Below are 70,374 nucleotides of genomic sequence, written 5' to 3' on the forward strand. Positions count from 1 at the left end.
GTGAAAGCTGGACCCGCCCCGCCCCTCCCCGCCGGTCCGTCCCCCGGCTCCGGGCGCTGCACAGTGGCCAGGCAGCGCCCCTGCTCCTCGGAGAGAAGACAAGTTAAAATGTAAAAAAAAATTGGGGGCCCCGCTTTTTGATGCCCCCAAATCTTGGCGCCCTGGGTGATCGCCTAGTTCGCCTAAGGGTTGCACCGGCCCTGAGTGCACTGTGCGTCGTTAGGGGCCTAGCGACCCCCTGGGTTATTGTTACAGGGAGACACTGAGCTGAGCTCACAGAGTTCTGTCTTGTCTGTTAAATCTCCTCTGGGCTTCCGCCATCCTGCCGCTGAAAATGAAAATGTCAGAAAGTAACAACAGCCCTGGGGCTGCTCCGAGTGACTCTGCAGAGGCCCTGCGAGTTCTCCTGCTCCCGAGGCTGAAGTGCAAACCCCAGCCCAAGCCAGGTGCCAGATAAGCCTCAGGCTGCAGCTTTCAGGTGAATGTGGCACACCCCAGGTAATTGAAGAGGAAGGAGCAGAGGGAAACTAACAATGTGATTTTATCGGCTATTCTTTCATCTGGCCACATTATTTTTTTTCAAGAAAATAGGCTCAGTCCAGTGAGAACAACGGAGAAAAATAGCATTTCAAAATTAAGGGGAAAAGTTATCAAGACACCCTAGTTAATGTCTAGCTCTACCCACCATTCCCAGAGTATTCTAACCACACACTAACCCACAGAAAGCTTCCTACCAACACTACGAAAAGAAGGATTCTGCGTGGACTCCTCCTGAAGGTAAAACAGCAGACTGGACTTCTACATAGAGTGCTTCCACTGCCATGCATGGGCTGAAATTGTGGAAAAGCAGCATCACTTGGCCCATAACCTCAGCCGTGCAGAACACAACGCCATGAACAGTCTCAGGAACAACTCTGACATTATAATCAAAAAGGCTGACAAAGGAGGTGCTGTCGTCATCATGAATAGCTCAGCATATGAACAAGAGGCTGCTAGACAAATCTCTGACACCACATTCTACAGGCCATTACCCTCTGACCCCACTGAGGATTACCAAAAGAAACTACACCATCTGCTCAAAAAACCCCTAAAGAAGCACAGGAACAAATCTACACTGACACACCCCTAGAGCCCTGACCAGGGGTATTCTATCTGCTACCCAAAATCCATAATTCTGGAAATCCTGGATGTCCCATCATCTCAGGCATTGGCACCCTGACAGCAGGATTGTCTGGCTATGTAGTCTCTCTCCTCAGGCCCTACGCTACCAACACTCCCAGCTATCTTCCAGACACCACTGACTTCCTGAGGAAACTACAATCCTTTGGTGATCTTCCTGAAAACACCATCCTGGCCACGATGGATGTAGAAGCCCTCTACACCAACATTCCACACATAGATGGACTACAAGCCGTCAGGAATAGCATCCCCGATACTATCACGGCAAACCTGGTGGCTGAACTTTGTGACTTTGTCCTCACCCACAACTATTTCAGATTTGGGGACAATTTATACCTTCAAGTCAGCAGGATTGCTATGGGTACCTGCATGGCCCCACAGTATGTCCACATTTTTATGGCTGACTTAGAACAACGTTTCCTCAGCTTTCGTCCCCTAACGCCCCTACTCCACTTGTGCTACATTGATGATATCTTCATCATCTGGACCCATGGAAAGAGGCCCTTGAGGAATTCCACCAGGATTTCAACAATTTCCATCCCACCGTCAACCTCAGCCTGGACCAGTCCACACAAGAGGTCCACTTCCTAGACACTACAGTGCTAATAATAATACACCACCCTACTGACTGCTCGACTTACCTACATGCCTCCAGTTTTCATCCAGACCAATTCACACGATCCATTTTTTACAGCCAAGTTCTAAGATACAACCACATTTTCTCCAATCCCTCAGACAGTGACAAACACTTACAGGATCTCTATCCAGCATTCTTAAAACTATAATACTCACCTATTGAAGCGAAGAAACAGATTGACAGAGCCAGAAGGGTACCCAGAAGTCACCTACTACAAGACAGGCCCAACAAAGAAAGTAACAGAACGCCACTAGCCATCACCTACAGCCCCCAACTAAAAGCTCTCCAGCACATCATCAATGATCTGCAACATATCCTGAAGGACGATCCCTCACTCTCACAGACTTTGGGAGACAGGCCAGTCCTCACTTACAGACAGCCCCCTCAGCCTAAAGCAAATACTCACCAGCAACTACACACCACACAACAAAAACACTAATCCAGGAACCAAACCCTGCAACGCACCCCGGTGCCAACTCTGTCCACATATCTATTCAAGGGACATCATTATAGGACCTAACCACAGCAGCCACACCATCAAGGGCTTGTTCACCTGCACATCTACCAATGTGATATATGCCATCATGTGTCAGCAATGCCCCTCAGCCATGGGGGGGAGGGATGGCTCAGTAGTTTGAGCATTGGCCTGCTAAACCCAGGCTTATGAGTTCAATCCTTGAGGGGGCCATTTAGGGATCTGGGGCAAAATTTGGGGATTGGTCCTGCATTGAGCAGGGGGTTGGACTAGATGACCTCCTGAGGTCCCTTCCAACCCTGATATTCTATGATTCTATGTACATTGGCCAAACTGGACAGCCTCTACGCAAAAGAATAAATGGACACAAATCTGATATCAGGAATTATAACATTCAAAAACCCGTCAGAGAACACTTCAATCTCTCTGGTCACTCAATAACAGACCTAAAAGTGGCAATTTTTCAACAAAAAAACTTCCAAAACAGACTCCAACATGAAACTGTATAACTGGAATTAATTTGCAAACTGGACACCATCACATTACCCCAGAATAAAGACTGAATTAGGGCTGGTTGGGTCCTTACAAAACCTAAACATAATTTTCCTCATACTAATTTCCCCCTACTGTTACTCACACTTTCTTGTCAACTGTTTGAAATGGGCCACTCTCATTAACACAACAAAAGTGATGTTTCCTCCCTTTGTATCCTACTGTTAGTTGAATTGTCTCATTAGACTGACCTCACACTGGGAAGGCAACTCCCAACTTTTCCTGTATTTATACCTGCTCCTCTATTTTCCACATCATTGAACTATTATCTGACAGACGGGCCCTGAGCCAGGGCACCAGCGACGTGGAGCCTGTGTGCTCCAAAACACACTGACAGGGAACAGTCATTAAACACCCCGCTGCCTGTGCTGACCGAGCTCAGGGGATCTGAGATGCTTCAGATGCGGCTCTGAAGGGAGTTCCAGGATAAGGTGCATAATTCCCTGCTCCGCTACAGACTCCCTGTGTGGCCTTAGGCAAGTCACTTAGGCCCAGAGTTTCCAAGGTGTTTTAGTGTCTCAAGATGCAGATAGGCGCCTAGTGGAATTTTCAAAGATGCCTGGGCACTTAGCTTCCAATGGGATTTAGGCACGTAGGTGCTTTTGAAAATCCCACTAGATGCCAACTACATCTTTAGGTGACTACAGACATTCCAAACTTTGCCCCTTAGTCTCTGTGCCAGATTTGCAAAGCTATTTAGGCTCCTAAAGATGCAGACTGGAGCCTGGTGGGATTTTCAAAAGTGCCTGCATGGGTTAGGTGCCTGACTCCCCATGAATTCCCTTTAGCTCCTGCCCCTTCTGCATTCATTGCGTGCATATTCCATCGACGGCGCTTGCTGGCAGGAACGTTTATGCAAACAAAGGATTTCTACTAAATGTTATAAAATATTCCTGGGAAGCAATGTCTGAACATTTAGGCCCTGACCCAACAAGGTCCTTAAGTATGTGTATAACTTTCAGCAGGCAAGGAACCCCACCAAAGCATGAATCCCAAATATTTGCACCAAAACCTTGTTTCTAAGAGTTAAATTCAGCCAAACAAGAAACAGAAACAATTCCATGTGACCTGTGTGTCCAATCATAACTGACTCCACAGAAATCAATGTATTTGACAAATGTATTTGAACAAATAAATGTGAGAAAATTGTGATCAGTTTGTGGGCAGCTGACAAAGGGGAACAGAAGCTGAGCTCACTGGACACGTCACATTCTGCACATGATTTCCCCAGCTCTGCTTTCAGCCTTTCTGTCCTCCCCTGGCCGCTGCCTCACCCAGTCTTGGTCTCTTGCCTTTTATTTATGCCTTTGCTCTGGGTGAAGAAGTACTGGTGTTACTATTATTCTGTATTATTTCTGTACCCCCCTCAGTGCCCTGGGCATGTCGTATGGTCCCTGCCCTGGGTGCTTCCAAGCAGGGCTGGGCTCAGGGGCTCACTAATGGGTGTATGGAAGGAGAAGTCTGCAGGCCCAGGGCAATAGGTCAGGGTGGGCGTCCAGGCATGGAGGCAGGTGCAAAGTTAAAAGCATATAGGGTGGGGTATAGGCTAGGTGAGAGGCTGAGGTGGGGAGAGGGTTGAAGAGCTTCCTGGGCTCCCAGGTCCCATTTGCCCATCCTGGGCCCCTTGCTCACACAACCCTGGGACTGGGCTCTCCCTCCCATTCCCCTGGCCCAGCTACCGACTTCCCTTCCCCAGCTCTCCCTACTCCCCGTTCCCACCCCTCCCTCCATCGCGCTGGGACCAGTTTCCCTGACACAGCTAAGTTGGCAGCACAAAGCAGCCCGTACAGCAGGGCCTGGCGCTCTCACTCTTGGCCCCTGTGGCTGTTTCACTCCTCACCATGGACAATGAGTCCCTCGGGCAGTAAATGCCGGGACATTCCCTGTTGCTCACTGGCCCCATCGCACTCACTGGGATCCTGGGCTCGGCTTGTCTTTGGGAGTCAGACCATGCAGTTATTGGTCCTGAGGGGACCTGGGAATCCCCCCAAGCCAGGCCTAGAGCCGACCCCACTGGGCTTCTCTGAGAGGCTGTGGGGGAGGCTTTAAAATGAGGGGACTTAGGTCTCCTCCCCTAGAACATTCTGCAATTTTCTGAATTTGACACAATAATAAAAAAAAGTTGAGGCCAAAAATTGTAAGTGCCCAGGTGGGACCCTGTGTGGGGGAAGCAGCCTGTGGTGAGCTGGCCGAGTGATTCTGGGGGAAATTTCAAAGGTGCCTGGGCACCTCGCTTCCAATGGGAATTAGGAACCTAAGTGCTTTTGAAAATCCCACTAGATGCCAAGCTACATCTTTAGGTGTCTACAGACCTTCTAAAATCTGCTCCTTAGTCTCTGTGCCACATTTGCGAAGTTATTTAGGCTCCTAAAGATGCAGAGTGGAGCCGAGTGGGACGTTCACACCTGCCTTGTAAGCCGATATATATATTTTTTAAATAATGTAAAAGTGGACTGGAAACAGGAAGCCTTTAACAGTTTCCCTCTATTCCACAATATCACTGTCATAAGAAATATGTATTTAACTAAGAATATCAACTTTATTCATACTCTTTTGAATAGAGAAACAACCCAGCACTCTTGGATCAGTCGCCCTCAAAAGCAAAGACTTTCTAAAATTAAAACAAAATGTCGCCCCTTCTTTTGCGACGTTCTTCAGGAAGCAGCAAACACTTTTCGTCGTTGTCCAGTGGGGGATGGGTCTGTCCCTTGCCCAGCCTGGGGCAGGAGTGGTAACTGCGGAGGGGGGGAGGCCAGGGTGTCACGACACTCACCCAAGCCCCAGCTGCTCAGGTCCAGGAACCCACTCGCCTCCCTTGTGGTGGGTGACAGAAGGCGCGGGGGGGGGGGCTGCAGTCACGTGTGCACCTCCTCCCCTGCTGCTGCCCCTCATCGTAGCATCACTGGGGGTGGGGGATGGGGCATCTCCTTGCCAAGCCTGGGGCAGGAGAGGTGACTGCGGCCGGGGGCACGAGTCCAACACAGACCCATGCCCCAGCTGCTCAGGTCCAGACTCCAGGAAGCCTCCTCGGAGTTGGAGTCGTCTCCCAGTAGGTGCCGGGGGGGGGCTGCCATCACATGTGCACCTCCTCCTCTCCCCCCTCCGCAGGTGCAGCAGCCACCTCAGCCTGCCGCCCGCGCCGGTCCCTGTGTTGTAGCCAGCAGTGGCCGGTGAGGGAGCAATGCGCGGAGCAGCTGGCGGGGCCGGGGGCGCTCCAGGGGAGGCCCATGGGGGCAGCAGGTGGGGCCGGGGCAGAGACCCCGCCCCAAACATTGGTGGACCCAGGCTCCCAGGCCCTGAATATTGCTGGAGCACGAGCACCATGGGCCCATATAACTCGCCGACCCTCGAAGGTGTAGTTATGCAAGTTCTCAGTTGCAGAAATTTGTCCTGTATTTATTTACTGCTGAAAAACACCAAAAGTTAGATTCTGACTGTGTGGAGACATCAACTGTTACAGAAACCACATTATAATGTTTACTTTGCTTCCTATAGATGGGATTATAATAAAAATGTCATAGGAAAGATCCAAATGAGAACTCTCGCCTGTGTTCTTGCACATAGGTTGTTAAAACTTGGGAATTGCTGAGAGCAGATTTAATCGGGCGATATCTAGTACCCCAGAAGCGATATCGGTATGTACTGAGAGCTACAGATGATTTTTCAAAATGGGTAGAAGAATTTCCACTTAGAACTATGAAAGCACATGAGGTGGAGAAGAAGACATGTGAAATGATATATTAACATGGCTGTCCAGAGCAGATACTGGCAGATCTAGGTTCGGAATTGAATAACGAGGTAACAGTTTACATTTGGTGTTATTTTCACTATATGGTCAAATACACAATCATGGCCGGGTGACACAGAGCTTCAGCAGACCATGCCATCAAGAAAGCAGCAGACTGAATAAAACCACAAATGAATCCATCACAAGATAATGTTAGGGTATTTATTTTCAAAGAATCAACGTACATTTAGGGCACTCTGCCATGGATGGCATACTGTGAATAAATATTCAAAACTGAATGATGACATTGAAAATGTTCATAACACATCACGTTTAAAACAAAAAGTGGTCCTAGCAATGCCATGTGATGTGCCTCCCCTCAGACACTGCTCAGCCAGCTCTTCCAGAAATTAGGTTCAATCGCTAACATCAAGGAATTGGACCAATCGGTCACTATTTTTACAGAGCATTCCAGAAGGTGGTGGACAGAACCCAGAGGAATTGTGATGAATTTCCTGGAGCAACTTTCTTTTCTTTGTACTCTAAACCTCACATGACAACAAAAATAGCACCCTTTCGACTGATTTATGGCCGAGAAGAAAGGTCTTCCAATAAAACGTCACCAAATTTCATGTTATGTGTCATTAAGTGCCAGCATCTTTACTACAATTAAGTTAATTTGTGATGATTGAGTAAAGGAATACAACCCCTTCTCTATTTCTTTATCAAACTGCATTTGTTGTGTCCTTAGAACCAAGAACATGGAAAGCCTGGCAGTACTCTGAAATCAACAGTGGACACTGACAGGACATTCCCTGCAAATAATATTTCTAAAGAAAAATAAACCACAAAGATGAGATTATAGAAGACGTTTTTGTATTTCACAGGGGTAGGCAACCTATGGCACGTGTGCCAAAGGCGGCATGCAAGCTGATTTTCAGTGGTACTCACACTGCCCGGGTCCTGGCCAAGGGCCGGGGGGGCTCTGCATTTTAATTTAATTGTAAATGAAGCTTCTTAAACATGTTAAAAACCTTATTTACTTTACATACAACAATAGTTTCGTTATATATTATTGACTTATAGAAAGAGACCTCCTAAAAACGTTAAAATGTATGACTGGCACGCAAAACCTTACATTAGAGTGACTAAATGAAGACTCGGCACACCACTTCTGAAAGGTTGCCGACCCCTGGTATCTAAGAATACAGCACTTGAGGTTGGGGACCATGTTTTGTGAGGAAAAGCAAGGACGGGTCAAATCTTGATTACCGATTATATGCAGCTAGAAAGTGAATTAATGCTGACAGAACTTCAAATAATATTATATAATCCTGTATGAGTGAATTTAAATATATTGCTTCATTAATTCTATCATTTTTAAGCTATTAATTTTCAAAGGGGTAGTGCAGGAGGTGGGTGTATGTGCCCTGCCTCCCAGAGAGAACCAGTCAAGACAATAAAGGGGGTGGGGGGGGGGAGAGAGAGCGAGAGAGCAGCTGCACATGTGTGTAGTTGTGATGTTTATGACACACGTACATTGTAACGGAACAACCCCGTCTGACAATTTAATATTTTATTTTGTGACTGTCAGGGACCGAGATTCCCCTCGACCGGGCAGAGGATCAGGGGAGCCGCGTTTTCACCCTCAGCATGGAGACCAGGATGGAAATAAGGGCGGAGCATCCCGAAGAAGGTGCCAGTGAACGTGAAGAGATGGGACCTGTCAGTCACATTGTAAAACGAGACCTTGCCCGCCCCATAGTCCAGGAAAATCCCCACCCGGCTGGGCCGGACGTTCACGGGGAGGGGGGTCGAGGGGGAGGTGAAGGCCTCGTATTTCCCGTCCTCCAGCCGCAGGACCCAGTATCCATCCTCAGGTGTGAGTGTGACCTCCCCCTTCCTGCGCACAGATTCCATGCAAACCCCCAGGTCCCACTCCGTCTTGTCTCCCACCCCCACCTCCCAGTAACACCTCCCGCCCGCGAACCACTCAGCGCCCAGGACACAGGCACAAGGATCAAATCTCTCAGGGTTGTCGGGCAGATCCTGGTGTCTGTCTCCATCTCTCACACATTTCTGATCCTCAGACAGGACGAGGTGGGGATTTGCCGTGTCTGGATCCAGAGTCATGTCCACTGGGGAGAGAATCACAGAGTCAGGGCCGGGGGCAGCGGCTGGTCACTGGGATCGAAGCGAAATTAACCTGCGTCCCTGTTAATCACTGGTTGTGGGGGGTGTTGCTTAAGGGGAGTCAGGGCCCCTTTGTCTGTGAGGAGACAATGGGGGGAAAGGGCAGGAGGAGTGGGGGAGGGGTGGGAAGGTGTCAGTGGGGGAGAGGGGAGGGGAGGGGGTGATGCTGGGAGAGGAAAGGAGAGGGGCAGGTGACAGGAGCAGAGGGGGGAGGGGTAGAGTGGAGGGGCAGGTTACAGGAGTAGAGGGGGAGCCGTAGAGGGGTGGGGCAGACACAAGGGCAATGAGGGGACAAGGGAAGGGACAGGCACCATAAGAAGAGAGGGGGGCGAAGGGCAGGATCCTGGGGGCTGCAGGGGATGGGGGGAGGGGTGGGCTCCATGGGAGAAGAAGGGGATGGACCCCAGGGGGCTGCGGGGGGCAAGGGAAGGGGCAGGCACCAGGGGGCAGAGGGGTGTGAGGGAATGGGGGAGCTCCAATGGGGAAGGGGAAATCAAGGGGAGGGTGAGCTGCCAGGGGGTGAGATGATGAGCAGTGGGGAGGTGGAACCATGGGGGGTAGCGAATGGGCAGGCACTGGTGCCGGGGGGCAGAATGGGGGGTGAGGGAACAGGTGAGCCAAAGGGGGCAGAGAGAGGGGTGTGGAGAAGGGCAGGATCTAGGGGGGCAGAGGATTGTGAAGGGAGATGTGGGCACCAGGGGGGCAGAGGGAGGATGAAGGGAGGGGTGGGACCCAGAGATTAGGAGAGGGGGAGGTGAGGGGCAGGCCAGTGCTGAGGTGAGGGGAAGGGCAGAGACCAGGAGTTCAAAGGGGGGCAAGGGAAGGGACTTGCACCAGGCGGGCAGAGGGGGCAAAGGAAATGGCAGGCACCAGGGAGGCAGATGGGGCAAGGGTAGAGCTGGGACTTGGGGCAGAGGAGGAGCTGGCATCAGGGGACTAGAGGGGTGCAGGTGTCATGGAGCCAGAGGGCGAGGGGAGGGGCAGAGGTGAGAAATAAAGAGAAGGTGGCATGGATGATGGTGGCAGAGGGGCGAGAGGAGAGTGGGGTCAGTGGATAGAGAGTGGTGAGAGGGTAGGCACCAGGGAGGAAGGGGACAAGGGGAGGGTCAGTTGTTGGGGGGGCAGGGGGAAGGAGGGAAGGGTGCGGGGGGTAAGGGAAAGGGTAGGTGCCAGGAGGATTGAGGGGGTTGAACAGAAGGGCAGACATAGGGAGGGCAGAGGAGGGGAGGGACAAGCACCAGGGGACAGAGAGGGGCGAGGAGAGAGGCAGGGGCAGGTGGGTAGAGGGAGGTGTTAGGAGATGGCATTGGGGAGAGGCAGGTGCCAGGGGGTCAGAGTGGGGTTAGAGGAGGGGTGGGCACAGGGGGATGAGGGAAGGGGTGCGTGACAGGGGTCAGAGAGAGTGGGGAGAGAGGCAGGTGCCAGGAGGGCTGAGGGGAGTTAGAAGGGCAGAAGCCAGGACAGCAGAAGAGGGTGAGGGGTGGGACGACCATCAGGGGGCAGAGGGGGTGAGGGAAGTGGCAGGCACCAGGGAAGCAGATGGGAGTGAGGGATGGGGTGGGAGACATGGCAGCAGAGGAGGGAAAAGGGAGAGGTGGATGCCAGGACATAGCAGGGCTGTGAGGTGATGGGTGGGCTCCAGGGTGCAGAGGATGTTTGGGGGAGAGGGGAAGGTGCCAGGAGGGAGGGGGGGAAGAAGGGGGGTTTCTGGTGGGGCAGAGGTGGGTGGAAGGCAGGGGCACATGCCAGGGAGGCAAAGTGGGGGACAGAGCGGCCTGGGGAAGCGGAAAGTGGGTGGGAAGAAGGGGAGGGGCGAGGAGGAGGGGTCAGAATAGACGCAGGGTCCAGGTGGGCACAGGGGTGAGAAAAGGGTAAAGGAGGGGCAGGAGCCAGAGGGGTGAGGGAGAGGCAGGCCCCAGGGAATCTCTCTTGCTTTGGGGTCATGTGTGGTTGGTTTCTCGCTAAGAGCAGGTTGGTGCTGGCCCCACACACACTGGGGGTGCAGCCCTGCCCCAAGGGGCACAGCTGGGACTCTCCATGCTGGCGGGCCCCATGGGCACCACCTTCCAGCCAGGCAAACCCCACAGCCAGCCCCTCCCCTCTCCTGCCCGAGCCCATCCGCCATGGGGCAGTGCTCTGGGTTGGGCTCACTGGGGCGGCCATGCAGTGGAGGATTCTGGGGCGGGGGGTAAATACGTACTAATAGGCTGTTGCTAATGAGGCCAGGGCAGTGGGGGGGACGGGGGCATTTCCCCACTTACTGCCCCCTCCCTCTGGGGGAAGCTGCACCAGGCGTCAGTCCCAGTTCACATCTGCACAGCAAGTCTGCCCTGGGGGTTTGCACCGGTGCAAGGAAACCTCGGCAGACATGGCCTGTGACACTGGTGTGCCAGGGGCCGTAACCCTTCCCATCACTGGGGTTATGGATCAATAATTACAGGGGGACTGGAGCAGGGGAGCTGGACTCTGTGTCTCCCAGGTCAGGGCCCGACACCCTGGGCTGCAGAGTCAGTCTCACTCCCACGTTCTGGCCAGTTCCCAGAGCAGTGTTTAGACACAGGGGGACGTCATCAGACCCCCAGAGCCCAGCAGTTCAAGCCCTCGTGGCGTCCCACGGGGGGATGGAACCGGGGGCTCCCCGCTGAGGGCCCAGCCACGGGGCTAAAGGCTGGAAGGGAAGCGGCGACACCTTTCTGTTAATCGTCAGCAAAGTCGACATGGATTCGCGAATAGTTTCTGTCAACCCGAAATATAATTTTGCAGCAAATAAACTATTTGCTCCCAAAATTACACCCAGCTCCATTTCAAACGTGTCCCAGCAACTGAGGAGCCCAAATCCCAGTGACTTGCAGTGAGTGACTGTCAACATCCCCAGACACGCACAGTTACGGGCAGGTCAGACTCAGGACATCAGCTGTGAAACACTCCAGAGCTGCTATTTAATTTGACCTGGGTAAAAAAATTCCCCGAGCCCCTGATCTCGCCCCCAAAATCAGGCTGAAAATGGAGACCCCCACAAATCAGCCTGAACTCTGCCCAGAGCGAGTGTCCCATGGGCGATGCTGGTGGCACAGACCCTCTGCAGCTGCACCTGGGCATCTCCCAGAGCAGACAATGGTCACAGAGACCGTCCCAGAGCCCCAGGGGCCCTGGTGTCTCCATCTAACGACTGCGCCAGCCACCCCCCTCGCTCTCATTAACCAGCCCTGGATCAGACACGCTGGGAACTTTCAGACCCAGACTCTGGACACACTCTGGGTTCATGTACACAGCCCGCGGCAGCGAGTCTCTGAACGGGGTGGACAGATTCAGGCTTGTGGGGCTCCCTCTTTGGCACTAAAAATAGCTGCCTAGACGTTCACACTCAGGCTGGAGCTCAGGCTCTGAAGCCCAGCGTGGAGTCAGGACTGCCCCTCACAGCGCAAGCGGGCAGATTGTCTGTGTCCACGTCCCCTTCACCCCATTCCTGGGACAGGGAACAGCAGCCCCAGGGACCCTCCCTTCACCCCCAGGGCAGGGGAGCGAGAGCCCTTGGCCTCCTGGGCAGTGGGGCCTCCCAGCACCGATTCCTGGGTCAGTGAGAAAGTGTCTCCACCTGGAGAGCTCTGTGCACCCGGCAAATACACAGATGTGCCCGTGGATCAGGATCCGGGATGGTCCTCTCCCCAGGAGTGATGGAAACTCCCTAAAAATAGAGGAGCCACCAGAGCCTGTACCATGGCCCCGCCCTCCCATGTGGGTCCTTCTCCGGGAGCTCCTTCTTAAGACCCCGCCCCCGCACCGCCCATTCTCCCCAAGACTCCACCCCCCACACCGCCTCTTCCCCCCAACACTCTGCCCCCAAGGTCACTCCTCTCTGCCCCCTCCCGCCCCCCATCGCTAGCCCTTACAGCCGGTAAAAAGTGGGAGACCTAGCCCTCCTATCAGTAAAAGTGATGGGGCCATGGTCTCCTGGCCCCTCTCTTCCAGTGCCGTTTATTCACCCCCCCAACCCCGGGAGGAGCGGTGGCCTTGGGGCAGTGTCAGTGAGTGTCAGTGAGTTCAGTGCTGGGGGTACAAGTGGGGTTTACACCCCTCTTGCTGGAGCTCTGGGTATCGAGGGTACGAGGGTGTCACAGCAGCCATGTGAGCCCCGCACTCTCCTGCCAACATGGCTCAGCCCTGACACCTGCTGGAGCCTCTCCCTGGGGAGGAACCGTCCCTGCAGCCCCTTCAGGCCTTGGCCTCCCTGTGGAGGTGGCCGGTCAGGCTGCCGTTGACGAGAATTACGACATGAGCTCCTGTTCACTGGGAGCCGGACTCTGAGCCTGGGCTGAGATCGGTGACTGGGGAGTGAAAGGCCCCAGCTCCCTCACTGCCCCCCTGAGCCAGCCCAGCGCCCCCAGCCATTTAGTACGATAACAGCAATGCTCACACCTGGTGACACCCCCAGTGCCCGCAGCGGCCAGGGCGAGGGCCTGTCCAAGGAACAATGGGTGCAAGCTGCAGCAAGGGAGACTGAGGCTGGAGATGAGGAAACACTTTCTATGTCTCAGGGCAGTGAAGCTCTGGACCTGGTCCAAGGGAGGCTGCGGGATCCCCGTCACTGGAGGTTTGTGAGAACAGATTGGACAAACCCCTGCCAGCGATGGTCTAGGCCCTGCCCCAGCACCAGAGGCTGGGCTAGGTGACCTCTCGAGGTCCCTTCCAGCCCTGCAGTGCCATGAGTCTAGGTTACAGCTGTTTCTGGGGCGTGGTGTGTGGCACGTGGCAGAGTTAACACTGTTAGTGACCATAGCAGCTCAGCGTCCCTGCCAGGGGCCTGGGCTGGCATGTGGCTGCCTGTACCCAGCTCAGCAGGGTGTTACTGGGCCTCGTGGACAGGACCTAGGGTTGATACCTGTCCCCAAGGTTGCCAGGCGTCCGTCCTTCACCTCCATCCCCAGCCTCACCCCAGAGCCCGCACCCCTCCCTCACTCTGAACCCCTCGGCCCCAGCCCGGAGCCCCTTTCTGCAACCCAAACCCCTCATCCCTGGCCCCACCCCAGAGTCCGCACCGCCAGCCAGAGCCCTCATCCCCCTCCCACACCCCAAACCCCTGCCCCAGCCCGGTGAAAGTGAGTGAGGATGGGGGAGAGTGAGCGAGGGAGGGAGGGGGGATGGAGGGAGCGAGAGTGAGGCCCCGGAGAGGGGGAAGGGCAGAGCCTCAGGGCCAGGGCAGGGAAGGGGTGTTTGGTTTTGTGAGATTAGAAAGTTGGCAACCCGACTTGTCCAGGTTTTCTCAGGATTGTCCCTTTGTCCATGTCACTCTCCTGGGAAATCTGTGAGTCTGCCCAGGACGTGACAAGTCCCAGGTGTGTCAATGGCTGTAATGGGGGAGCTGCGGGGTGACCGTGCCTACGCAAAGGGAGCTCTGGGTCCAGAGTGCCTGGAGCTGCAGAGACGGGGCAGCTCGGAGCAGTGAGTGAGATCGGGAGCTCAGGGCCAGCAGGGCCCAGTCACCCCTGTGCAGGTACCAGCCGCGGGGGCCACTGCCGGGGGCAGCGGGGTAGATCTGGCGCCATGTCCTGCTCGGTGAGGTTGGTACTTGGGGCAGTCCAGGAGCTGGAGCCTGTGGTGGCTGGTGCCCTCTCCCGGGATTCGGATGGGGAGACGGTGCCCGGGTGAGGGGACAGGTGATGTCCATGAAGCAGGCAGATTTCCTGTTTTGTTGGACCTCAAAGGTGGCAACCCTAACAGGACCCCCAGTGGTGTTTGTGTAAATGCCCTGGATGCCCCCCTCCCTCCCAGCTCTGTGTGGTAGGATACCCCGGAGTGCATGGACCCTGGGCCAGTGGGGCTGCAATGTGTGTGCATGGCCCCTGGGCTCTCTGATCCCTGCTGGAGCGGCCCCGACTCCCCCAGCAGGCTCCAGGGCACACACAGGATCAGGCAGCAGGCTGGGAGCAAACACACACACAGCTCAGCCCCGGCTGTGAGGCAGAAAAGCTGCCACGTGGGCACAATTGGTTGTAACTGGGTCAGGGGAGTGTCACAGGCTGGTTATAAAAACCTGTCTGGCCTGGCAGTGGGGACAGGGCCTTCCTCCCCCCAAATCCAGGGGGACACTGAACAGCTCCTGTCTGGGCATGTTCGGGGAGAAGGAAATTGTGGGGGAAAGGGCAGGAGGAGCGGGGGAGGGGTGGGAAGGTGTCAGTGGGGGCGGGGGAGGGGACAGGCTGATGCTGGGAGAGGACAGGGGAGGGGCATATGACAAGAGTAGAGGTTGGAGGGGCAGAGGGGAGGGGCAGGCACAAGGGCACTGGGGGGGTAAGAGGAGCGGGCACCAGGAGGACAGAGGGGGGTGAAGGGAGGGGCAGGTTCCCAGGGGCTGCACGGGGTGAGGGGACATGTGGGCACCAGGGCAGAAGAAGGGGATGGACCCCAGGGGGCACAGGCAAGCAAGGGAAGGGGCGGGCACCAGGGGGCAGAGGGATGTGAGGGAATAGGGGGCTCCATTGGGGCAGGGGGAATCAAGGGGAGGGACTGATGCCAGGGGGTGGGGGGGATGAGGAGTGGGGCAGGTTCCAGGACCATGGTGGGGAGGGAATGGGCAGGCACCAGGGGGACGGAGCGATGCAGGAGCCTGGGGGCAGAGGGTCTGGCTAGGGCAGGGACAGTCAGCAGTGGGTGGAGGAGGGCAAGAGGAGGGGCAGGTGCCATGGGGCTATGGGGGGAGGGTGAGCAGAGGAGCATGTGCCAGGGGAAAAAATGGGATGATGGAAGGGGCAGGCACTGGGGGGGGCTAAGGGGGAAGGGGAGGGACATGCATCAGGGCGTAGAGAGGCAGGACTGGTGCCAAGGGAAAGAGAAAGATGAGGGGAGGGCTGAGCACCAGGGGTCCAAAAGGTGGGATAGAGAAGGGGCGGGCGGCACTGGGGGATGGGGGGGGAAGGGAAGGGGCTTGCACCAGGGGACACAAGCTGTGAACAGAGGGGCAGGCGCTAGGGAGGCAGAGGGGGAGTAGAAGGAGGGGCTGGCACCAGGGGAAAAGGAGGGGGTGGGAGAAGGCGCAGGTGACAAGGGGACAAAGAGGGGTGAGGGGTAGGACAGGTTTCAGAGGGACATGCAGGGGCAAGCGGTGGGGCAGACCCCAGGGGGCAGCAGTGGAGCGAGGGAAAGGGCAGTCATAAAGGGGGAGAGGGGCATGAGGGGTGGGTGACAGGAAGACAGAGGTGGGAGGAGGTAAGGGGTAGTCACCAGGAGGGATGGGGGGGATGAGCAGAGGGGTAGATACAAGGAATGGAGAGAGGAGAGGAGCGGGCACTGGGGGGCAGAAAGTGGGGTGTGGAAAAGGGCACGCCCTATGGGCAGAGGGGTGTGGAGATGTGGGCATGAGGGGGGAAGAGAAATGGGGAGGGGAGGGGCAGACACCAGAGGGCCCAAAGGCGGGCAGGGGAAGGGGTTTGCACCAGGCAGGCAGAGGGGGCAAAGGAAGGGGCAGGCACCCTGGAGGCAGATGGTAGTGTAAGCAGAGTCAGAATGAGCTTCACCCTGACATCTGGTGGTGAGGTGTGGCAAGTTGTGGAAAAGAACTTCAGGGGCTGATCTCATTTGCATAGGCACACCCACCCCGCCTAGAATGAGGCCACAGCTGCCCAAATGGTCACTTTGGATGCTGTGGGATCCCCAGTGTCTCTGTTATTGGGGCAGGAAGAATAAATTATTATTACCCTGATTATGGGAATCAAGGACAGTGGAACTGTACTTGGCCTTTTGTTGTGATGGAGGGACTCGCCATCAACTAAGTAGTACTCACTAGGCAAGGGACATGGGTTCCAAAACTCTGTGAATTGAGAGAGGCTGGGAACAGGTATTAATACTTGGTGTTTTGGGTTTCCCTAGTGAGGGCCATACATGCTAATTGTACTTCCTTCTCTTTCCACTGTGGAATATCAGAGCGACTTTTGATTTTATTAGGAGTCTAGTTACAGGCAGCTGAGCTGAATTCACTTTGGGCTAATGGTGTACTAGCACTGAGGCCCCCCTGCTACAAGCTGAAATCACAAAAGAGCTAAACTTACTAAGTGCTGACATCACTGAGTGTTGTGTTAAATAGTGGGGGAGCCTGAAAATATACGGTGGAGCAGCGTGCTGGACAGCGAGCAGAGCGGCTGGTCGAGCAGAGCAATTTGCAGGACGGCGAGCGGACTGTGGGGTAGTCAGCTTCAGGTCATGTAAGGTGCCCCTTACCTCTTCTCTCCCCCCCTCGCCCCCACAGGCACATTTTTACCCAGACTGGGGAGTAAAACTCTGCAGATAAACTTTTGGACTCTGGGGCTGCCCTGACCAGGGACAGAGACTTTTGGGTCATTAGACTTTTGGGACTTTTGGTGACTTTGGGTTGCTGGACTCAAGAACCAAAGGGAAAGAGGCATGCCCCAATTTGGGGTGGGTTTTTTGCTCATGGGTTGTGTTAGGAATCCTGTTGGTGGTGTTTCCCCAACATAATGCCACATTGTTTCTCTCTGTTATTAAAAGGCTTTTTGTTACACTCAGACTCTGTGCTTGCGAGAGGGGAAGTATTGCCTCTTGGAGGCGCCCAGCGGGGGTAGTATGTATTTGTCCCAGGTCACGGGGTGGGGGCTCGAGCCGGTTTTGCATTGTGTTATTGGAGTGGAACCCCTAGATACTGAACCCGGCCCTTGTTGCTGCCAACTCTGACAGGCAGAAGGGTTACATTTTCAATGGTAGATATGGGCCTCAGGGGGGCAGAGGAGGAGTGAACAGAGGGGCTGACACCAGGGGACTAGAGGGGGGTGAGGGGTGCTGGTTTTAGGGAGGCAGAGAGTGAGGGAAAGGAAGGGGGAAGAACTAAGGGGAAGGTGGCAGGGGAGGGGGTGCAAGGGAAGGGGCAGGCAACAGGGGGTGGGGGCGAGGGAAGTGGCTTGTACTGAGGGGAGAAGTGGGGGCCAGGGAGGGAGAAGGAAGGGGCAGGAACCGGGGGCAGAGACAAATGCTGGGGGGTTGGGGGACAGTGGTGGGGCATGGGATGGGGAAGGCACCAGGGGCTAATGGGCAGGGCGTTGAGGGAAGGTGTGGTCATCCGTGGGTAGGAGGGCAAGGGAAGGGGTGGGTGCAGGGAGACTAGAGGGGTACAAGGGGAGGGGTGAAAGCCAGGGGGCACAGGAGGGAGAGCAGATGGGCAAGCAGCAATGGAACAGTGGTGAGGCATGGAATGGGGCAGGCACCAGGGTCAACCAGGGGCAAGAGGCGGTATTGGGGGCAGAGGGGGGCAAGGGAAGAGGTGGGCGCCAGAGGGGAAGGGGCAGGTGCCAGGGGACAGAAGTGGGTAAAGGAAGGGGGCAGACAAAAAGGAGGGAAGGGGGTGGGGAGGAGTGGGTGCCAGGAGATGGGGAGTGAAAGGAGGGGTGGTCACGAGAAAGGCAGAGGGTGGGGCAAGTCATGGGTCATGGGGGAAGAGGGGCGTGAGGAGAGTGGAGTCAGGGGGCAGAGGGAGTGAGGGGGGTGGGCATCAGGGAGGAAGGGGGCAAGAGGAGGGGCAGGTACCGGGGGGCAGGGTGAATGAGGGAAGGGGTCGGCACCAGGAGGGTGCAGGGGGGGAAGGGAAAGGGCAGGTGCCAGGGGGTTGAGGGGGTTGAGCAGAAGGGCAGACACAGGGAGGGCAGAGGAGGGAGGGATAGGCACCAGGAGGTAGAGAGGGGGGCGATGGGAGGGGTGTGCACGAGGGGCCAGAGAGGGGCGAGGAGAGAGGCAGGGCAGGTGCGTAGAGGGAGGTGTTAGGAGAGGGGATCGAGGAGGGGCAGGATCCGGAAAGTGAGAGTGGGGCTAGAGGAGGGGTGGGCACAGGGGGACGAGGGAAGGGAAGGGTGCCAGGGGTCAGAGAGGGTTGGGAGAGGGACGGGTAACAGGCGGGGATGAGGGGTTGAGAAGGGCAGGAGCCAAGACAGCAGAGGAGGGTGATGGGTGGGGGGGCATGAAAGGGCAGAGGGGGTGAGAGCAGAGACAGGCACCAAGGGTGTGGGGGGGGGGCGAGAGGATGGGGGGAGAAATAGCTGCAGAGGGGGAAAGGGGAGAGGTTCATTCCAGGAGGTAGCAGGGGGGTGAAGTGATGGGTGGGCTCCAGGGTGCAAAGGCTGTTTCGAGGAGAGGGGCAGGTGACAGGATGGCAGGGGGAGAAGGGAGGGGTGAGTTCCAGGGGGGCAGAGGTGGATGGAGGGCAGGGGCACATGCCAGGGAGGCAAAGTGGGGGCAGAGGGGCAGGGGCCCAGGGGAGAAGAAAGGGGGTGAGAAGAAGGGGAGGGGTGAGGATAGAGGCAGGGGCCAGGTGGGCACAGGGGTAAGGGAGGAGCAGGGGCCAGGTGGGCACAGGGGCATGAGGAGATTGGCAGGTGCCAAGGGACAGAGGTGGGTGGAGGGCAGGGGCACATGCCAGGGAGACAAAGGTGGGGAGAGGGGCAGGGTCCCAGGGGCGAAGCAGGAGTTTGGGGTGGGGGTGAGGGTGAGGGGACAGGATAGAGGCAGGGGTCAGGTGGGCACAGGAATTGAGGGAAGAGTAAGGGAGGGGCAGGTGCCAGGGGGATAGAGGGAGGTGAAGGGGGCAGGCCCCAGGGAATCTCTGTTGCTTTGGGGCCGTGTGTGGCTGGTTTGTTGCTAACAGCAGGTTGGTGCCATCCCCACACACGCTGGGGGTGCAGCCCTGACCCACAGGACGCAGCTGGGACTCTCCATGCTAGGGCACGGGCAGGGTGTCTGGGCTTGCTGGAAGGGGGCAGGGTAGTGGGAGATAGGAGTTGAGGGGTGCTGGGGGGATTAGGGGCCATTGCTAATGAGGCTGGGGCAGTGGGGAGGGGAGGGGGCATTTCCCCACTTGCTGCCCACTCCATCTGGGAGAAGCTGCACCAGGGGCCAGGCCCAGTTCACACCCGTGCAGCGCATCTGCACTCGGGGTTTGCAATGGGGCACCGACATGGCTGAGACACTGCTGTGCCAGGGGCCAGAACCCCACCCCTCACTGGGGTTATTGATCAGTATTTACAGGGTCACTAGACCAGGGGAGCTGGAGTCTGGGCTGCCAGGTGTAGCCCGACCCACTGGGCTGCAGAGTCAGTCTCACTCCCACGCTTTGGCCCATGCCCATGGCAGTGTTTAGACACAGGGGGGCGTCTTCAGCAGGAGAGATTGTGGGAGCCCCACATCAGACACCCAGAGCCCAGCAGTTCCAGCCCTAACCTGGATTCCCACATTCCAATTCCTGCCCCACATCCCACGGTCGGATGGAACCGGGGGCTCCCCGCTGAGGGCCCAGCCACAGAGCTAAAGACTGGAAGGGAAGCGGTGGCACCTTTCTCTGTTCATTGAAACTATTCAGCAAACTCGACATGGATTCAGGAATAGTTTGTCAACCCAAAATATAATTTTTCAGTAAATAAACTATTTGCCCCCCAAATTACACCCAGCTCTATTTCAAACGTGTCCCAGAAACTTAGGAGCCCAAATCCCAGTGACTTGCAGTGAGTGACTGTCAACATCACCAGAAACGCACAGGTACAGCCAGGCCAGGCTCAGGACATCAGCTATGAAACACTCCAGAGCTGCTGTTAAATTTGCCCTTGGTAGAAACATTTCCCCACGGGCTCCCATAGCTCTTTTACTGAAGGCTGCGGGGAAAAAGATACGGCCAGTAGTAATTAGTGACACTAACAAGGAGCTAGTCTGAATGAAAGAGACCTTGGAAGAGAATAGCTGCAGAGTTATGTGAATTCAGGGGACATCTTTACCTGGTAGTCGTGGACTATTTTTCCAGGTATGTAGAAAGAGTGTACTTGAAAGACATAACAGACCAGAGTGTTATAGAGCAACTGAAGTGCACTTTTGGGCATTTCAGGGTTCCAAAAGAACTTGTGACAGAGCATGGAACATAATTCACTGACGTAGAATTTAATTTATCCAAACAAAATATGATCTTCCTCATATTACGAGAAGCCCATATTATTGATAAGCGAATGGAGAGGCTGCGAGAGCTGCACAGACAGTGAAGAATATCCTTCAGCAGGAAGATCCATTCTTTGCTCTACTGAGTTATAGATCAACCCCAATAGCAGCTACTGGATATAGTGCAGCACAACTCCTGATGGGAAGACGACTCAGAACTACCCTCCCAACTTTGGAAAAGAATCTACCTCCAAAGTTGTCAGACATGGAAAGAGTAGTCAAATTGAATAAAAAGGCAAAAAGAGCTTGCAAACACTTTTACAACAGACATCACTCAGAAAACTACCAGGCCTAGAACCATGACCATGTTTGTGTCAAACTGGATGGAGAAAAAGAATGGAATATTCCAGGTGTTGTAAAGAAAAAGAATTCAACACCCAGGTTGTATGTGATCAAGACCAAGAGAGGAGAGTTCAACAGAAACTGTCAACATCTACAATTTGTTCCTCAGAAAGAACAATCAACTGAGCAAACTCTGCAGATGATGGATGCAGGAAAAGAAGATGACTCAAGGATTCCAGACTGACCACAGTCAGTCATTGGAACTAATGGACAGCCAGCTGACAAAGCTGTTACCTGTTCGGGTTGTGTAATTAAAAGACCAGTACCATTCAGAGACACCTAACAGACTGATCTTAAATCCCTATGTGACTAGTTGGCAGCTAAATAATTAATGAGCCTGAAAAAGGGTTACCGGGGCTCAGCCGAAGGAATCCTAGGGACAGGAAGCTGCTGAGAAGAGGAGCTCCCAGGAGAGCTCACCAGAGCAAGGAGCCTGGAAGGGGTGCTTCCAGAGCAGTGGTCCCCAAACTGTGGGTCGTGCCCCCCTAGAGGGTGTGGAGGAACATTTGGGGGCATGGCAGGGCATGGACCAGCCCCCATGGGTGGCGGGAAGGGAACGCCAACCAGCCTTACTCTGTCCCCACCTCCACTCTGGCCCCACCCTAAGCCCCAGCTGCAGCTCCGGCCCCAGCCTCAGCCACCGACTCCTGGCCCTGCTCCAGGCTGCGACCCAAGCTGCAGCTCCAACTCCAACCGTGGTTCCACTCCCGGCCAAAGCCCCCAGCTCCTGGCCCCAACTGCAGCCCCAGTTTCAGCTCAGGCTGCACCAGCGGCTTCGCTCCTAGCTGAAGCCTGCGGCTCCCGGTCCTAACAGTGGGTCCACTTCCAGACACGGCCCCCAGGTCCTAGTCCCAGTTGCAGCCCTGTTCCTGGCCCAGCTCCCGACCGCAGCTCCTGGGGTGGGGGCACAAACCAGGTAAGGGAGGGTGTCATAAATATAAAGGGAAGGGTAAACCCCTTTAAAATCCCTCCTGGCCAGAAAAAAAAAATCCTTTCACCTGTAAAGGGTTAAGAAGCTAAAGGTAACCTCACTGGCACCTGACCAAAATGATCAATGAGGAGACAAGATACTTTCAGAAGCTGGGAGGAGGGAGAGAAACAAAGGGTCTGTGTGTCTGTCTATATGCTGTTTCTGCCGGGGATAGACCAGGAATGGAGTCTTAGAACTTTTAGTAAGTAATCTAGCTCGGTACGTGTTAGATTATGATTTCTTTAAATGGCTGAGAAAAGAACTGTGCTGAATAGAATAACTATTTCTGTCTGTGTATCTTTTTTGTAACTTAAGGTTTTGCCTAGAGGGGTTCTCTATGTTTTGAATCTAATTACCCTGTAAGGTATCTACCATCCTGATTTTACAGAGGTGATTTCTATTTACTTCTATTTCTATTAAAAGTCTTCTTGTACGAAAACTGAATGCTTTTTCATTGTTCTCAGATCCAAGGGTTTGGGTCTGTAGTCACCTAGGCAAATTGGTGAGGCTTTTTACCAAACCTTGTCCAGAAAGTGGGGTGCAAAGTTTTGGGAAGTATTTTGGGGGGAAAGACGTGTCCAAACAGCCCAGTAACCAGTATTTGTTTGGTGATGGTAGCGGCCAATCCAAGGACAAAGGGTGGAATATTTTGTACCTTGGGGAAGTTTTGATCTAAGCTGGTAAAGAGACGCTTAGGAGGTTTTTCATGCAGGTCCCCACATCTGTACCCTAGCGTTCAGAGTGGGGAAGGAACCTTGACAGAGGGCATAACCAAAAACGTTTGGGAACCACTGTCCTAGACAGAGGAGCTCCCCTAACGGGGAGGCGCTGCCAGAGATGACAGCAGCAGCTGTAGAAGGACAGAGCCCTGGAGAGCTGCCCCCGGCTGGAGAAAGTGGATGCAGAGAATAAAGGCACAGTCTGAAATGACCCCAGCTCCGGGAAGGAGGGCTGGAGTCATGTGATTCCACAAGGGAAACTAATCCAAGCCCAGCTCTGGGAAGGAGGACTGAGGACTCCTGACTTGAAGACAGTGAGGAGCTGGAGGCTGGAGCAGAGTGAAGGAAAAGATTTTATTTTGGGGTTTACTTGGACTCAGAGCAGGCCCCAGGAGCGGATATTTCTCTCAGATCTTTTTGACTGTAAGACAAATTTAAGGAGTGCTGAAGATGGTAAACTGAGGCAAGATGCTTGCCAAGACACACTGAAACAGCTGAGGGTGATACCTGAGGGCGCGTCCCCATGATGAGTCTACAAAACTGGAAGCCATTTAACAGAACTGCTGCCCCTTCCCCATGCAGACAGCGCCTCGCTATCTTCAGTCTGTCTGGGTGGGCCCCTCACCCCAGGGTCTGACCCCAACAGATCCTGCATCACAGAGTGGGAACCTGGAGAGAACACAGCACAGGGTTTTGGGCCACCCACCTGGCATCCAGTGTCCCTGTCCCAGCTCCCAGGCTGCTCCTGCTCCCCCACAGCCTCCTGCTCCCCCCGACCTCAGGCTGCCTCTGCCCTGTCCTGTTCCCTGGGCAGTGACCCAGGGCCCAGCATGGAGCCATCTGGGTCACTACAATACTGTCTGCCACACCCAGAAGACAGGCACAGAGTGGGCTCAGGGAGTGGCTGGCCTCACAATGGGACGCCTGTGTCCCCACCTCCAATGTTTGCTGCTGCCCTTGCTGGGCCTTGTCTGCACTCAGACCAGGAGCCCTGTGGGGCTGGCAGCCCCTTGTTCTTTCTCTACAGTGTCTGGCTCACTCGTGGGCGCTATATCAATAACAACACTTACTGCCCAGCCCCTAAGGTCTGCATGCAGCGCGGGGCCTTCCCCATTCCACACGGGGACCCTGGGGTGCAGGGAGCCCTGGTTACTCTGCCCCACACATTCACCCAGCGACTCCCTCGGCTGCCGGACCCGGGTCCCTGGGGTCAGAGCGCGGGCAGTCGAGTGGCACTGTCCGGCCGGGGCTGCTGCGGGGGTGGCAGGAAAGGGTTAATCCCAGCGCGGTGGCGCTTTGCTGCCCGGCCCTGGCTGGTCTCTGCCCTCTGGGGGCAGCACAGGGCGCGTGTCTCTGAGCAGGTCCCTGCCCACTCGCCCGGCCACTTGCCCAGACCCAGAGAACCCAGGTGCCGGGGGAGGAGCAGCCCCAGCAGCGCCGCATTGGCCCTGGCACGGGCTGAGCCTGCGAGCGCAGCACCAGAGGCCGCGGCGGGGGGGGGCTCAGCCATTGAGAGCAGCAGGGTCCCCCCCCACCCGCAGGGGAGGGGTCAGCGCTGGGACAACAGGCCGGGCTGGGCCAGGGGCTGGGAGCTCTGGCAGCCAGCGCGGGGCCGGCACCAAGGGCCCTGCTGGAGACCCTGGGCCTGGCCAGCCGGGAGCAGCCAGCGAGTGACTCAGGGCCTGGGGCCCTGCCCAGGACGGGGTTTCCGGGGGGTGACAGGAGGCTCCCCAGGGGCTGAGGATCCCCTAGAAGGAGGCACGGAGGTGACTGGCTCAGGATCCCCACAGGCTCAGGGGCCAGGGCTGTGGAATGGCCCAGAGCCCAGCCGTGTTCAGGGTCCGGTGGGCACAGACTGGGCTGGGCTGGGGGCAGCGAGGGGGCAGGGGAGTAGGGATGTGCTGGCTCCAGCCAGCCACAGAGAGGAAGCTGCTTCCCCCACAGCCTGGGGTTCCTGCTCCCCGGAGCCCTGAGATCCTGGCCCTGCAGCCGGCACCCACTGCGCAGCCTCCATCGGCCGGGACAGACACACCCAGCTTGGCCCCTTCGACTGCCCCCTGCTGGGGGTGGGGGGTGGGAAGAGAGGAGCGGAGGGGATAGGATGAAAGGGCCAGTTCAACTTTCAGAGACCGAGCTCACTGAACCTTCCCACTCTCCCTCTCCTCGGCCTTAGTTTCTTATCTGTCCCTCCTCGCCGTCAGGTTTGTGCCTTTCTACCCGGTCTCCGCGCTGGGGTTGTGGGGAGGGGTTTGGATGGGGGCAGCTCACGCTCAGACGTTGTGACAGGGTCACATTCTTGTGAGTGAATCTCACTCAATGAGCAGCAAACCACTGACCCAGCCTCACACTGGGCTGTGCTCAGAGCAGACGAGGGGCCCGTAGGATTCAGCTTGTTACCCAGTAACACACGGCCCAGGTCAGACTGCAGCAGCCAGACCGGCCCCTCCTCCAGCTCAGAAAGCTCGGCCAGCCTTGGCTAAAGGGGGCTGGGGCAGTGCTGAGCGGTGGCCACACAACGCAGCCCTCACCTGTCCCAGGAGAGAGGCACAGACACAACATCCGTTACCAGTCTGTGCAGCTCCCAGCACAGTGGGCCCAGTCCAGGCCTCACAGTACCTGGCTCAGGGACACCCATAAACGCAGCCACGGAGGGGTCAGGATGTCACAGTAATGGGGCCTGGTCAGACACCTGAGCAAGTACCAGCAGGTGGCTGTAAGTAGCAGGCAAACTGCCCAGCAATGAGCACATCAGCCTCCAGCTCTCACACAGCTACAAGCCTGTCAGCTGGGTGCAAGCGTGTCCTGGGGTCCCAGGCTCTGTCCAGATCCCCAGTCACAATACAGCTGAATGTCCCAGTACACGCCACTCACCTCCAAATCTCTTCAGCGCTTCCCTCATGTCAAGGGAAATTTTATATACGTTCTTCAGGTCAGTAGAAACAGCTTCTGGTTCCTGGAGTTTCACATTCTCGCTCCTATGAAGATAACGTCCCATCATCACTCAGCTGCTCTGTACACACGTCATCCCAGAACCACCACCAAGAATATAAGAGCAATGAACATAGGAAACACACCTGCTCAATGTGCTTGTCACATCCTGAAAGGAAAAAGAGAATCAATGTCCTGTATTAACACAATGTGCATAGAACTGAGTGAGTTTCACTCTGGGCATCAAACTTTCTTGTAGAAAATAGATCAACCCTCCCAGGCTTCACTGTTTTGAACACTTGTTTCATACATATAGGGGAGACAGGAATTTAGCTCAAGGGTTCTCCCTTCTAGGGACACAATACACCAGTATCTGTGTTTATTGACTGTTGGGTCCAATGTTCTGGGGTCAGAGCAGGGATGGGTTTAGCTCAGTATCATTTTTGTATTATCCATTTAATCTCCCATGGCCTCACTGGGTCTCCATGAGGAGAATTCCCCTGTATCATGAACTGCGATATTTGGGAACTGATGGAGCCCTTAGCCTCATGTTCTGTTTGTCAGTAAACCACAGAACACATTGACTCTAATTGTTGGAATCCAGACCCATGGAGCTGAGTTATAATTCTGGATGGGTGGAGAATTTTGATGCCATCTCACCTTCAGCAGCTCCGCAACCGGTTGTTGACATTTCTCCTCTATCTCTGTGATCAGCTGCTGCAGAGAGGAGCTTTGCCGGGAGAGTTTGGTGACATTTTCCTGCAGTCTCTGCAGAGTCTCCCTCTCCTCCTCCTTCAGGCTCCGCAGAAGCAGCTGCTCCTCCTCTCTCAGCAGTGTGTGCAGTTTGTTAAATTCACCTGCAATCATCTCTCTCTTATTCTTCACTTTCCCCTTGAGACAGAAAAATAGGAAAGGCACAGAGAAAACGTGAGCCAGACGTTGTATTACATGGACTGGGCCTCTGTCCATGAAACAGGGGATATTAGATCAGTATCAGTTTTTAAGGGTATTTACTTAATATGGCCAGTTCCATAGTGGGGTTGTCTACGGTGCTTTGTAAAGACACAGTATGTTATTGCAGGTGGCAAGGGATGGATACAGTGGAGTGGGGAGAAATCGAGGGGACAGTAAAGATTTACAGGGGGCTGCACAGGGCATCTGTGGAGGGATTTGGGTGCCAAGTGCTGGGCACTCAGACACCCGGGGGAGCCGTCACAGCAGGATGTGGGTGATGCTCCTTCTTTGACAATCAGCTCCCAGGGCTGCAACATTCAGGACTTAGGGCTGGTGCTAATAGTTCTTTGGGTGCCATCCTGGGGCTCACATGGCAGTTGGGCGCCCAGGATATTGTCAGGGCTGGCTTTGGCCTCACCCAGCCTTGCCGAGTGCCCCATGCCCAGTGCCCCTGGGATCGCAGCCTTTAGGAAGCCCTCCAGGCTCACAGAGCAGCGGGTTGCTGATGCCAGCTGTGTCCCCACCTGCTCTCTGAAAGGAGCCGTGGGAACGATGCTGAGCCGGTGATGATCCTGGTAGGGGGACGGGCTGGCTGCTCTGCACTGGCCTCTCTAGCTCCCCTGCAACTCAGCCTAGAGGTGCTGGGTGACCCTGGGGTGAGCCTGCCCCCCAGTGTGACTCGGGCTACAGTGATGTTGGGAAAAGTCCCTCTTCCTCTCCCTGAGATGCCAAAAGGGCCAGGGGCTTCAGCAGCTTCCCCAGCCCCTGTCCCCAGAGCCCTCCTCCCTGAAACCCCAGTGTGTGAGCCCCCAGCCCTTCCCCCCACCAGTCTGTGCCCTGTGCTGACCCCCGTCCCGTTCCCTGTGCAGGGCTCTAACCCGTCTGTCTGTCCGGCTCACCTGTGTGCTGGGGGAGGGGCCGTGCCCAGTGTAGAGGCAGCTGCTTGAGCGCTGTAACGTCCACCTCCTACCTCTGCCCCGGCTGACCCGAGCCCCCAGCGCAGCCCTCCAGCACCCCTGGGCCCATCTGCCAATGGGCTTTGGACACCGACCGATCCCCCAGACTAACCCCCACCCCACCCTTGGGAGCGCGGCAGCCACAGGGCACTCAGACAACTCGGGTACAGCCCTGACAAGCCTCGGCTCCCTCCGGAGCCCCTGTGGGCACCTGCCCGAGGCTTTGTGCATCTGGCCTGGACCCTGCAAAGGGCCGTGGGCCTGCAGCCTCCTTCCCCTCCCGCCCCCTGGGAGCTGTTGAGTTACAGCTAATTCGAGTGGCGCAGCATTACCATATCCCCTAACATCTCCCCCCATCAGACACGGACAGTGCATCCTTCATGAGGGCCTGTCACCTCCCGGGCCCTGCTCCCGCCCATGGGAATACTCCCCACCTGGCTCAAGCCCATGACGGCCCCTCTCAGAGCAGGACTGGCCGCCCCTGCTGGGCCTCATCTCACAGTCACTGGGGCTGCAGTTACTCTGCACTGAGTGACACTGATCATTGGGCTGTGACCTCTGGTCTTGCTGGATGTAACTCGCTCTCACTGGGCGATAATCAAGGGTTTCAGAACCACCCCAGTGACTGTCCCAAGGTGCAGCTGTCTCCATGGTGCCAGCTGGGAACTTTGCCGGACACATTCAAGATGGCTGTTAATTGTTATGCACCTAAATCCCTATTGTCTGAGGAACTGAGCACCAACTGCTTCCGGTGCGGGCAATGGGAGCTGCTGCGGTTCTGTCCTCTGGAAACCAGCCCACTTCCGCCGGGATCTAAACACGGCTTCAGATGCAGAACCAGGGGCACCCAGCTCTGAGCATTTCAGCTCTTGTAAATGGCCATTTTCATCTGAATAGTGGAACACCGGCTTCTCCTCTCCTCCCTGCTGCTGGCGTCTTCCTCATGCCCCCCACGCGCTCTGCAGGGATTTCACTGGAAAAGGCAGGCAAACCAGAACAGACATTTTGTCCCATGGGTTCATCACCTGCTACAGACAAGCACAGGTAAAGTCACAGTAACAGTAGCAGGTGCCTGGGATGAAGTGGCCACGTGATGGCAAGACAGGCTGTGAGGTGGCCGAGCGCTGCCTGGCTTTACACTGACCTGCCCCTGGCTCTGCTCACTCAGGGGGTGTCCACACTGCAGTGAAGGTCTGACAGCACCATGTGTAGACACACCCCAGCTAGCTTTGATCGAGCGAGCTCGGGTACTGGTAGCTATGAAGCCGCAGCAGCACGGGCTGTTCACACCCACCCAGACCCCTGCGTGTCACTCAGGGACTAGCCTGCAGCTAGCTGCTGGGGCCATGTAGACGCCCCTGGGGGCAGATTTTCCACAGAGCTCCACACCCGCCACTGGGTTTGATGTTCAGAAGAGCTCAGCTCCCAGCATGCCCCCAGCCCAGCCAGCTGAGCGAATCTGAACCTCACCCATGGGGGCAAATCCTCCTCCCAGCTCCCAGCTCCAGTGTCTGGCCCAGGCACTGGGCAGATTCATTGCAGGGAGTGTGGGTGCAGGGAGAGAAGGAACAATCTGTTTCCTCCAGGCTGCAGAGAAGCTGCAGAGCTTTGTCAAGGAGGCCACTGAAAACAGATGGCTGGAGCAGCCGACACACCCTCCCCATCTGCAGGAGGGAAACAGGATCCATGGAATAGTGAAAACACTGCACCCAGTATGGAGAATTTGCCCCCTCAGAGATCTCAGGGGTGGGTCTGCACCACTGTACAAGGGCCAGGAACTGCCCCTCCTCCTCCGCCTACAGGAGCTGCTGCGCTGAGATCCCCACCAGAGACACAGCCTGATGCTGCCAGCACCCTGGATGGCAGGTACCACAGGCCAGGGGAGGCTGAGTCTCCCCAAACAGGATGCAGCGCCCCTCCCTTTGGAGGCAGGCTGCAGACCTGCCGCCTGTGGAGTCCTGCCTGCGCTCCGCCCGGAGCCCTCGCTCCCGCTCTTCCCCCGAACCCCGCAGCACCCATTGCTTGCTGCCTGTCAGCTGTGTGGGGGGCTCCGCCCCTTGCTCCTCTCCGCCCCTCCCCTGTCACTCGCCCTTAAGGCAGGAGGGGGCAGAAAGGAGCAAGTAGCAGGTGAGGGGGCCTTGCAGGAGGGGATGGGGGAGAGGAGCAAGCTGCAACAGTGAATCGTGAGCTGGGAGCCTCTGGGAAGGGAGCTGAGCGGGAGCAGGGCATGGGGCAGAGCAGGAGTGGAACCTGGGTGGGGCCATGGGGAAAGGAGGCCAAATGGGTCTGGAGCAGTGGGCAGGGTAATGATCCAGGCACTGGGGAATTTCCAGCACTCACGCCAGGGCTCCCCAGACGCTGGAGGCATGCACCTCCCATGGCCAGCACCAAGCCTGTGCCACGGAGCAAACAACCAGAGCAGGTTCATAACCTCATCCTGGAGCTTTATGGCCCTGTCATTCCTGGGAACGCTGCAGGCAGAAGGGCTCAGGGTGGAATAAACCCGGACACCCACCTGCCACTCTGTGGTTTTCTCCTCCTCTTCAGAGGTCAGAGCCAGGGCCTCTTCCAGCTTCTTCCTCAGAGGGCCCAGGGCTCCCTGGAGTTTCACCTGCAAGGGCATCGTGTGCAATAAACAGCCAGTAGTCTGCCTGTCCGATGGGTGGACAGTACTATCCATATTGGCATTTCATACAGGAGCAGTAAAATACCCTGGAAGCGAGCAGCTGACTCGGCTCTGCCGGCCCCAAAGGCCTCATGGGAGCCAAGACGCCAGTCTCAGAGCGGGGGCTCTGCTTCGTGCAGACACTCAGGACTTCTCAAGTCCTGTGTTTTAGCTGAAGTTTCCCATCCCTGAGCACAGGCCAGAGGCGAAGCAGCTGGGAAGGTTCTGAACGATCCCTCCTGCCAGTGCGAGTGAAGAGGCTGGGACAGCACCTTGCTCCACTGTACCCCAGACCCAGGCCAGGAACAAGACCCCACTGTGCTCTCGTCTGTCCAGGCGCCCATGTGGCCTCCCACGGGCAGCAGCTGAGCACCTGAGCCAGTGCAGTCCCGTTAACTGTACAAGGTGAAGCTGTGATGTGGCTGGAGGTCAGTGAGGAACAGGGAACACACTCGGTCTGGGGAAATGGGCCACCCATAATTATAACAGCTCCAGAGCTGTAATAACCCAGGGCTCTCTTCCCCTTTGACAGCGTGTGATTCATTCACACAGCACAGCAACATGCTCCTGCCCCGTCAGCCCCGCTCTGTGCAACACCCCTGGCACCCCCCCAGAGTCCCCTCCTGAGCCCCCCACCAGAGATCTCCCCATTTCACTCTCTCTCTTTTCTCTGAGCCCTCGAGTTCTCTCCTCCTCCCTGACAAGGGCCCAGGCTGCAGCTGCTGCTGAGAGCTCCTGGGGTGCTGTTCAGCTGACACCCCTGGGGTGCTGCTGCAGGGAAGCAGCGAGGGAGAGAGCCAACAGGGGCTAGTGAGAGACAGGAGGCAGAAAAGCAGCCTTTGCATCCAGCAAAACAGCTTCATAAATGAGCAGGGATCAGAACTGGGGCTGGGGGCAGGGGGGGGGGGGTGGCTGGATTCTTTGAAACTCCACCCACAAAAGAAGCTCCACCCATGTGAGTCACCAAAAGGAGACACCACGATCTGTTCACAGTAGATGGTGCAATGTTCAGAACAGGATGGAGTGGCTGATGGGCTCCAAGGGGCTTCTGGGGCCTGGCTCCCCTCATGGGGCTCGAATATACCCCTGGGGTCTGCTGGACTCTCTGGGCCGGGTCCTCCTTTACTGGGGGGAACAGAAGAGGTGGCATCTCCCAAACATCACCCGCTTATGGCACCAGAAGGAGGCGTCACTGGCAATAAATGGTGCCGAGCTGCAATTCTCCCTCTCCGCTCTCACAGGGGAACAAAATAATTAACAGTGTTGATATTTAAGTGATCAGTTCTCCAGTCTGAAGGTAACACACTCACATAGACTGGCTGCAGCTCTTGTGATTTAAATCTCACTGATGGTTAACACTGTCCGTTGTGTAAAAAGTCCCCTTCTTTCAGCAGTGGAAGCTGGGTTTGAAAAGCATTCAGAATCTCAGAGAAAAGTTTCCCACAGCAGATATCTTTTAAGACTTGATATTCTGATTCTGCTGCCACACTGCCAGATCATTCATTTTGTTTCAGCATCTCCCATACAATGAAGGCTTTACAGAGCTGAGTGATGCGTCACACCTGTGACAGGCAACTTCCAGTGAAATCAGCCTGTAATGAAAATCCAAAGTTATTACCCATTAAACTTGACAGCAATTCCCTACCTTGTACTCCTGGGCAGCCTCCTCTATGGGAACCACCGTGTGAGCTCTGTGAGCCCGGGACAGATGGCAAACCACACAGATGGGGGTTTGATCCTCTTCACAGAACAGCTTCAGAGTCTCCTGGTGTTCCCCACACACCCCACCCCCTCCTGCTCCCTTCGCTGCCCGGAAACTCAGCCGCTTGGCGATTTCTACCATGTTTCCCAGCTGCCGGTTGGGCCTGAGGTTTCTCTGTTGCGCAGTTTCTCTGCACTGAGGGCAGGAGGTGTCTGTACTGGATCCCTCCCAGTACTGGCTGACGCAGACGTGGCAGAAATTGTGCCCACACTCCAGAGTGACAGGGTCTGTGAAATACTCCAGACAGATGGGACATGTCGCTTCCTCCTGGAGACTTTCTGCAGGGTTGTCTGCAGCCATGGCTCCCTCCAGGCAGTGGAACAGGGGTAGTTTCACTTTCCTGAGCTCAGAAATATGCCCCGCCTCCAGCAGCAGCAGCTGGGTGTTTCCCTTCCTGGAACTGACTCAGGCTGTTTGCTGAGCTGGAGCCAGATCATTGGGAACATTCCAGCCTTGGAAGCTTTGGTGAGAAATGTCCCCAAAAGGCTCCGATCCTGCAATCAGCCCCCTCTGCCGGTGTCTGTGTGTGTGTGTGTGTGGGGGGGGGACACTGGGGCTTCACATGGACATCAGCATCCCCCTGTCCTGGTAAGCTCACAGAACTGCGTGTCTAAGGAGTGATATTTAGGCTTGGCAGAATTCATTTGGTTTAATATGTTTCAGAGTAACAGCCGTGTTAGTCTGTATTCGCAAAAAGAAAAGGAGTACTTGTCGAAAGCTTATGCTCAAATAAATTGGTTAGTCTCTAAGGTGCCACAAGTACTCCTTTTCTTTTTGGTTTTATATGTAATTTTGACAGATAAGATTAATATTTATTTGTAAGAATTTGTTTGTATTTATCTAGTTAAACTTTTAGTTTAATTTTTTATCAATATTATTGTTCACAGTTGTGGGGAATGGGGGGGGTCAGACAATATTTTAGTCAGACAATAATTATTTTATGACAGTGGACACGGAGATTCAAAAAGTTAAAAAGTGTAAGTTCTCAAGCAGCATTTTCTTTACTGTGCCTATTTGTAAATTTCAGTTATCATCAATGGAAATTTTTCTCCATGGTTTGTGTGTACAGTGAAATCAATATTTACTGACATCTACCGATAAAATCTAATCCTTCCAAGTCGAGGGATATTCAATTCACAGGCCAAAAACTTGGTTAAGCTGGAATCAATGTTTCAAAGGCCTGATTCTGACGTACGCTAAGGCAGCTTGGCATCAGTGTAAAGGAGACGCAGTGTCAAAAGTGTTGCCAACATTCATGATTTTATAATGAGTCTCGTGAACATAAGAACGGCCAGACTGGGTCAGACCGGTAGTCCATCTAGCCCAGTATCCTGTCTTCTGACAGTGGCCAATGCCAGGTGCTTCAGAGGGAATGAACAGAACTGGTAATCATCCAGTGATCCAGCCCCTGTCACCCATTCCCAGCTTCTAGCAAACAGAGGCTATGGACACTTCAGAGAATGGTTTTGCCTGTTATTTGGTGGGTTTGTTAAAGCCCCAGCTCCTGGAAGCATGTGATGAGGTGAGACTCTTGGCTTTTGTTTCCTAAACAAAGGAAGGTTTTGCTTCGTTGATAGCAGAGAAAAATGTAACAATGTGATCCAAGTGCAGCCTAAAGGTCTGAGAAGCCAGATGGCAAATAGAAAGAACCCAACATTTATTATTAACTATTATTTTTAAGTCTCATGGTTTTTAAGGTGATCTCATCATTTCAGAGGTTCTGACTAATGAGTTTTAAAAGTTTGGAGTTGGCAATACTGTGAGAATTCAGGCCTTAACTCTGTATTCACTACCCGTGGAAAGCCCCCTAATTTAATGTGATCATTTACGTAAAACAGCACAGTCAACAGAAAGGGAAACGGAGAGGGCAAGGTGTGGGAATGCGCATGGAGCCGGGCTGTAGGCCCAAGCAGCAAATGAGCCCAGGCCCCCTGGAGTAAGGGTGAAGTAAAGAGATAAATTACAATGTTCATTTTTATGTTTAGGTCCTTAGAGCCTTTGCTGGAGAACATGAACTAATCACTGCCTGGTCTGAAACGCCAGGCCTGAAAACACAAACTGATCACTGCCAATGCAGTACAGCCAGCACCACATCATCAAAAATCTTGAGGTTGGCTGAAGGAAACTTGAAGGTTTTTCTTCTAAAAAATTACATTCTGGCGTTTTCGTTTGTTTCTGAGCGTTCATGATTCACTCTGGTCACGTTCTCAACCTTTTCTGCTCCGCCCTGAGAGCAAGAAACTGACCTTTGTTAAAGTGAGAGCTGAGATTGTCACATAATCACAGGATTCCAGGAGCTGGGGTGTTATGAGAAACACCAGCTAGTGAAAGAGTTAATGTGAAATGAGGAAAGTTTCTGACAACCCCAGTGTGATGTTTTTGTGATTTGATGTGGACAGAAAACAGCTGCACCTCTAGCAATTGCAGGTCCTTACCTGGCCCCCATCACTGCACTGTCTGAGCACCTCACAAACGCCAGTGAACTTAGCCTCACCATACTGCTGTGCACAGATGACCCATACCTGTTGACAGCGGGGGGGGGTGGTGCGCAGAGTGAGGGCAGCACCTTCAGCTGATGTTACTGAGCATGTTCGGTCTGTGAGAGCATGGTCACTACAAGCCAAGCAGCAAATCTGGGGGACACCCATGCGCTCCCCTGCCCCCCCCAACACTGTGCCCTGCGGCTGTGAGATGGGGAGGGGCTGTTTCCCGCATTTTAGAAGAGGGGAAATTCAGGCCCAGACACAATAAGTGACTTGCCTGACTTCACACAGATCAGGGAAATGAACCTGGGTCTGCTCAGGGTAACTTAGCACCTTCGCTACTGGGCAAACTTTTTCCTCTGCAGCCGGAACCTGGGAGAAGAGGATAAGGAGACGGATGGACACGCACAGACACAGGGTTTGTCTGATAATCATCTCACTGACCCTCCCCGCAGGAACTAGGCCAGCCTGTGCAGAGTCAGGTGATAATGGTGATGTCACCAGTCCTTGATGTGGCCTTTCTCCTTGGCCCAATTCTGACCCGATAATCACTATGTGGACTGCTTCTGCAGGGGGAAAATACGAGCCACAGATCCTAATCTGGGTTTTGTCTGACTCTGGGCAGAGGAGTGTCAGGCCGGAGAGATGGGACAATGGGGCCTGTTCAGCACACAGAGCTGGACATGCTCAAGCCCACAATGAGCAGCAATCTGCCCCGCTGCACAGGCTCTTTGCTGCTGGAGCTGCCTGCAAATGTTTCCCACCAACGCATTTGCTGCCATAGATCTAGATTCTGACTCGTGTTGTACCATTGTTCCTTTGACATGAGCAATCAGCCAGTGTTGGGGCCTTGCTAGGTTCTTCCATTGGCAGGAGAAATTGATTATAGGAGTCAGGTATTTCTTTGATGCAATCTTTATTATTTACAAAGAATTTCCACACATTCGTGTGCCCTGAACACAGTACAAACAAACAGCAGCCGGCAGTTTCCTTACTCAGAAATGCACGTCTGCCTTTCCAGGGAACCGTATGCCTGAAGCAAGCTCTGTCTCTCCATGTCCTGCAGGGATCAAACTCACGACTGCTTCTCTTGGCTTTCTGCCTCACGCACACCAAGCTGCCGGCCAATCCCTCAGCCCCTGTGTTTCCAGCTCGATCCAGGGAAACCCATCTTAGGCTTGGTCTAAACTTAACACTTAGATCAACCTACTGACGTCATTCAGGGCTGTGAAACATTGTGTGCTCTGAGTGCCACAGCTAGATGGACCTGACCCCCGGTGCAGACAATGGAATTCTGCCGATGATCTGGCTACAGCCTCTCAGAAAGGGGGATTAACTAGAGCAATGGAAAAAACATTTCCATCAGTGCAGGATGCATCTACACTATGGCACTTCAGTGACACAGCTGTAGCTCTGCTGCCGTGGTGACTGTAGTGTAGACATACCCTTATTCTTCCTGAGGCCTGGTCTACACCTACAACTTAGGTTGGCCAAGCTACATTGCTCAGAGCTGTGAAAACTTTCACACCCTCTGTGACGTAGTTAGGTCGATCTAACCCCTGATGTAGATGCAGATAGGTCAAGGGAAGAATTCTTTGTCACCCTAACTACTGTCTTGCCCAGAGATGGATTAACTGCACTGATAGAAAAAACCCTTCTATAGATGTAGGAAGAGTCTACCCTAGCCACTCATTTCTACTGGATATTGGGATGAATGCGTACTCCCCAGTCCCTGGCTCTCCCTCTCCCAGGCTCCCTGCTGGCGTGGAGCCTCTAGCTTCTCCCCAAACCCCCAAATCCCAGTTAATTAATTCTGTTTCCCTGCTACCCCTACATTTGCCTGTCCCCAGCCCAGCTGTTAATTCTGCCCCAGCAGCCCTTACATCCCCGTGCTGCAGGGAGGTAGTGGGGAGGAGCTTCCAGGGGTCTAAGAGGCCAGAGGGTTGGGTAGACAGGAGTCCTCCAGGTCATAGGTACTAGGATGACTGTGGCTAGAGAAGAAGCAACCTCCAGGGACATAGAGACTAGGGCTTGTGAGGCTAGAGAGGCTGATCTCAGGGTCCCCAGTGGGCTATTTCCCCCCACTCCCCGGGTCTCAGGGACACAGGCGGAGGCAGGGGCGGATTCTCTCCCCAGGGATGGGGCCCGGCGGGAAAGTGAAGATCGGGGCCTCGTCACCAGCCTCGATAAACGTCACCTGCCCCCGGCCACAGTCCAGACAAACCCGGATCCTGCTGGGGGCCCGGCTCCGGGGCAGGGGGGGTCCCAGGGGAAGTGAAAGCCTCGTACTGACCCCCCACCACCCAACAGAATCCCAGTCTCATTATATTTGGTGTGTTTGTTAAAGCCCCAGTTCCTGGAAGCATGTGATGAGGTGAGACTTTCGGCTTTCATTTTCTAAGCAATGGCAGTTTCTAGCCCTCTCGGTTGCAGAGAAAATCTGGAAAAAGTCACTGAAATGCCGCCTAAAGGTCTGAGCAACCAAAAGGTAAATAGAAACAATCAAACATTTATTATTATTACATTTCATGATTTTGAGGAGCCTGACTTGTGCTTTGTAAATGCCTGGGGTTGGCAATACTGTGCCAAACAGGTGCTGACTTCTAGTTTTCCCTCGAGGTGCTCCACCCCCGCGCCACCCCAAGTCCCCGCCCCCCACTCCGCCCCTTTCCCCAAGGCCCTGCCCTCACTCCCCCACATCTGGCACACCCCTTGCTCTACCCCTTCCTGCCCCCACTCCACCCCCTCCCTGACGCCTCCACCCGCCCATAGAATCATAGAATCTCAGGGTTGGAAGGGACCTCAGGAGGTCATCTAGTCCCACCCCCTGCTCAAAGCAGGACCAATCCCACCACTCGCTGCTCTCCGCCCTCCCACAACCCCTCACCGACCCCAAGCCACCAAATAGCTGTTTGGTGGTGGTGCCGAACAGTGGTGGCTGGTGGGTGCTGAGCACCCACTATTTTCTTTCCTGAGGCTCCAGCCCCGGAGCACCCAGGAAGTCGGTGCCTATGCTGTGCCAGTGAGAATTCAGGAATTAAATCTCAATCCGTTACCCAGGGAAAGCTCCCTAAAGCAGCGTCATCATTTATCTAAAACAGCACAATCAACAGAAAGTGAAACAGACAGAGCGGGCAAGCTATGGGACTGTGCACAGAGCTGGGCTGTGGGCACCATCCCCCTGAACTAGGGGTGAAATGAAAAGATAAAGGCGAATGTTCATTTTAATATTTAGGTCCTTAGGCCCAGATCCTCCAAGGTGCATAGGCTCCTAACTCCCACTGGCAGCAGTGGGCATTAGATTCCTAAATACTTTTGAAAACCTGAGGCTTAGCGTCTCACCTGGAGAAAACAGGCCTGGAAACATAAACTGATCAATGGCCTTGCAGTACTGACAGCACACAAGTGTTCAAAATTCATGAGATTGGCTGGAGGGATCATGAGATCTTTTCTAAAACCAATCACATTTTTGTTTCTGAGTGATGAGGTTTCACTCTGGTCACATTCTCAAGTTTTTCTACTCAACCACAAGAGAAAGTAACTCTTCAGACTTTCAAGCTTTTCTAGCAAGAAACTTTTTATGTATTAAAAAAAGAGATTCTCCTATATTCACTGGATTCCTGGAGCTGGGGCTTTAAGAAAAGCAACAGATATTGAAAGAATCCAGATGAAATTAGGAGAGTTTGTAATAACACCCTTGTGATTTGTGTGTGATTTGATGTGGAAGCCATCCTCCTAGTGTCCTGGGCATCCTGCCCCAAGTGACTAGTGAGGAGACATTCCTATACTCCCGCTATTGCTTTCCCAGTTTATTCCTCTGGGCATCCTTCTAAGACACATTTCTCTGTGCTCCCAAGGAAGGGTTCTGTCTCTTGTTCATCTGCAAAGCTCCGCCAGCTAACAACTGGGACAGTTTCCTTAATCACTGACAACACCTCTCCTGCCCCTGCGCCTAAGGGCATGATGCCTTCTGCTGGAAAGGAGCTAGTCTAAGCCCCTCCCATACTTGGAAGCACACTGCTTCCCTGTGTTACAGAGTCACAGGAATCCTCACCCACTTCAACGGTTTCTGAGATTCCCTGTCCCTTCTCTGGGCTCTCCTCTGGGACACATTTCTCTATACTCCCTAAAGCCGGGTTTGTTTCTGGAGTTACCAGATTTGCCTGTTACTGTGGGATACGCTCATTTATTAGGGTTTCAGAGTAGCAGCCGTGTTAGTCTGTATTCGCAAAAAGAAAAGGAGGACTTGTGGCACCTTAGAGACTAACCAATTTATTTGAGCATAGGCTCTCTTTGATCAGAGCCTTTCTCAGTCAAGGCAACAGGACAAGCGCATTGCCTCCTGCTGAGTTGATGTACTGTAATGGTGAGAGATTGTACCAGCCTGGAAGTATACTGAAGGAAATGAAGAGTATAAATTATCCTCCACATGTCCCACTACAATGAATCCAACCCACAGGTCACTTGGGCAGAAGTCTCAAGGTCAGGCTGCTGCACAGTTTGCACAGTAAGTGGCGCTGCAAAATAACTGATCTTTAAATGCCCTCACGCTCCGAAGAGGTGATGGACACAGACGTACCCCAGGCAGGCTCGTTTGGAAGCCAACGACTTTATGCGGCCACCCCACGGCCACGTTTTGGCCAAACAGGACAAGGCAGCAAATAAGAACAACCTGACGGATCAGTAACTGGCCGCACCTCGCTCCCCCGGGCTGCTGCAGGCAGCACATCGCTGCCGGGAGCAGCGTCCCGCCCCGCCCCGCCCCGCCCCGCCGGCAGCGGCTCTGCAGGAGCTCGCTGCAGCGGGGGCCGCGCCCTGCGCCCCCCCCCGGCAGACCAGAGACTGCGGCGGGCGGCGCGCGCCGGCACCGAGCAGCTGCCTGCACCGCCCCGGCCGGGCTGCCCAGCGGCGCCGGGGCCCTCCAGCTGCCGGGACCGCAGCGCCTCCCCCGGCTCAGACTCCCCGCAACGGCGCCGCGCGCAGGGAGCCGCCCAGCCCGGGCTCGCTGCAGCCCGGCTGGGCTTCCTCGCGCCTGCCTGAGAGACCCGCGCGCCCCTTCGACTCTACCCCGCCCCGCCCTGCCATTGGCTGCTCAGCCAGGCCGACCCCGCCTCCCGACCGCTCTGTCAGTCACGGGCGGATGCCCCCCGTGCCCGGCGTAGGGGATTTTGGGTGATGTAGTTTTTGTGCGGCGGAAGTGACGCCGGCCCCTCGGCGGTCAGGCGGAGCGTCAGCGAGCGCGTGTCGCGGGGGCGGGGCTCGGGGCGTTGTCGGTCGCCCAGGGAACAGCCGAGCCCCGGCGCCCGGTGCGGGCGAGGGCCACGTCCCGGCATTGCCTGTCCCCCGGGGAGTCTGGCCCCGTGTTTGCCCCACCGTGGCCACAAGCTCCGCCCCTTCCGGAGTGTCCCAGCCTGGCGCCTGGCCCCGGCGCGAGGGAGGGGCGGTGAGCCCAGCCCAGCCCCAGCCCCAGGGCTGTGTGAGGACGGGCCCAGGCTGGGTGAATGGGGCCTGCTCGTGGGAAGGAGCCGGGGCAGCTTTTCTCCCCCCCTCCTCCTCCTCCTCTCCCCACGCGCTCATAAGAGCGGCCAGACTGGGTCCGACCAAAGGTCCGTCCAGCCCAGCGTCCTGTCGTCTGCCGGTGGCCAGCGCCAGGAGCCCCGGAGGGAAGGAACAGAGCAGACGGTCGTCCAGTGACCCATCCCCGGTCGCCCATTGCCAGCTTCTGGCAAACAGGCTAGGGACACTTCAGAGCCTGGTTCCCCTGCCACACCCTTCTTGTCTCCCATGGCCTTTTCAAAACCCCTCTGTGCCAGGGAATATTTAAACATGGGTCACTCTCCCTGGTCTGTGCAGAGTGGGAGCCCCCCAGGGCAGGAGCCATGTCTGTGGGGTCTTTCCTAGACGTGCCCGGTGCTGAGGGGCTAGAGGGATATTATTGGGTCGTCACAATAACTCCACAGGTGTGCAAAGGGTCTGTTTAGCCAGGGCCGTCCTGAGGATTTATGGTACCCTAGGCGGGATTATTAAACTGGTGCCCCTATGCCTGACTTGTTCGTAGCAACACAAACATAAGCTTACAGAATTGGAAAACTTGCCACATGCACTTTATTAAAAACAGTTTAACTTATTTAAGCACACTGTAATGCTGGTGGACTAGCACTAAAGAATTAGCGCAATAGAAAAAAATCTGATGTATTGGCAGAATGATGCAAATAATATTTTTTTTTTAAATTTAAAGTGTCAACATTTTATTGGAAAATTATATGAAGAGGTATTGAAATGCTATTGTAGTGATAATCAAGATGGCCCATTTAGACAGTTGACAAGAAGGTGTGAGGATACTTAACATGGGGAAATAGTATCCTCACACCTTCTTGCCAACTGTCTAAATGGACCATCTTGATTATCACTAGAAAGTTTTTTTCTCCTGCTGATAATAGCTCATCTTAATTAATTAGCCTCTTACTCCAGCTTTTCATGTTCTCTGTATGTGTGTATATATATAATCTTCTTACTATATGTTCCATTCTATGCATCCGATGAAGTGGGCTGTAGCCCATGAAAGCTTATGCTCAAATAAATTTGTTCGTCTCTAAGGTGCCACAAGTCCTCCTGTTCTTTTTATAAAATCACGGCTGATAAAGTCTGTGGCTAACACAGCTGGGAGGAGTGGTAAACAATGCTAATGATGGGGCAGTCATACAGAGCAGCCTGGATCATTTGGTATACTGGGATTAGTAAAACAAATGCATTAGTACTATCAAAAGCAAGGCCCTATATCTAGGAACAAAGACTGGTGTCCATAGCTAGAGCATAGGGAACTGTATCCTGGAAAGCAGTGACTGTGAAAAAGGATTTGTGCATCACAGAGGACAAACAACTGAACGTGAACTCCCATTCCTAATGTGATCCTTGGATGTATAAACGGGAGCAGCGAGTAGGAGCAGGGAGGTGATTTTACTTCTGTATATGGGCTTGGTGGAACTGATATTAGATACAGTTCTGGTGCCAACAGTCTAAAAAGGATGTTGATCATTGGAGAGGCTGCAGAAAAGATCCCCACAAATGATCTGAGGTTCTGAAGAAAATGCCTTACAGCAAAAGACATAGGGGTAGGGTGATACTGTAAGGAAGCAGAGGCAGAGGGAGCTGCTTTTTGGGCACAGGACTGGAGTGTGGAGCTTGGGATTTCTGCAGAAGCCAGTGTACTGCAAATCCCCATGGCTGTTCAAGGAAACAGGACTTTGTGTGTATTTCTGTAAATCAATGGGTGACACTGGGAATAATCCTGACTCCATGTCCACCATTTCTTATCTGAACGGAGCCCCCTGACCAGCCCCCAGCTTCCAGATACCACTCAGACAAAGGGGCATCAAGGACTGTAACAAACAATGTTAATCATACGGTTAGAAAGAACTGCAAAAGTCTCTAACCCCCAAGTGACAGGCATGGAGCAAATGGCTTTGAATAGTCATTATTCACATTGTGTAATGTGATTGGTCATCTAAGTCACCTGGGGTGGATTTAGTCATCCAGTCAGAGAACAGAAAGGTTATAAACAATGGAGGAACAATTGATAAGTACCATAATTGTAGGAGGCTCTACCTCCATCACGTCTAATAATGCCAATCCTTGTATGGGGCCGTGGAGTATCTAGGGCAGGAACTCTTGTATAGTTAGGTGGACGCGCAGGACCCAGCGCAGTGGCGCTCAGAGTCAGAAGTGGGGCTTTTAGATCTGTAGTTCTCAACCAGGGCTACGTGTACCCCTGGGGGTACGCAGAGGTCTTCCAGGGGATACATCAACTCACCTAGATAGTTACCTAGTTTTACAGCAGGCTACATGAGAAGCACTAGCGAAGTCAGTACAAACTAAAATTTCATACAATGACTTGTTTATACTGCTCTATATACTCTACACTGAAATATAAGTACAATATTTATATTACAATCTATTTATTTCACAATTATATGGTAACAATGAGAAAGTCAGCACTTTTTCAGTAATAGTGGCTGAGACACTTGTATTTTCATGTCTGATTGTGGAAGCAAGTCGTTTTTCAGTGAGGTATAACTTGAGGGTACAGCAGACAAATCAGACTCCTGAAAGGGGCACAGTAGACTGGAAAGGTTGAGAGCCATGGCTCTAGATGATACATAACACAAGTGTTATTCAGGGGTCCTGAGTTTGTGGTGACGTGAGGGGATGGGACAGGAGTCTGTGTCCACTAAGGGTCCTGCCCAGGGAAACAGGGATAGTGAAGCAGAGAGCAGCCCCTGTGGTGGGGGTGACCCCCTAACAACCCCTTCTCGGCCCAATCTGGGGCAGTAAAACAGTCTGTCAGGGTCTGGCCAGCTCTGCTATTAGGAGCTGGGCGAGGCTGTTCCCTAAACGGGCTCCTGGCTCTGATGTTCATTAACCACGGGGCGAGTCACCTTCTTCAGCAACATGTCAATTTTAACAGGTCTAAAGGGGAACAGAATTTGATTGTGAGACGTGAGGGGAAAAGTTGGTCACTGGGGGGTTTAACCCCCTCCCCCTGCAAGCCCCTAACATGAAGAATGACTCAGGGCAACAGTTTCCCTCCAAAAAAGGAGAAGTTGCTGCAAATAAAGTATGTGAGGGGGAAAAAATCCAAATCTGAGCGGATTTTCCATCAGTAACTGATAATTACATGGGAAAGAGCAAAACCGGAGGAGATTTAACATCAATGTTCAATTATTCATGAGATGTAAAGGAGGTCCCGTATTCCTGTTCCTGTTGCCACCCCTTATCAGGGTTCTCAGCACTCTTCATCCGTGGGTGGTAGGGGGACCCAGGCCCACCCTCTCCTCTGGGTCCCAGCCCAGGGAGCCTGAGTGACGCAATCCGGGACCGTTTATTTAAATCCCCTCCTGCTTCCTGCCTCAGGGCCTTGCCAGGTATTTCCTGCCTGCTACCTTCTCCGATCCCTTCTGACAGAGAACTGCTTTCTGTGGGCAGCTTCCTCCAGTCTTCCCCTTCCCTGGGTCTCCCTGTAGCTCCCCCAGGGCAGATCCTGACCAGAGCTGAGAGCTGGGTGAGGGCAGCAGCTTCACTGATGTTCACACAGCTCAGAGCCTTTCCTCAGGCGCATTAACAAATAACAGAGAGGAGGAGAGGAGCCCAGTGAGTGCGAGGGGGCCAGTAAGTGAGTGGGGCATTTCCTGCCTTGCGGGAGTCTCTGCCCAGGGAGGGGACTAAAATGGCCACAAGGGTGCACCACGGGGGCAGGAGTGAGAGCACCAGGGTCCTGCTGTACGGGTCGCTCTGTGCTGCAGACTCAGCCATGTGGGGGAGCTGGTCCCAGCGATGGAGGGAGGGGTGAGCTGGGGAAGGGGATTCAGTAGCTGGGCCAGGGGAAGGGGAGTGAGAGCCCAGCCCCCAGGGCTGTGTGAGTGATGGGCCCAGGCTGGGTTAATGGGACCCGCTCCCAGACAGCGCTCCCCTCCCCCAGTATGTTTTACCCAGCCCAGTCCACTGTGACAGATAGCTCTCAGCACAGGGCAATCCTGACACAGCTAGTGTCTTCTCTGACCCATCACAATTTGCTGCCCCTCCCCTTTCCCTGTCTCCTTGTGTAGGCATATTCTTAATATTTGTGATTCTGTTCATAATAAATTGTAAACCTGCAATATTGATTTATAATATTTGTAAATCTGCATTTATAACATTTATAATTCTTCCATTTGACATAATTGTAAATCTGCAATATTGATTTACAATTCTGTATTAAAGCTTGCAAACCGTACCTTGCAACCCGCTCAGTTGGCTCTGCTTTCTCTGAAGTGATACTTTCTCTCACTTGTTATTAAGATTGACGCTTGTAAAACTAAACCGCTCAATTGATTCTGCTTTCTCTGTATTGACGCTTTCCCTTGATTGTAATTGAGATTGATGCTTATAAATGTGAACCAATCAATTAACGTGACTTTCTCAAATGGTTATGTTCAATTGGCTCTACTTTGCAAACGGATACTTTGTGATGGAGATTGACATGCTTTTTTGTAACGCCCGCGAAGAGCCGCAAATTGGAGCGGCGCTCATAGAAATGTCACATAGAGACTCCCACCCTCTATAGTTTGGATCAGGAATGTTAAAAAACGGGGAGTCTCAAATAAATAACACCTTTGTATGATAAAAGAAAGTCAATACCGAAGGACTGTTAAGAGACAGGGAGTCTCAAATAAAATAACAATAGTCGGTGAAATGAGAAATGTGTTTTTATTAAAGTAAGGAATGTATGTGAATGAATGGTGGGTTTTGAATAATCAGGGAAGTGCCAGCCTAGGAATTTAACATCAATTGGCCGAAGAAGACGTCAGGTGGAGACAACCAGAGAACCCCACCGGAGGGCAAACTGGGATCCACCCGACCAATTCAAAGGATGAAGAAAGCTGATGAGCACCTGACAGCCGTCCTGGAGCCGTCATGACTAACAATATGACAAAGCAAATTCCACGGACTGGCACAGGAAGAAATTCCTATAAAAATGGACACTAAGGACTGAGAACTTTGAGTCTCCAGTTCTGCCACTACCCTTCAGGAGCATCGGATGCGCCTCTGACACGGACTCGGCTCCACTCTCGTGTACAGGTCACCTGGCCAGTGCTCTGTCACCAGCAACTTCTAGGCTGGTAACTAGAACCCCTATGCAGAACTGGTATGAATGAATGAATATATATATATATATAGTTAAGTAAGGAATAAGTAACAATGCGACAGTGTGAGTTTTATATTTCTTTTTATTATATTTACAATAAAGGTGGCATTTTGCCTTGTCCCTTTTAATAAGATCCTGCTGGTTTTTATTTTATTGGTATAACACCTGGGGGGGTCAGGGACCGCAGGTAGAGCGAGCATCTTGCAGGGTTTCCTATTTCACACCAATCTCTGCACCATCGCTGCACTCAGGACCCACTGCGCTGGGAGAACCATTGAGGGCCTGACTCTGGGGGGTGGCTTTGCCAGGAGCTGCGTCCTCCAAGAATTGGCCCAGAGATGTCTGGAAACTAGGCCATGGTCTGAGATTGACTTGCTTATTCTGATACCTCTTGCTCCCAGGCTTCCCCCAACTGCTCCCAGGCTTCCCCCAGCTGCTCTTAGCCAGTGGATGCAGCTCTTTGTCCCCATCTAGTGGCCACATCACACTTTTTCGCTCCCTCTTGCTTTTCTGTAAGTGAGCTCAGGAGTAGGCAAGGCGCTGTAGAACACTGTGAGGGGAGGAGAATTAAATTCATGGAGGTAAATGGAAAAGGGGATGTAACCAAAGGTAGATGGGGCCAGACTAACCTGAGCTCTTTCTTTGAGCTGAGAACTGGTTGTTTAGATAAGGGAAATGCAGCAGATCTAATATACTTGGACTTCAGTAAAGCATTTGATACGGTATCACGTGGGAAATTCTTAGCTAAATTAGAGAAGACGGGGATCAGTACAAGAATTGTTAGGTGGGTAAGGAACCAATTAAAGGGAAGAAAGCTGGAAGCTGAACTATGGGATCGGAGGGAGGTTCCTAATGGAGTTCTTCAAGGATCTGTTTTGGGATCCATCTTTAATCTCTTTCTTAATGGTGTTAACCCAAAAAGTAGGAGAGTGATAACAAAACTTACTGATGATTAAAAAGCTGGGAAACATGGTCTGTACAGAGGGGGTAGAATATTATACAGGAAGATCTGGATGACCTTGAAGACTGGAGTACCAGTAGAAGGATGACATTTAATGGTACCAGGTGCAAGATCCTGCACTTAGGGTCTAATAAGAAGAATTTCTTCTTGATGCTGGGGGCTCATCAGTTGGAGGCGACAGAGGAGGGGCGAGACCTTGATGTGTTGGTCGATTATAGGGTGACTGAGCCACCCATGTGATGTGGCCATGAAAAAGGCAAATGTGGTGCTAGGATGCATCAGCTGAGGCACTTCCAGTTGAGACAGAGAAGTACGAAAGTACATGGCACTGGAGAGCCCTCCTCTAGAATCCTGTGTACGATTCTGGTCATTCAAGAAAGATGAATTCAGAGAGAAACAGGTGCAGAGAAGAGTTCTCAGGATGATCAGGGAATGGAGGGCCTGTCTTATGAGAGAAGGCTGGGAGAGCTGGGCTGGTTCAGTCTAGCAAAACAAAGGCTGAGAGGGGATCTGATGGCTCTCCATAAATACATCGGGGTAAACACCAGGGAGGGTGGAGAGCTGTTCTAGCTAAAGGACAATGTAGGCCCAAGAACAAAGGAGGATCAACTGGCCAAGAACAAGTTCAGGCTGAAGATTAGAAAGTTTCTAACCATCTGAGGAGGGAGGTTCTGGAACAGCCTCCCGATAGGGGCAAACTTTATTAGTTTTAAGAGAGCATTTGAGTGTGACTAAGAGACACATTTGAGTGTGACTGTATGAGAGGGTTGCTTGTGGGATGGGGGTGGACTGAGCAACCCTGAGGGTCTTGTCTGGTATATGTCTTATGGTCCCAAGTCTCTTTCTTCAGTTGGTCACCTGCAGGGGTCAGTAATATATTTTATTATTCCTTTCTTCTTTGCACTTACAAACTTTGAGCAGATTTAGGGATGAATGAATGTTCCGTTTCCAGTGGTGTCATCATGCCAACAGCTCTAGGATTCGGACATGATACGGTACAGTAGGGTAACGTGCATCAAATCTCTTCAATCCAGACAGCGTGATCAGCATGGGCAGCAGGTATCATGGGGCTGTGGGCACTGAGGTTGCAGTGCCCCGGGGCTGGGGTCTCGCCCCCCGACCTCTGCCGTCCAGTGCTGGGGCTGTGGTGAGGGTGCTTTGGGCTCCTGCCGGGGAGAGGCAGGTAGAAGGGGAGGGAGGGGGGCAGACGGGGAGTGGCGGGACCTCAGGCACAAGGGGAAGGGCCAGGGGCTAGGCTTCCTGGGTGGCCAACTCACTGGCAGCCCGTGCTGATCAGAGAGTAGACAAATGATCGTCAGGCTTTGTGCTGACCAGGTCTAAGTCAGAGCAGCCTTGGGGCTGCTCTAATGTACATTCCGCTCCACATAGGCCCGGGTAAGCTGAGAATAGCTGTACTACAATGCATTCTGGCCATGGGAAGCAGGGCAGTTGAGGCCTTTCCACCAGCCAGGGAAGCCTCTATCTGCAGGCATCCTCTGAGGGTATTGACCTTGTGACATTGCACTTCATAAGCCTTATAAAAATGTTTAAGTGTGAATATGATGTAACTGGAATATGCTTTATGCAAAAGGTCTCTATAAGCTTTGTAATGAGACCTTACAAATCTACTGAGTGTGTTCATCCTATTTGTATGAATGTGTCATTCTTGTATCTGAGATTAGGAATATGAGATATCACTCTGAGGTCCTACTGTAGTTATGCAAAGTGTGGGCCATTAATGGTGGTTTAGAATCTTGATGGCTCCCATTAGCTAGGACAACTGACTGTAGGTGGCTCCGTTCACCTGCAAGCCTTCACTGCATACGTGCGGGCCAGTCCTGAAAGAATGGAGGGGGGCTCACAGGACATGTGAACATGTCACACGATACTTGAATCCATCTTTAAGCTGGTGCTTTTCCATTTAGAAGGAGGGGTGGGAACCCAGAGAGAGAGCGAGAGGATTCCCGCCTTGTGCCAAAGATATAAAAGGGGGTGGAACAGAACAAAGGGGGCTGCCAGTCATAAGAAATCCCCGAGTTACCACCTGAGCTGGAACAAGGCTGTACCAGGGGAAAGGATTGGGCCCAGCCTGGAGGGAGTCCAGTCTGGGAAAGATGCTTATTGGAACATCTCTCAGGGTGAGATTTACCTGTATTCCCTTTCTTAATGTATTAGGCTTAGACTTGCGTGTTTTGTTTTATTTTGCTTGGTAACTTATTTGTTCTGTCTGTTATTACTTGAAACCATTTAAATCCTACTTTTTATATTTAATGAAATCACTTTTGTTTATTAATTAACCCAGAGTAAGTGATTAATACCTGGGGGAGCAAACAGCTGGGCATCTCTCCCTATCAGTGTTATAGAGGGTGGACAATTTGAGTTTACCCTGTATAAACTTTATACAGAGTAAAACGGATTTATTTGGGGTTTGGATCCCATTGGGAGCTGGGTGCTGGAGACAGGTGACCTGCTGAGCAGTTTTGGGTTAAAGTCTGCAGCGTTGGGGGTGTGGCCCAGACCTGGGTCTGTGTTTGCAGCTGGCAAGCATGTCTGGCTCAACAAGGCAGGGCTCTGGAGTCCCACGCTGGCAGGGAAAATGGGCTCAGAGGCAAATTCAGCACGTCAGGTGACAGGGCATTGCAGGTGTTCTCCTCACCCTGGTTGAATGCTTTGTGCGGGTTGTACCTGGGGGGTGCAGGGGTGGAATGAGCCGGGGACGTGTGTCCGTTTGAGTGATTCATAGCAGGCATACGAGGCACCTTTGGGGGAGCCTTGTCCAGGTCTGCCATGGGTCAGCTCTCTGAAACCACCATCCCTGGCAGCGGAAGCCCGATCTTCCAGCCCCCTGCAGGCCTCGCTCTCTGTGTACAGCTTAGCGATAGACACTCCCAAAGCCTCTGAGCGTCCCTCGGGAGTGCTCAGCCCGTTCCACTGAGCACAGGCAGAACGGTGATTCTAATCCCACAGGCGCGGTCCACAGCAGCTTGTAAGATTCAATTCAGGCCAACCACTCTATTGAGAACACGGCACTTAGATATACAGAAAACGAGAATGAGTTTATTATCAAAGAACAGAGATGCAAGCGAGAGCGAATAAATTCTGGTAACACCCATTGTTTCACGTTCTCTATGTATATAAATCTCCCCACTGTATTTTCCACTGAATGCATCCGATGAAGTGAGCTGTAGTTCACGAAAGCTTATGCTCAAATAAATTGGTTAGTCTCTAAGAAGCCACAAGTCCTCCTTTTCTTTTTGCAAATACTGGAAAGTAATGGTTACATAGAAAACAAAATCCTCACACTTTCTAGAGCCGGGGTTCTCACAAATATTTGGCAGCCTCAGAATGCGGCTCTGACAATACTTAACTAACTGTAGGAAAAACAAATAAATAAATTACATGTGCATATTTACAGAGGGATTCTTTGCAGACTCAATGATAAATATAAGGTACAGTTGTTCTGTGTTTAGGTCCAGTAAAGATAAGACACAAACCAATGCTTTGCACAGTCTTGTCTTTTTTGTTGTTCTTTTGCTTTTTTGGTCAAAGGTGGAGGGCTGTACAACAATTCTGAACTAAATTTAAAAATGCTTTACATAACAGAAAGAATAATGACTAATAATGAAAGAATGTATCTGCCAATATGTCCAAAATTTCTTTCACAGACAAAAAAAACCAATCAACCTTGCCCAGTAATAATAATGATAATAGTAACAACAAAATCTGAGCCGTTGCTGTTGTCTTTTCAGCTTGGTTTTTGCATCATTTAACAGCTTGCTCCTCTGAAGCTCACCGTGGTAATTTTGGTTTCAGAGTAACAGCCGTGTTAGTCTGTATTCGCAAAAAGAAAAGGAGGACTTGTGGCATCTTAGAGACTAACCAATTTATTTGAGCATGAGCTTTCGTGAGCTACAGCTCACTCCCTTGCACGAGTGCTGTAGGGACGTTGCACTACATAAATTTCAATTTGATGAATTTCTCTCTCACACTGCAACTTGCTCAGAAACGGAATTGGATGGCTTCGGAAACACAGGAAACTGCCTTTCCCCCTGGTGCTGAAGTCTTCATTTTTCTTTCTATGTTTTGCTTTTCTTAGCAGAAGGTCCCAGAGGAGCCACCTGCTGTCACATTCAAGGTCATTTTCTGGCACTAGATTATCTGAAATACTTTCTGATACCCAGTCACATTTTTAACTCTTTCACCTCCCCCCCATGAACAATCACAAACTACCCAAACACCACGCAGTGAGATGGCCCATAGCCACTTACAGAGCTACAGTAACATGAGATGTAAACACAGTGGTTAGAGGTCTATAAAATCATGAGTAGTGTGGAGAAAGTGACTAAGGAAAAGCTATTTACTTGTTCCCATAACACAAGAACTAGGGGCCACCAAAGGAAATTAATGGGCACCAGGTTTAAAACAAATAAAAGGAAGTTCTTCTTCACACAGCGCACAGTCAACCTGTGGAACCCCTTGCCTGAGGAGGTTGTGAAGGCTAGGACTATAACAGGGTTTAAAAGAGAACTGGATAAATTCATGGAAGTTAAGTCCATTAATGGCTATTAGCCAGGATGGGTAAGGAATGGTGTCCCTAGCCTCTGTTTGTCAGAGGGTGGAGATGGATGGCAGGACAGAGATCGCTTGATCATTGCCTGTTAGGTTCACTCCCTCTGGGGCACCTGGTGTTGGCCGCTGTCGGCAGACAGGATACTGGGCTGGATGGACCTTTGCTCTGGCCCAGTCTGGCCCTTCTTATGTTCTTAGCCAAAGAATACACTTTGTGACTTGAAAGAAAACCACACCCATGTAGCTCAGCTTTGCCGGCATGGTACTATGTAAAAGGGAGCGCGCATTAGGATTTATGGCATTTAGAAGGCACCTTTAATACTTAACACCTCAGCGATTGTTGGGGCACTTTGGAGGCCCTTGTGGCTGCAAAACAATCAGCTGGTGGCTGCATTTGAGAAACGCTGTTCTGGAGCCTAAAAGAACAAGGCTTTGCCTTACCTCATTTCCCCAGCGTGTGGCTGAGACTCCTTCTCATGAGATCACTCCCTCTCAGCTGCAGAGAAAAGCTTGACAATGTGACCCTGAGTTTAAAGGTTCAAAAGCAGAAGGCACGTACGAAGAATCCACAGTTTAAATGAGACACACTTATTGCTTGAGGGCCCCGCTGCCTGATTTTGAGATCTTGGCTAGGCTGACAAATGGGGACTTGGCTCGTTCAAGTAGGTGTGAGTTGTATAAGTGTCACTTCTAGGAGTCTCATTTTGAGCCCCCTTCCAGTGCAATCTCTTTTCCCATCACATACACCTCAGGTTTTCTACAGATCCACCGTCTTCCCATGTAGCACCGTGAGCTGCTGACCCCTTTCTCGTCGTTCAGATACACGCAGTCACCTCCTCCTCTTATCTGAAACCTGCAACACAGAAGCCAGGGAGCTGCAGTCAGGCAGAGGCCGGGCATTTCACACCAGTCCCAGCCAGGGGAGCCGTTCTCCACAGTGCAGGCCTGAGTGCGGAGCAGCTACTCTCCCAGCCCCTCAGGAGCAGAGCTCAGGACAGCGGGGGCTTTGCAGAACCGCTGAGTGTTCGTGACCTTCTATGCTGAGCAGCCCACAGGGGTGCTGGAGAATGGACAGTCCCCAGCAGGATGGAGAGAATTTATTAGACTGATTGTCAAAAGGGACCAGTCCTCTAACAAGAGGAGCAGACCATCACCAGACCCAGACGACTGAGCAGGAAAAGCTGGGGGCAGGAGGGATCTTGCCTCCTTGAAACACACGGAGCAGAACCAAGATGACACTGAAAGAGGAAATTGCACTCAGGTGTTTCCTTTTCCATTGATCTATAACTCTTGAGCTTTCCACTGGGGATGGGGGAAAAAGAGAGTGTTGAAGAAGTTCCTTTGTGAAAGCATGTGTTCCCTGTTTGTAACCCTCACGTGAGCCTCCCAGAGTTCATCTGGAGTGGAGGGTGGAGCTCTAGGGACAACATGCCTCTCGGGAGGTTTGGGAGGGTTCAGACCTGGTTTTGGGTCCTACAGCAGCTGATCTGCAAGGTCCCACCTCCTAAGGAGGGAACCAGACAGGGAGTCTACCCCAGGAGAGTGCCACAGAGGCCCGAACTCGGGACAGTGTCTGGTGGCTATTCAGACCCAGTGAGGCTGGAAGCAGGTGGGATCCAAAGGTTGGGTCCAATACAGCAGAATGGGGACTGTCCATTGGGGAGCCCTGACCCAGCGGCATAACAGCCTGAGTTTTCAAAGTACTGAAGTAACCCAGACCAGGGAAGAGGGGGGTCTCCAACCCCCTCTAATGGCTGGCCTGCAAAAGAGCTTTATCAATCAGGGTGGGTTTTCAGTTAAAGAAGTGGATTCTTTCGCTCCTATGGCAGAGGCTCATGCTTCTAGTGCTGAAGTCCCAGGGTTCAAACCCTGCTCCGGGCTCAAGCAGCGCTGGTTTTGTGATCACACTTGGAGCCCACTGAAACCCATCACGGGGTGTTGGCTGGGCAGCCATCAGTACTGTACCCCATTCCAGTGGGAGCCCCAGGCATCCCGCACCTGTGAACCGCAGGCTCCCTTAACATTGGTGCCTTGTTGCGGATTCAGAGGCCTCACCAGCCAAGTCACTCAAACCTGCCGGCTGCAATTCCCAGCGGGACCTGCACCTGCCATGCAGTGCTCAGCATGCTGCCCTCTCTAGCAGCCACTGTTAACCTGAGCTCCCTGCTGTCTCCTTTCCCCAGGGCGGGTCAGACACCCCAGGGACCTTGCTGAAGAGGGCTGGGGGAGAACAGCGAGTGTCCCAGCTGAAATCCCAGCAAGCTGCGAGGGCACCTCTGGCTATGGCGGGCTCTGTCTCCGGCCCAGAACCGTGCTGCGGGGAGGAGCCGAGAGTTCAGGGACACGCCGGCTCCCATCGGTCTCCGATACACGCAGGACGCGAACGGACCAGGGTCGTGTCTGGTTGTTTCACTAGCACTGAATGGTGGATCTACCTGAACTCAAACAACTCAGACACCAGAATCCCCAAGCCCAGGGAATTAGTACAGAGGGTGAAAACTCACAGGTGGTTGAATTCGGTGCCATTGGTCCATTTCCAGGGCTGACCCTGTTCCCTCCAGAGGCCGAGCCAGTGGTCCCGGACACCCTTATGGTGCAGCAGGGACGCCTTAAAGAAACCTGCTGTCCCTCGGCTATCAGCCCCAGCTCCAGTGCTTCCCCACCCCCACCCCTCCAGGGCTCTGTGCTGCAGAGAATCCCAGTCTCATATTCACAGAGTATCAGGGTTGGAAGGGACCTCAGGAGATCTTCTAGTCCAGCCCCCATCCCCAATTAAATCATCCAACAGATTTTTGCCCCATATCCCTAAATGGCCCCCTCAAGAATTGAACTCACAACCCTGGGTTTAGCAGGCCAATGCTCAAACCACTGAGCTATCCCTCCCCCCATATTGAAGGGTGCTCAGTTTATTTTCGGCGGGGGGGGGGTGTTTCCCCTCCCTTTTGCAAAGTAAAAGATCACCCAGGCAGTATTAACCCTCCCCCTGCACAGAGCAGCCCCACTCCGGTGCTCCCAGTCACCCACACCCCACGTCCCCCTGGGCTGGGGGCAGCTGCTGGGTCTGAGCTCTCTGCAGAGACGTCTCTTCTCACAGATCAGCCCCCGCTCACCACAGCAAGGCAGGAGGAGGGAGGGAGGCAAGCTGAAGTGGGAGGGGTCAATGTGAGAGGATCCCCTCCTCCCCCCGCCTCCTCAGCTGGCTGCTCCTTTCCCATCCCCACAACAGGAGCACTGGCTGGGTTCTCGGTCCCACTCCCGCAGCCAGCAGGCCAGGAGATGCCTGAGCCAGCCCTGCCCTAGACAGAAGCTGTCTCCCTATTTGGGGAGGGGGGCAGCGGAGAATGGGCAATCCCTGTGATCACACACAGACAGTAGGGCCCTGGGCCCAGCCAGGGCTGGTGTTCAGCAGCTGGAAGTTCATTCACTCCGGCCTCCCAGCACGGGAGGGGGCAGAGCTGCTCCTCACCCCACGGGGCAGAGCCCAGGTCCTGCTGCAGCAACCACCACTGTGCCAAGGCCAGTGTCTGGCAACTCGAGAGTCTCTCACCATTTCCTGCTCACTGTCGATCCCAGCCAGGGAGGCACCCGGGGCAGAGCAGCGGCTCCGGCTGTCACTCCAGCTCCCTTCCCTCTCTGAGAAATAGTAGCATTTCCCTCGGTATCCCATCCAGCCGTCCGGGCACGAGGGGCCAGCAGGGGGGCACAGATCAGCTGATGAAAGCTGAGAGGTCAGCACTGAGAATGAGACAGTCACATGGAGGGTAAGAGTTGCATCGAGAATTGGGCATTTGACTGGTACAAAAATTGGTCAACTGACTAGTCAAATCTGTCAAAGAGTGGTCAGATATTTTAAAATACCAATTTATCAGAACAGGAACAAAAAAGAGCAAGACGTCATTGTCTCCAGTAGGTTTAGCTTTAGATAGATACAGATCTACCTAATTTTTTAAAAAATGTACTTCACTGAGTTATTTTAACTCAGAAAACAAAGGCGAAACACTGAAACCAAGTTCTGAAAAACACCAGCGAGGCTCCAAGACGCAATCCGAAAGGCAGGCTGCCTCCTAACCCCAGGGCTCTCTCTGGAGTATTTGACTGCGGCCAAACAGGCAGTCAACTGACCGGCTTGCCAAGCCTACTGGGACCCCCAGCTGGGGCTGGTCCACTGCAATCAGACGCAGGGTGAGGGAGACATTTGTCACAGTAAATTTGCCTGGCAAGAAGGATTCCAGGGGCACTCCCAGCCTGGGAGGGACTGACACAGCTCAGAGCATTTCACCCCAGGCACAAGATCAACAGCTGGACGTTCAACCTCGCAACAAACAGCAGGTGAACAACTGAGAGGAACGTGGGAACTTTCACTCAGGGATATGAAAGCCACAAGGGGGCGCCAGACACCACAGCCACGGGAAGTGACCTGTTGCACTGTGGGCCAGGAATGATGGAACTTAATTCACCTCCTACCTGCAGACTTTTCTCTCCCCAAACACAGCAGCAAGAAAGGCACTTTCTGGAAGCCCTCACGGCAGTGTAACCCTTTCAGAGCCATGAAAGGGCAGCAGTGGGGTCACCCATAAGTGACACCAAAGAGGATTTGAAAGGCCTGTCTAGCTGAGAGGAGTCAGACTCAAACCCCTCCAGACGTTTTTGAGCACATCACTTTTGTTTGCACCACAGTAACTCGGTAGCTGGTTTTCAAGCCTTCCCATGTGGCTGGCGCTCAGCGAGGAATAGACACTCTGAGTCGGGAAGAGTTAGGAAACGTGGCAGCGGTGATCAGAAAACGAGCATGTGTTCACCTCACTCAGAAGGCATGTCTGACCCTGTAGATTTCACTGTGCAGTGCACGGTAGCCCACACCCCTGCCCTACTGAACTGAGCGGAGAAGTCAGTGACTAACAGTTGATGGCACAGGCTGTCTCCACCATCCATCTCCAGGTCAGATGCCACATGTTCTGCAGAGCTCCCTGCACCTGCAGGTGTGTAACCAACCCTAAGCTCACAGATTCCCACCTTACACAGCGAGAGCCAATGCTGCCCATTGCAACAGCCTGCCATTACAGCAGGGAGCTGGGATTCAGGGCCCATCTGTATCAGAGCAATCTGCACCAGTATAATCACAAAAAGAAAAGGAGTACTTGTGGCACCTTAGAGACTAACCAATTTATTTGAGCATGAGCTTTCGTGAGCTACAGCTCACTTCATCGGATGCATACCGTGGAAACTGCAGCAGACTTTATATATACACAGAGAATATGAAACAATACCTCCTCCCACCCCACTGTCCTGCTGGTAATAGCTTATCTAAAGTGATCATCAGGTTAGGCCATTTCCAGCACAAATCCAGGTTTTCTCACCCTCCACCCCCCCACACAAATTCACTCTCCTGCTGGTGATAGCCCATCCAAAGTGACAACTCTTTACACAATGTCTGCTGCAGTTTCCACGGTATGCATCCGATGAAGTGAGCTCTAGCTCACGAAAGCTCATGCTCAAATAAATTGGTTAGTCTCTAAGGTGCCACAAGTACTCCTTTTCTTTTTGCGAATACAGACTAACACGGCTGTTACTCTGAAACCTGTCAGTATAATCACAGTGACATCCGGGCAAACACCTCCTGGAGATGCGCTGGAGCAGTGCGGCTCGCTCTGGTAACTTCCTGCAGCGAACTGCACCAAGACAAGCTCCTTTGTGCACCAGTGCAGTGCGTCTCCTTTAGCGGTTTGCACCAATTCAACTGCAAGGACGTCATGACATCGGCACAGAGGATTCCTAATGCAGACAGACCTGGATTCAATCCCCTCTGCCAGCTGCTAAACCCTCCTGGGGCCCAGTGATCGGATCCCAGGGCAATAGAGAAATCCCACCCCGACAGTCTCCAGCACCCCCCGCCACAGACGACGGGGGGATACAGCAGGGTTCATGTTCACCGCAAACAGATGCCCTCTGCACGAGCACATGCTGTCTGGGCAGGCCGGGGGAGTGACTGGTGCTAAGGGACCCTTCCTGGCCAAGCTCAGCGATTGGGGGGTTTCCACACTGCGCTGGTGTAGGGGTCTAGATTGAGTTCTACAGCTCATTTCAGTAACACGGCAGCACCTGCCGCCCGGCCACAGGCGTCACCTGAAGATCCAGAAAGGCCAGGCTGGTAACCTCAGAGCAACACAGGGAAGGCAAAGGGCTCAGGGATGCTCTGCACCCTGTCCCACTGGACACCCTGGTCAGGGACTGCTTCACGGCACGTGGCAAAGGTGACTTGGGTCCAAAGTGCTCAGAGGTGGGCTGGCGGGGCTAATGTCAGTCAGATCGTCCCGACACAGAGAGTGCCCAGGTGCAGGGGTCTGGGAGGAAGATCCCCCAGGAATCCTCTGTCCCAGGGGCAGAAGCCGGACAGGCCGGGAGGAGAGAGTGAGCGTGGTAGGTCATGGGGGAATGGGATGCGCGGCGATCGTAGCTGGAGGGGAAGGGAGCCGGGCGGAAGCTGGGAACTCACCTGCCAGAGCAATGATGGCAGCGATCAACGCAGACGATACAACTATCACTGCAACCACAACTCCACAGGTTGGACTTTTCTTGCAGTTCCAAGGAGGGTCTGAGACAGAAAGACCCGTCAGGCAGGGCTGGCAGGACACGTCTCACTGACAGCACCGGGGCTGGAGCTCCCCTGGAACATGCACCCTTCTTGTCTAGTTTTTGTAAAGCTCTCCAACACCACTTTCTACAAACCATTACCCTCTGATCCCACTGAGGGTTTCCAAAAGTTAGTGCCTGTCTCACCCCCTGCAACCTGCAAGGTCTCGTGCCAGCAAAGGGAAGCTGCATCCAGATCTGGAGCTGCATTCGCGTGTCCTGATGGCTGTCCTGCACCATGGTCACCACGGGCAGGTAGGTCATCAACCTCCATCTCTGTCCCAGCTGCAGGATGGCCTCTGGTTCCTGCTCCCTCAGGCACCTGGAGATGCTGAAATAGGGGTGGGGTTGGCAGAGCAGGAGAACACCCCATGAGGTTAAGAAATGGCAGTGAGAGCCTTTTCCCTCCCTGGGAGATTATGGTGTCCCTCTATGGGGACTCCCTTCCTGGCAGATGCTAGTGAGCTATTGAAAGAGCTCAGCCTGTTTAGATTATAAAAAAGATCGGGAGGTGACATCATTGAAGTGTTGAAGTGACTTCACGGAGAGAAAATATTGGGTATTAAAGGGCTCATTAATCTATCAGAGAAAAGCATAACAAGACCCAGTGGCTGGAAACTCAAAAGAGACCAATTCGTATTCGAAAGAGGGCACACATATTCAACAGTGAGGATGAATCACCAAAGGAAGAAACTAGAAAGGGAAGTGGTGGGAATTCCCCACCTCTTGATGTCTTCTAATGAAGACTAGATGCCTTTCTGGAACGTGTGTAGTCAAAAATTAGCTCCTATGCTCTACAGAAAGCATGTGATATGCAGGGGGTCAGATGACACGCTCTAATTGTCTCTTCTGTCCATAGAGTCTGCTCATTTATGAAAAACTGAGCGTAGCATGGGGAGAAGCCTCTAATGTTTTACTGTGTTGGGCTTGAGCCCACAATGAACGCTCATTGAGTGGGGTGATCCAGGGGAAGCAGCTCAAACATCCAATGTGGCTGGACAGGGGCAGGACATCAGCACTGCAGGGGAGGGGTGGGTGTGGCAGTGACATCACAAGGGCCTTTGGCAGGACCTCAGCCTATTGGACAAAGGTGATGGGGAGGCGATGACCTCACAGAGAGATCTTGGCATCAGCCAGGCAGGACAGGGGTGCAGGACAGGGGCCACCTCGGAGATCCCTGTGGCTTTGCTTCAGCACGTCTCCTTCTCAAGGTCTCTCCTGGAGGACTGAGAGAGCATTCCCTTTCACATTCGTGAGCGCAAGGAGGACTCTCTTCAGAGTTTTCTCCTTTTCTTTTAGTGGATTTGCTTGAAAACAGACGTCCCTGTATAGAAGGTAAGAGCCTCGGAGAGGTTTGGAACCTGTTCAGTCTGATCCATCAGGTGCCGGCTGATTTTTAGGAATGGAAAACACTAGATTGTGGGGGCAGCATTTTATTTCTGACCTAGGACTTTCTCCCTTAGAATTACTGGGGACACTGGGGTTTCTCCTTTTTGTTTTCCCTTTTCCTGTCTCTCCCTCCTTTCTCGTCTTCTCTTGCATCTTTGTCCTTTTCCCCTGCTTTCCTTTCACCACCAGGACCTGTCTGTGCGTGTGGAGTTGGGGACGGAGGGGGCGAGGGGTTGCACTCCAACTCTCATTGCGGGAGGCCCTCCCAAAGAATCATAGAATCATAGAATCATAGAATATCAGGGTTGGAAGGGACCCCTGAAGGTCATCTAGTCCAACCCCCTGCTCGAAGCAGGACCAATTCCCAGTTAAATCATCCCAGCCAGGGCTTTGTCAAGCCTGACCTTAAAAACTTCCAAGGAAGGAGATTCCACCACCTCCCTAGGCAACGCATTCCAGTGTTTCACCACCCTCTTAGTGAAAAAGTTTTTCCTAATATCCAATCTAAACCTCCCCCACTGCAACTTGAGGCCATTACTCCTCGTTCTGTCATCTGCTACCATTGAGAACAGTCTAGAGCCATCCTCTTTGGAACCCCCTTTCAGGTAGTTGAAAGCAGCTATCAAATCCCCCCTCATTCTTCTCTTCTGCAGGCTAAACAATCCCAGCTCCCTCAGCCTCTCCTCATAAGTCATGTGTTCTAGACCCCTAATCATTTTTGTTGCCCTTCGCTGGATTCTCTCCAATTTATCCACATCCTTCTTGTAGTGTGGGGCCCAAAACTGGACACAGTACTCCAGATGAGGCCTCACCAATGTCGAATAGAGGGGGACGATCACGTCCCTCGATCTGCTCGCTATGCCCCTACTTATACATCCCAAAATGCCATTGGCCTTCTTGGCAACAAGGGCACACTGCTGACTCATATCCAGCTTCTCGTCCACTGTCACCCCTAGGTCCTTTTCCGCAGAACTGCTGCCTAGCCATTCGGTCCCTAGTCTGTAGCGGTGCATTGGATTCTTCCGTCCTAAGTGCAGGACCCTGCACTTATCCTTATTGAACCTCATCAGATTTCTTTTGGCCCAATCCTCCAATTTGTCTAGGTCCTTCTGTATCCTATCCCTCCCCTCCAGCGTATCTACCACTCCTCCCAGTTTAGTATCGTCCGCAAATTTGCTGAGAGTGCAATCCACACCATCCTCCAGATCATTTATGAAGATATTGAACAAAACCGGCCCCAGGACCGACCCCTGGGGCACTCCACTTGACACCGGCTGCCAACTAGACATGGAGCCATTGATCACTACCCGTTGAGCCCGACAATCTAGCCAGCTTTCTACCCACCCTATAGTGCATTCATCCAGCCCATACTTCCTTAACTTGCTGACAAGAATACTGTGGGAGACCGTGTCAAAAGCTTTGCTAAAGTCAAGAAACAATACATCCACTGCTTTCCCTTCATCCACAGAACCAGTAATCTCATGATAAAAGGCGATTAGATTAGTCAGGCATGACCTTCCCTTGGTGAATCCATGCTGGCTGTTCCTGATCACTTTCCTCTCATGCAAGTACTTCAAGATTGATTCTTTGAGGACCTGCTCCATGATTTTTCCAGGGACTGAGGTGAGGCTGACTGGCCTGTAGTTCCCAGGATCCTCCTTCTTCCCTTTTTTAAAGATTGGCACTACATTAGCCTTTTTCCAGTCATCCGGGACTTCCCCCGTTCCCCACGAGTTTTCAAAGATAATGGCCAATGGCTCTGCAATCACAGCCGCCAATTCCTTCAGCACTCTCGGATGCAACTCGTCCGGCCCCATGGACTTGTGCACGTCCAGCTTTTCTAAATAGTCCCTAACCACCTCTATCTCCACAGAGGGCTGGCCATCTCTTCCCCATTTTGTGATGCCCAGCGTAGCAGTCTGGGAGCTGACCTTGTTAGTGAAAACAGAGGCAAAAAAAGCATTGAGTACATTAGCTTTTTCCACATCCTCTGTCACTAGGTTGCCTCCCTCATTCAGTAAGGGGCCCACACTTTCCTTGGCTTTCTTCTTGTTGCCAACATACCTGAAGAAACCCTTCTTGTTACTCTTGACATCTCTCGCTAGCTGCACCTCCAGGTGCGATTTGGCCCTCCTGATTTCAATCCTACATGCCCGAGCAATATTTTTATACTCTTCCCTGGTCATATGTCCAAGCTTCTACTTCTTGTAAGCTTCTTTTTTATGTTTAAGATCCGCTAGGATTTCACCGTTAAGCCAAGCTGGTCGCCTGCCATATTTACTATTCTTTCGACTCATTGGGATGGTTTGTCCCTGTAACCTCAACAGGGATTCCTTGAAATACAGCCAGCTCTCCTGGACTCCTTTCCCCTTCAAGTTAGTCCCCCAGGGGATCCTGGCCATCCGTTCCCTGAGGGAGTCGAAGTCTGCTTTCCTGAAGTCCAGGGTCCGTATCCTGCTGCTTACCTTTCTTCCCTGCGTCAGGATCCTGAACTCAACCAACTCATGGTCACTGCCTCCCAGATTCCCATCCACTTTTGCTTCCCCCACTAATTCTACCCGGTTTGTGAGCAGCAGGTCAAGAAAAGCGCCCCCCCTAGTTGGCTCCTCTAGCACTTGCACCAGGAAATTGTCCCCTACGCTTTCCAAAAACTTCCTGGATTGTCTATGCACCGCAGTATTGCTTTCCCAGCAGATATCAGGAAAATTAAAGTCACCCATGAGAATCAGGGCATGCGATCTAGTAGCTTCCGTGAGCTGCCGGAAGAAAGACATGTGGCTGGAATGGTGCTCTAAGAGTGACTCCCTCCGGTGGTGACCCGGGACATCTGGTGAGAACTCTCAGCTTTCTGCTTCTCAGAGTCTCAATGCTGACTGGGGGAGCTTGGGGCTATTGTGAGGGAGGAGGCTCAGGTCCTTGTGACCCTCTTTTAAGACCAAGGAAATAGGCCGTAACCAAACATGTATTTGATTGCTCTTGCCGCTTTTCTCCGTTCATTGTCTTTGAGTAATTCACGATTCTCTCTCTAATGGGCTAGTTCTTCTAAAATACTTACTAAAGAATTAGGTTTTAATAAAGCCAAATGCAACCCCATACCTCCAGTAACAAAGGAGTCAGGCAGCACCCTACAGAATTGGGGACAATCCGCTGGAAAGCAGTGACCCTGAAAAGGATTTTGGGGCCATAGTGGACAAGCTGTTCAACATGAACTGTCAATGTGAAACTGTGTTAAAAAAGGTTAAAGCCATTCTTGGCTGGATAGAGTAGTGAGGATGGAAAGGGAAGTGAAAGAGCATTGGTGAGACTGATGTTGGAATATTGAATCCAGTTCCTGTGTCCACATTTTGAATATTATGTTAAAACAATTGGAGAGGGTGCAGAAAAGATTCATAACTGAGTGATGGGGATGATGCCCTATAATGAGACATTGAAAAAGCTCAATCTGCTTCGTATATACAAGAGAAGAATGAGAAGTGAGTTGCTTGACTTCATGGAGAGAAAATATTGAGTATAAAAGGGCTCTTTTATGTCGCAGAGAAAGGCATGACAAAACCCCATGGATGGAAGCAGAAATCAGAAAAAGTATAATGACAATAAGAAACCGGATTTGTAAGAGGGTGGTTCGTCATTGGCACAAATTACCAAGAGAAATGATGGCTTCTCCATCTCTTGTTCTGTTTGAATAAAGACTAGATGCCTTTCTGGAAAATGTTTGAGTAAAAGAAAAGCCCAGCTCTTCTGACATACAGGAGGCCTTAGGATATGCAGGGGATAAGATTAAATGCTCGAATGGTTCATAAAGTCGACTAACTTGTGAAAACCTAATTGTGGCCTGGGGAAGAACCTCTGTGTTCTACTATGTAGTCGGTGTCACCCCACAAGGAAGTGACATTGAGTGGGGTGATCCAGGGGAAGCAGCTGAAACATCCAATGTGGCTGGACAGGGGTAGGACATCAGCACTGCAGGGGAGGGGTGGGTGTGGCAGTGACATCACAAGGGCCTTTGGCAGGACCTCAGCCTATTGGACAAAGGTGGCGGGGAGGCGATGACCTCACAGAGAGATCTTGACATCAGCCAGGCAGGACAGGGGTGCAGGACAGGGGCCACCTCGGAGATCCCTGTGGCTTTGCTTCAGCACATCTCCTTCTCGAGGTCTCTCCTGGAGGACTGAGAGAGCATTCACTTGCACGTACGTGAGCACAAGGAGGACCCTCTTCGGAGTTTTCTCCTTTTCTTTTAGTGGATTTGCTCGAAAACAGACGTCCCTGTATAGAAGGTAAGAGCCTCGGAGAGATTTGGAACCTGTTCAGTCTGATCCATTAGGTGCCGGCTGATTTTTAGGAAAGGAAAACATTAGATTGTGGGGGCAGTATTTTATTTCTGACCTAGGACTTTGTCCCTTAGAATTACTGGGGACATTGGGGTTTCTCCTTTTTGTTTTCCCTTTTCCTCTGTCCCTCCTACCTTTCTCTTCTTGCTTCCTTTGTCCTTTTCCTCTGCTCTCCTCCCACCACCAGGAGCTCTGTGTGTGGAGCGGGGTCCGGGGGGGTTGTGGGAAGCCCTTACAGAGAGGTGAGACTGGACTAGTGCTCCGAGAGTGATCGCCTCGGTGGTGACCAGGGCCATTCTTTGGGCTATTTGATGAGAACCCTTAGCCTCCCACCCCTCAAAGTCTCAACCTTGATTGGCTGAGGAGGGGGCTATTGACAGGGAGGAAACTCTGGTCTTTGTTGTTCTCTTTTATGACCAAGCAAATAAGTCACAATCAGTTATATGTTTGACCAATGTGGATCCTGCTCTCCATTCATTGTCTCGGAGCAGTTCATGATCCTCTCGAACATTCCAATTCTTCTCAAATACTTGCTGAATAATTACTATGAACAATTGTTGGTCTGTAGCTCATTTGAGAGCAACTCTGCTACTGACTGGCTGCATCAGCTAAGACAAGTCCCTGCTCCTTTCTCAGCCTTCATTTCTCCTTCTGTCAAGTAGGAATAACAATCCTCTCCCACCTACCTCGCCATGGGTGGATGCTGGGGATCCACTGAAGAGTGTCACTCGGAGCAGTGCAGACTAGGGGGTGTCCTATCACACTGAGCCATATCCGATTATGACCTAATATTCGATTTGATTTGCATTTTATTGTTTTGAAATTGTGAAAAGCAGCAACTACTTAGTTCAGACTGAAGCATCTCATCTAATTTTGTAGATCATAGTGTCTCCCCTTTGTGTACAACGAGACAGTTAAATGCACTGTGACAAACAGGAGATGCTCTTGTTTTGCAAACAAATATTTTTGCAAAGAATTTTCATCCTACTTGTTATGATTTCAAGAAACAAAGTGGTTTCGTTTGAATGGATTTTCTGACAGAAAAAGGTTTCCATGAAAATGTTCACACCTTATTTCCTGGGCTTTATCCCTGCCTCCGGGGGCGTTGTTGTCTGTTAGTCAGAACAGGAGTCAGGACAGTTGTCTTCTCTTTCTGGCTCCGTCACCGCTTTTCTGTGTGACACCTTGGGTAGGTCCAATGGGAACAGGGTCAATTCTCTAACTCCAGGCAGCAGGGAGCCTGGGTGAGATAAGGGATGTTAAGGCCGTCTGCGAAGGAGAAAGGGATGTTTCCAGGTGATGAATGTCAAGAACTCTAAACTTTGCTAAAATGGCTAGTCTTGAGAAACAAGAACTAGTTGGGGCCAAACTTTAACCATTGTCTTTTTTAAAGCCCATTCAGGGATGTGAGTCCCAGAGAGCCATAGAGAGGGGGAGCAACTTGCCCAAAGTCCCACAGATCAATAGGCAGCAATGGAAGCAGGAGTGACACTCCCTCTCAAAGGCAGGGGGAGCAGACATTAGGGCCTGGTTGCAATTGCCAGCTGTGGGAGGGAGTGTGTGGCAGTGGTTAGTGAAGGGGTCCATCCATGGCTCTGACACTCAGTGTGACCCTGAGCCGGTAGCTGAGGCCCGTTTGCCATCAGTAGGGTTGGGGTCCCATCGCTACAGCCCAGTGGGTTTGGGAGGCTCCAGGAAGGTGTGTAAAGTGCTGGGATGTCAGGATCCTGGAGGCGCTGTCACCTCCGCCCTAGGGCTGTGTTCTGCACCCCCCTGCTGCTGGCTGAGTTTCTCTGTCCCTTGGCAATAAGACAGACTCTTCTTTTCACAGCCAGTCGATCACCCTAGTGTCATCACCCTGCCTGCTGGCTGGGCAGGGTAACTCCTGAGGTCACCAACCTCTCCAGCCTCCCTTGGGCTTGGAGAGTGAGGAGAAGGGCGTGGGACGTCTGCTGACCCTGAACATCCGCCATCCATCATCCCATCACTGAGAGCACGTGAGTGGCATTCGGGTTCCTCGGTGGCTTCCCCTGTCTGTCTGGGGGAGAGACTATCTCCAAAGGGGGATTTAATTTGCAAACAGCCCCCAAGAGCTCCTCACTCTTAGGCCAGGCAGGGGCTTCTCCAGAGCCGTCTCCAGTGTGTTTGGAAAGGTTCCAGCAATGGGGCTCCCAGCCGTTCCCTTGTTCCCCAGCCTGAGAGTCTCTGAGCTGGGCCAGACCCTGTGAGCTGCTGAGCCTGGAAATCAATGGGGAACAAGGAGGGCCCTGTGCTTCCTGTGCCGAGGGCCTTTGTGACTTTGATGTGAGGAATGGTTTCCCAGGAGAAGGCCAGACTCCTGGGTTCTGTTCCTTCTCTAGCCTGGGCGGGAGAGTGGCCTGGGACGACAGGAGGGGGCTGCTTGTCCAGAGGAACCGATGGTCTTTGGGACTGACCTCATTGCTGGAAAAGGATGAGACTTCCTGGCTATTGCAGCAGCAGGGATTATGAGGGGGAACATTAGGAGCGGATCATGCAATGAACTCCTGCCTGTGTGTGTAGATGGCATTCCCTGCACTCCTGTGGGGGCAGAGGGGGCGGCTGTGGTTGGAGCAGGGAGGAGGAGGGACAGAAAAGGCCCATGAGTGAAAGGCTGCCTTGAGCCCAGACTCACCCCTGCTCCCGGCTCGGTTCCAGGATGGCCAGGCTCCTGCGGATGTTGCGGAGGAAGGCTCTGCAGGTGGCCCCAGAGCCTGAGGGAAGCAGCTGCCGTCTTCCCAAGGGGCAGAGCAACCCCTGTGTCCCTGCTGGCGGGGAAGCAGGTCCCGTCCAGGCCAGACGGCGGAAGTGCCCGGCCTTCTGGAAAAGGAACCCGGCTCCCGGCGCAGGCGCCGAGCTGGGAGAGGCCCCGACCAGGCCCCAGTGGAGCTGGCCCAGGCTGCGGTTTGGCAGACAGGACCCAGCCCAGGAGGGGCGCCGGGCAGGGTGGCTCTGGGTCTTGTTGTGTGGGCAGCAGCGGCCCCAGGAGCCCAGCCCTCCTTCCCATCAGGAGGCATCACCCTGCCCGATCTCTGAGGACCTTCCAGCCCCTGCAGGCCAGGAGGCGGAAGGTCCCTGTCCCAGCACTGGCAGCTCAGCCTGGGACAGCGGCAGCACCTGGGCCTCTGGCAGCAGCCAGACCGATGGAGGCCACTGCTTTGTTCCAGGTGAGGAGCCAGGCTGGGCTCCGGGAGGGGTGAGGACGGGATGTGAACACCCTGGGCCCAGACGCTCTCCCAGGGATATGGGGGGGGGGGGTCCCCAGCCCAGGTGTCTGGCCTGAGCTACGCGAACCCCACGGAATAGCAGCAGCCGTCACACAGCTGCCCCTTCCGCACGGGGACCTGGGGGTGGGGGCCCTGCTGCCACTTTGGTCCTTGCTGCTCCGGGGCCGGGGGAATCGGCACCTCCCCTGGAGTCCTGGCCAGTGGAGGGGGGGCTCTGCTCTGGGCTTCTGCAGCTGTTGGGGGCTGAAGGCATCCCTGAGAGGGAGGTTTGGGGCCCCATCTGCCCTGGGTGCCTGAGGTGGGAAGGGGGGTCTTGAATCCTGCTCTGCCCACCACGCCCCTGTCCTTCCCTCTCTGGTGCAGGGACCCCCCTGGATTCGGAGCAGGAGGAAGGGGTGCACGTGGCCAAAGATGAAGCTGCTCTCAAGGTCATCCGAGAGCAGCTCCAGTGCAGAGATAAGGTACAAATGTTCCCCACCTGGGCTGGAACCAAGATTGCCCTGTCCCTTCCCAGCATCCCCACCCCCTGCCGAGGGTCTTGTGCCTCCTGATCCACCACCCCCAATGGGACCCTTTTACATCCATGATGTGGGACCCCCAAGATGGAGGTGTTTGTCCCACAACAGCCGAAGTCATCTCCCCTGACAGGCACTGTCCCAGTTCCTGATCCTCCTTGTGCAGGAGTTGTGGGGGATTTGGACAATAGGCGGGTCCCCACAATCCCCCATTGAGGCCTGAGCCCTGGAGCTGGTGTGGGTGGGGCAGGAAGGTCCCTAGCTAACAGGTTCTCTCTCGCTATACCCCACTCCTGGTGGGTCCAGGATGAGGGGCAGCAGCTCCTGTTCCTTCAGGCCATATACCCCGCATGTCTGGCTGCATGGGAGAGAGGGGAGGACACGCTGGAGCCGCGCTGCTGCAAGGCGGCTGTGGTGAAGAGGATCGTGGTGAGTGAGACATGCCATACGGCAGCTGGAGGGAGCGGGAGAATTGTGGGGCTGGGGGGCAGCTGAGAGTGGGGAACAAGGAATCTCATGGTCCCAGCTCGGTCGTCGGGATGGGGCTGAACGGGGGCAGTTTTGACAGGGAGGAGGAGAGAAGGGGATTGGGAGTGAGCTGGGCAGGAATCCGGGAAGGGGGACAAGTCGGATGGGCAGGAAGGAATCGGGGGAGTGGGAGGTGGTGGGGGATCCTGCTGGCCATGTGGGGCACAGGCTGTGTCATCTCCTCACTGGGAGGCGTCAGTTGGGCCTGCATCTCACACGCTCCTTTGTCTCCTTCGCCTCTCACAGGAGCTCATCGAGGATCTTCCCGATGACTCGTCACCCAGCGCCGTCCTCGCCCACTCTCTGGCTGCAGTGGGCTACCTCTGGTACTGAGACAGCCCCACCCCCCCACCCCGCCGGCTCCCCTCACCCCAGTGCTGCTCAGGCCCAAGGCTGGGAGTCACCGTCACTGTCCCGCCCAGGTCACCTCCCAAGAGTGGTGCCTCTGGCAGAGATGGTGGGCTGGGAAGGTTCACTCTCTCCTGGCGGGGCTCTTCTCTTCACTCCCATAAAATGACAGGGGCCTTGAGGAGGGGCTCACTCCCGGGCTCAGATACAGGAGGGGCAGCAGGCTCCAGGGAACAGGAGCTATTCCTGTCCTGCCACTGTCTGTCTGGGACACCTTGGCCTTGTCATTCCCTAGCGAAGTGCCTCAGTTTCCGTTCTCACCAGCCTGTGCCTCTATCCCTGTGGCTTGGTGTCCGTGTTGGCGACAGTCCCACCCCCGTACTGCACAGTCTAATACCAGCTCCTCTCTCTTGCCAGCACCATGAAACCTGCCCTGGAGCCAGCCCTAGAGACCCACCTCTTGCGAGCTGCCCTTCACTCCGTCTTCACCCTGGGCACGGAGAAGGACACCACTGGCATCCAGGTACCTCCTCCATCCTCCTCCTCTTCCAGAGTAGTCCTTGGTCCCTGCTCCCTTGATTCGCTGGAGCTCCAGATTTAGGGGTGGGGTAGCGGAGATGGAACAAGCTGCAGGGTTGGATCCTTCCCTCCAGCAGGAAAGAGATTACCCCTCCATGGGGGATTTCTTTCTTTCTTTCTTTCTTTCTTTCTTTCTTTCTTTCTTTCTTTCTTTCTTTCTTTCATAAGCCTTGTTTTGCCCAGAAGCCCAGCTTCCATCCATAGCAACTTGGCTGTTTCATACTCTTCTGCCTACAAGGCCCTCTGCAGAGACCTGCTAAGCTCATGGATCAAAGGTCCAGGGGTCATCAATTCTTGCAAATTGCCTGCAGTGGGATGTGAAGGAGAAAGCCCAGGACATGTGTTTGGGAGGCTCCCCAGTGCTTCCCAGAGAGCCCTCTTCCCATCCTGTGGCAGGTGTAGGCCCAGATTCCCTAACTCTGACCCATGCTTTGCAGGCTCTGCACAAAGTCATCCCAGAGGTCCTGGATGCCATGCTGGGGAACCTGCTGGCAGAGTCCCCAGACACAGACAGGCTCCACTTCATCTTGGAGGTGAGCCCCATTTGACCGTAACTCTTTGGGGGACTGGTAAGGAGAGACTGGAAGATGCATTTTCTACTCTGTCCTCCTAGCTGGGTCCCCAGTGGGCCGTCCTTGGTTGGGGAGGTCAGTACAATGTAGTGTCAGGTCCTTCCTTCTTGAGGGACAGAGGAAGGAGCTGGGACTCCAAGCCAGAGCTCTGCCTGGTTCTGCTGAGCACTAAGCACAGGGCTCTTGGCTGTCTTGGGGAGTGAGAGTCTGAAAATCCACCCTTCCCCCACCCCTCCAACACACAGAGCCCATGAGATTGGGGAGATGGTTCTCAGAGAAGAGGCACATGCTCCTTCCTAGAGAAAGAGGAGGAGCCCAGGGAATCAGCTCTTCCCTCTGATCTGCTCTGAAATTCCTGGGGGGTTTGTGCTCTCAGTCACTCCCTACATCCCCCCAAGGATTTGCATAGCAGGGAAGGGCCGAGGGTTCGGTCTTCTTTCTGGTGAACTGTTCAGGAATCAGGAGTTCTGGGAGGATGGGACCAGCCCCGACCCCGAACATTGTCCCAATCTAAAGAGACGCTGACAAGTTGTGACCTGAAGGGTACAAGCTGCATCCTGGGGGAAAGAATCCCCTTCTAAAGCTCTGCCATCAAGGACTCAGCTATTCCCCCCTGCGCAGAATGTCTCAGGCCCCTGGGGCTGGGGGCATGGGGCTCATTTGCAAAGCAGGAACAGCTGGCCACTGAGTCTGACCTGCCTCCTTTCCCCACAGCATGTCAACCTCTGGGTCGTGTCCAGGGTGTCGCAGGAGCGAGCCAGGGCTATCAGGAGCAGCACAGCCCTGCTGAGATACACAGTCACCCTCCCTGAGTTTGACGTAAGTGAGCTCCGAGCCCAGCTTGCTGGCTCCAGGCGGAGGCGGGCTGGCTCCAGTGGGCTGCAGGATCTCCTGCTGCCACCAGGGCTGTGGGTTAGGAAGGTTCTTCATGGGGAGGCAGAGTCAGAGCAGAACTGAGCTCGGCTTGAGTCAAGTTCTTCTTGTCCTGGTTCAGTGTTGTCCCTGGGCCTTTAAGGGGCCCATGCTCCAGCCCCTGCTTGGCATCCCAAAGCAGCTGCAGGCTCCCCTGGCAGCAGAGCAAATGAAGGGTCGATCTCAAGCTCCTCTCCCCCAGCATCTCCTGCAGAGGGGCTAAGAGGAAGGAGCCCTCTGGCCCAGGGGGGACAGGGAGCTGACAGGAAAATGCTGATGGAGTCCCCTCTGCTCTCCCTTCCATTAGATCTCAGCCGAGTTGCCTCAGATGGGTCGCCATGTGGCCCAGCTGGCTCTATTTGTCAGCGATCCAGACAAGGACATCAGCCGGCATGCCAGGGAGGGGACTTACCGGCTCTACCAACTGCTGCTCCGACAGAGAGGTAAGGAACCCAGCTGGGACACGGAACCCAATCGGGGACTGAGAGTGACCACAGGTGGATAATGGGACCCCAGACCATTTCTCTCAGACTGACCCCAGCCGGAGGACAAGTCTCTCTCTGCCTCTGTTCTTCTCCACTCCACTGTGCAGCCACCAA

At 53.4% G+C, this 70,374-nt stretch overlaps 1 protein-coding gene across 2 annotated transcripts; it reads right to left on the minus strand.

Moving 5' to 3' along the window:
- Window positions 1-6,778: 6,778 nt before the first annotated feature.
- Window positions 6,779-32,349, minus strand: LOC144275268 (E3 ubiquitin-protein ligase TRIM39-like). Of its 2 annotated transcripts, XM_077834465.1 has the most exons (7): window positions 32,111-32,248; window positions 31,208-31,862; window positions 30,121-30,216; window positions 26,356-26,586; window positions 25,842-25,864; window positions 25,639-25,742; window positions 6,779-8,708 (listed from the first exon to the last, which is right to left on the minus strand). In XM_077834465.1, the coding sequence occupies exons 2-7, from the start codon at window positions 31,418-31,420 to the stop codon at window positions 8,161-8,163; spliced, it is 1,215 nt and encodes a 404-aa protein (XP_077690591.1). In that variant the 5' UTR covers window positions 31,421-31,862; window positions 32,111-32,248; the 3' UTR covers window positions 6,779-8,160. The 2 variants fall into 2 exon arrangements, with proteins under 2 accessions (XP_077690591.1, XP_077690590.1); XM_077834464.1 differs by lacking the exon at window positions 31,208-31,862 and having other exon boundaries at window positions 31,916-32,349.
- Between the last annotated feature and the right edge of the window lie 38,025 nt (window positions 32,350-70,374).

Source organism: Eretmochelys imbricata, chromosome 14 (genome assembly GCF_965152235.1).
Source record: "Eretmochelys imbricata isolate rEreImb1 chromosome 14, rEreImb1.hap1, whole genome shotgun sequence".
NCBI classification, from domain to species: Eukaryota; Metazoa; Chordata; order Testudines; family Cheloniidae; genus Eretmochelys; species Eretmochelys imbricata.

Excerpts from the sequence above, each read along its gene's own strand:
- LOC144275268 (XM_077834464.1), bottom strand. The coding sequence starts at position 32,332 with ATGGCTGCAGACAACCCTGCAGAAAGTCTCCAGGAGGAAGCGACATGT. Across the intron at positions 30,217-31,915 it reads AGGCTGCCCAGGAGTACAAG|GTGAAACTCCAGGGAGCCCT; the intron begins GTAGGGAATTGC and ends ATGCCCTTGCAG. Across the intron at positions 8,709-25,638 it reads AGCGCTGAAGAGATTTGGAG|TGGACATGACTCTGGATCCA; the intron begins GTGAGTGGCGTG and ends TTCTCTCCCCAG.